This window comes from Castanea sativa, chromosome 11 (assembly GCF_040712315.1).
Source record: "Castanea sativa cultivar Marrone di Chiusa Pesio chromosome 11, ASM4071231v1".
Classification (NCBI taxonomy): Eukaryota; Viridiplantae; Streptophyta; class Magnoliopsida; order Fagales; family Fagaceae; genus Castanea; species Castanea sativa.
Window position 1 is genome coordinate 11,557,116 of NC_134023.1, and position 71,751 is coordinate 11,628,866.

Genomic DNA, 71,751 nt, shown 5'->3' on the forward strand with positions numbered 1-71,751 from the left:
CTAATATTGTTTTCATTTTTGATGAATTTGCAGATAAGTACTCTGCGATCCCAAACTTTAGCCTTGTCAACGAGCCTAATCTGATGAGGATACTCAAATCTGAGATCTTCGTGCACACCGACGGGCAATTGCAGGCTGCTTACATAATCCTTGGCTACGATCCCATCTCCTCTAGCTTCTAGGCCCCTAAGTGCGTGATAAAAGCAAAAGACCCTCGATTGCAACAGATCAACATCGCAGTACTGGGCTTCCTCACTAGTTCTCCTCCAAAAGGCACACAATTGGTGGAATTACCTTCCAAGCGAATTGCCGAGGAAGAAGCAACCTCCTCCCATCCAATTCTCGAAGAAACAATGAAGGTAGTAGAGGTCTCTGACTTCGGAGAAGGTTTTAAAATTTTTTACTAGCGTCAGTCTCTAGAGCCTTTAGGCGCTAACTTCAGCCACCTTCCCTCCACACAAGTGAGTAGTGTCCAAGAAGCCCCCAATATCCCCAACGCAATGGTGCTACAACGCAAGTCTAAGACAAGCCTTCTTGAGCTTCTAAAGTCCCATGCAAGAGGTACAGCACCAAAGGTGGCCATTCAAACCAAGCTTCCTACTCCCCTTCCCAGCCAAACTTCCCAACCTAATCATGCGGATAAGAAGAGGAAGCAGGATCGGAAAGGCAAAGAGGTAGCTGAGGAGCGATAGGTCATTCCTTCCAAAGAGCCCGAGCCCAAGCCCTAGAAAGGGGCTAAAGTAGCAAGGGTAGCCCAGACGAGGTCCAAAGTGAAGAGGCCACAGTAGAGAGAGGGCATAATCGTAGCCCTAGGGTCCAAACTTGGAACCCTCCTTTGGTGCTGAATGGATCTCCCCTTCCCCTGGATTCCTCTATCAGGGACTTCCAGAAGGGGAAGGCAGGATATTTGGAAAATGCCTTAGAGCAGCCACTACTGTTACCTAATGACATGGCCGACTTAAGGACCATGAAGAAACACAAAGTGTTTCTAACTCTGAAGAGGGATCTTGCGTTGGTAAGTGTTTCCTTTTTTCTCCATTTTTTTTTACTAAGTGTTCCAATTATTTCACTTCATTTTTTTTTTTTTTTTAGAAATGCAATTCAAGCTGTGCATATGGCCGAGGAGCTGGTGAACAACTCCCACAGCCAAATGAAGGAGAAGGAGGGACGGCGAATAGCTGCCATGGATGCCTTTACTCTAGCTGAGTAGAGGATAAAGGACCTCAATACCAAGTTGGCCAAGGCCATCAGAGAGAAGAAGAGTGCTAAGGCTGCTCTAGAAGGAGCTGAGAGACAAGTAGAGAGCCAACGCCAACAGCTGCACCAAACTAAGGATCAGCTTGCTATAGCTAAGGAGCAAATAGGGGCTCTAAAGAAAAAGCTAGAAGAGGCAGAAAAGGCTATGGACAAAGCTAAGCAAGCTGGGTACAAGGTAGAGGTATCAAAGACAGAGGAACACTTGAGGGCCCAAGTCACTGGGGTGTGTAAAGGCTACTGCCTCCAAGTATGGAATGCAGCATTAAACTAAGCTAGGGTGGATGCTTCTTCCCCACCTAGGAGGGCAGAGAATGCTTTCTATCCCCCAGCCCTTCGCATATCAGGCACCTCAAGCTCCCAGATTGAGGCCACTCCCTCAGCCCCTGAATCTAATCAAGATGCCTATGCTAATGCTGCTCCTCTACTACTCCCCCTAAGGAAGCTTAGCAAGCTAGTGCTGTGGAGAAAGAGAAAGAGCTAGTCAAAGGGACAGCCCCTAAGCCTACAAAGCTTCCACCTGCACCCAAAGACTCCTCCAAGGAGAAGGGAGCCTCCCAAAGCCAAGAACTGGTTTCTGGCAACTCTCCCCTTCACTGCCAAGGAGGATGCTAAGGGTAAGGGTTCAGCCTCCTCAATAATAGTGCCTGAAGTTCCTGCCAAGGCTGCAGCAAAAGCCAACTCTCCCTCCAAGACCAAATAGGACCTTGGTTACGTTTTGTGGTTTTTTTTCTAAATGTATCTCTCTTTATAAGTACTTGTTGTTTATGTTCTTAAATATGTACTTTCTTTGCCTTTTCAAGGCATTACTTAATGAAAAGTATTAAATTCCTTTATGTTTCATTATGTTTGTGTAAAATCAAACATTATTTCCCTCCTAATTAGTACTTAATTGACATAAGCATAACTTATAGTTACTTTTGATATATCTTTATTCTTAACTTTGACAGATGTCCATGCCAGTTACAGTCTAAGTACTGCATTTCATATAATTAGTAACGTAATGGATTAACTTTTCAAGCTTATGACACTTAATAACCCATAATTTAACTTAATAACATATTTTGTGTACCTAAGATAAGTAGCTCAAAAGGTTGTACCTCGAGAAAACTAGGCATATGATTCGAGGAAACTAGCATATTCAAGACTTCACTTAACACTCCATGTGGTAGTAGGTTTAGATAGTGGTAGGTGTTAATTTACTCGTGGTATGATGTCCAAGGAACCCAGACATAACCAAGATTCTGTTTAACACCTAGATGAATGAAGAGGAGAAAAAGTATGAGACGGATCTTTCTCTAGGAAGAACAACGGAGTGAGGTCGACGGATTGATACCGCAAGGATACATATAGGACGGATCTAATATTTGGTATCCGACCAGTGTGAGTAGTTGTCATAAATTCTTAATCACACGATATGTTTGATGTGGCTTTGCTTTATCTCCACACAAGCGTGCACACCGGGAGTTCTTGCGGTACACGCTTGACCATAATAAAAAGACTCCTATATGGAAAGGAATTCTAAGAAATACGCAAAATCCACGAGTCACTCTCCTAAGAAGGAAAGAACTTCTTGATCAAGGCGTGAATCTAGGCCCAACGCAACTATAAATACCCAAAAACTCTCACAAAGCAAGGTACGCATAATTATCTCGACTCTGGCACTCTAGGGTTGTAAAAAATAAGATTCTAACTTGACCTTCGGAGGGTTTTTGGCCGGCACCACACCGGTGCTCTCTTTCAGGTCCTCTATTTTCCTTTTGCAGGCGTTGCTTTGGTTCGAGGAGTGCTTGCAGCTTACTGGTGATTTTTCGGCATCATCAATGAATAATTTAAAATATTAATTTACCTTGGGTATTTGGTCCTTACATAAATAAGTGGTGTTAATTTACCCAAGGTATGTGGTCCGAGGAGCCAGGCATGACCAATGTTCTGTTTAACAATTAGGTAAATAAGAGGAAGTACTAATTTACCCAAGATATATGGTCCGAGGAGCCCAACATGATTCAGGTTCTGTTTAACACTTAGATAAATAAGAGGAAGTATTAATTTAGCCAAAGTATGGGGTCCGAGGAGCCAGGCATGACCAAGATTATGTTTAACACTTAGATAAATAAGGAGAAGTATTAATTACCCAAGGTGGTCCGAGGAGCCAAGCATGACCAAGGTTCTATTTAATACTTAAAAGAATGGAACACACAACATACAATATTATATACAAAAAATGTGGCAGTGGCCATTTATTAATAGTAATACCTTCATAGGTTATTTACATTCCAAAGGCATGGTACAACATTTTCATGTAAATCTTCTAGAAAGTAAGCACCTATACCAGCTACTAAGGTAATACAATATGGCCCTCCCAATTGGGCCCCAACTTTCCTCATGTTGGATTCTTTACAGTACCCACAACTTTTCTCAATACTAAGTCACCAGGTGCTAACAGCCTTGCCCTTACACTGGTATCATATCCCTATTTGAGCTTCTGTTGATAATATGCTAGTTGAACCATGGTAGTTTCTCTTAGTTCTTTGACCAAATCTAGAGTTTTTTCCAGTAGACTATCATTGTTGTCTGGAGTGAACAAGGTCGTCCTTAGTGTTGGAAAGCCAGTCTTTACAGGGATCACAGCCTCAAACCCATAAGCCATTGAAAATGGTGTTTCTCCAGTTGACCAACGAGGAGTAGTTCGATATATCTAGAGAACATGTGGTAGTTCTTCCACCCATCTACCATTTGCCTCGTCCAACCTCTTCTTAAGTCCATTCACTAAAACTTTATTAACTGTCTCGGCCTGCCCATTCCCTTGGGGATAGGCTAGAGTTGAATATATGTTTCTAATGCCCAACTTACAGCAGTACCTCCTAAAAGCTTTACTATCAAATTGAAGCCCATTATCTGAGATGAGAGTGTGAGGAATCCCAAATCTAGTGACAATGTTTTTCCATATAAATTTCTTTGCATCCACGTCCCTAACGTTGGCTAGTGGCTTGGCATTTACCCACTTTGTGAAATAATCAGTGTCAACTAAAAGCCATCTTCGGTTTCCTGTAGCTTTAGGAAATGGTCCTACAATGTCCAAGTCCCATTGAGAAAATGGTCATGGACTAGACAGAGGATTAAGGATATCTCCTGGCTGATGAATGTTTAGAGCAAACCTCTAGCATTAATCACACTTCTTCACATACTCCCGTGCTTCTTTCTGTATACTTGGCCACTAATACCCCTAGGTAAGTTCCTTAAGAAATAGTAACCTACCTCCTATATGACTTCCACAGATTCCTTCATGCAGCTCCTCCAGAAGTGACTCCACTGCTTCAAGATGGACACAAAGTAAATATGGTTCAAAAAATGAACGTTTATACAACTTTTGCTCCTCGGACAACCAGAAACGAGAAGCTTTCCTCCGTATCTTTTCTGCTTCTCCCTTCTTATCATGCAAAGTACCTTCCTTGAGAAACAAGACCAAAGACCAAAGGATCCATCCAACTAGGCTTGACCTTGATCTGGTGAACCTGGACCATCTCCTTCTCCTTGGTGGGCCTATGCAAATCTTCAACGAGTATAACTCGAGGTAAACCTTGTCCAGAAGCGGTCGCCAAAGTAGCTAGAGAATCGACATGTGTATTCCTGCTTCTCAGAATGTGTTGCAAAGTGAAAAACTCAAAATTTGACTGCAAGCACCTAGCTTGACTCAAATATCCTTACATTCTCAAATCCCTAACTTCCAATTCTCCCTTTACTTGGCCTACTACCAACCTTGAGTCCAAGAACACCTCCACTGCCTTTCCTCCTATTTTCTGAATCATGGCCATCCCTACCAACAAAGCTTCGTACTCGGCTTCATTATTCGTGGCCGAGAAACCCAACCTTAAAGATTTCTCAATAGTGATCTTGTCTAGGGACACCACAACTAGTTCTACACTAGATCCTCTTTGATTAGCTGCACCATCAACATACAATTTCCAGGTTAAAGGTACTTGTAGAGAGATCATTTCAACTGGTTTTCCTCCTAAATTTTTCCCTACGCCCTCCATTTCTACTGTAGATTTAGTAAATTCTACAACCAAATCTACAAGAACTTGACCCTTAATAGAAGTCCGAGGCATATACTTAATGTCAAAAGCCCCCAAAATTGTTCCCCACTTGGCAATTCTCCTCGTATAATCAGCTTTTCGGAGCAATGACTAAAGAGGAAGTTAGGATAAAACCACAATTGTGTGAGCTTGAAAATAATGAGGGAGGTTCCACGTGGCATGTATCATAGCCAAAATAGCCTTCTCCAATGGCAAATAACGAACCTCTACTTCGTATAGTGACTTGCTCACGTAATAAACTAGTCGTTGTACTCCATTGTCCACCCTTATTAGCACTAGGCTAACTGCATGAGAGGCCATAGCAATATAGGCGAAAAGAACCTCTTCCTCCTCGGGCCTGGTCATAATGGGTGGCCGAGAAAGATAATCCTTAAGCTGCTGAAAGGCCAAGGCACACTCTTCAGTCCATTCAAATCATTTCCATTTGTACAACAATTAGAAGAAAGGCCTACACCTGTCTGCGAACCAAGAGATAAATCAGTTCAGGGCTACAGTTATTCCTGTCAACTTCTGGACTTCCTTGGGATTCTGAGGAGGTTGTAGATTGTTAATTACTTTAATTTGATCAGGGTTGACCTCATGGAAGTGGAGACTTCTAGTTGATGTGTTGATATGTCTTAAGTGTGTAAAACATATTGAACTGGACCGCTGTGAGATTAATTATTCAAAGAATTATTAATCTCACGACTTCTAATTTCATAAACTCTCAATCCTGAAAGGATAGTGAACCCGATCATGAAATGTAGGTTACTTTGATATATCAAAAATGGGATCTAGTTTAACGGTCAAAACCTCAGTATGTTGGGTAACTACATGTAGTGTTGAGAGAATACATATTCTCAAGATAGAATCCATAATCTCTTTCTATAGAGACGCAAAATATCCCCTTGAGATAAGTTTAATGAGAACTGGTTATTTATGGCTAGCCTTTTTAGTAAAGAGTTACTAAAGTTTTTTTTTATTATTGAAATTAGATTTCATAAATATGAATAACTAAAATATTAAAACAGGTACTCAAGGAATAAAATAGTTGTTTACAAAGTGACAGTTTATTATGACTTTGTTCACTATGGATATTTCATGGAGGGGTCAAATGATATCATATTAGAGTCTTGGGATATAATTTATTAGTAAGGCCTAGAGTGAAATTATATTTCCATAGTGGTAGTTGTTAAATAATTAATAGTAGCTTTGGGCTTGTTAAGAGTTGATAGATAAGTTTGAGGCTCCTTGGAGCTACAGCCTTATTAGTCCCTTTGGTCCCATATCAAGCCACACACTTAAGCCCAATTGGATCGGCTCAAAATGCTAACTCAATTAGATAATCAGTATTTATTTAATAAGAGTTATTAGATAAAGTAATTGCCAAGGCAGTTAAAACATACGATTAAAAGAAGAGAAAATAGTTTTTCATTAAAGAATCTTGGAAATACACTTTTCCAAAGGAAAAGCAATGTACATAAGAACTGATTGAGAGACCACTCATCTTAGGCACTATGTGGAATTGGGATGAAGATTGAAGGTATTCTTAAGTTTTTTTTTTTTTTTTTTTTTTGAATTTCACTGCATCAAGTTTACATGTTATCTCTCATAAATGAAGTAGATCCTTGCATTGCTTCCATTGTGGGTTTTGTATGAGATGCAAAACCAGTTTTTCCCACATTATAAGTATATAAACTTGCTGGTTAGCCATAGCATTGTTTTGTGGCTTCTGTTTTTTATGAAGAAAGAGTTTAAATCCTTTCTTTACATAAATCTTCGCTATAGCTACAGTCAATAGTGAGTGCACTTTTGCTTATGTTCAAAACCTCATTTCCCATCTTTAATCATGAGAACTATGATGTTTGGAACATGTAAATGAAGATACTTTTCATCTCAAAAAAAATTGTATGATGAACCTTCTACTCTAGAAGAGTTGACAATATGTACGGCAAAAAATAAGGGTATATTACTTGTTTTACTCTAATGCAACTCCCATTGAACTACCTTTTGAAAACCAAATCAGGATCCTCTCCATTTCCCTTTGAAATGGAGAGTGTCCATTTCACGGTGGGGATTTGTTTGAAGAAAGATCAACGCTCAAAATACTGCCACGTCAATTAAAAGGGAAACACACACTTTAACTGGGGTTAAGCACTTAACTAGGAGGGTTGTTTAACTCAACCGGAAAAAATCTACTGAAAAAAAAAAAAAAAAAAAAAAAAAAAAAAAAAAAAAAACCCTTTTAGGAGGGAAAAGCGAAACAGTGGTGTATCAGCCTATCTCTCACATTCAAAGCTTCACAAATTTTAACCAAAAAAAAAAGCTTCACAGAAGGTTCAGAGAACAAGTGAAATAGAGGTATATCTTGTTCAAAGCTTTTAGGAGGGAAACGTGAAACAACTTAAAGCTTCACAGATTTTAACCCAAAAAAAAAAAAAGCTTCACGGACAGGATCTGAGAACAAGTTCAGAGACAAATCTATTTCTATCTTGCCAAAACAGAGGTATATCCGTAAAACTTGTTTATGCTTATCTTATTTGATGTTTGATCATTTTTCTGCATTTATATTGTTGTCTTGGTGAGTTTATGTTGTTGTTTTGGTAGCTGGTTGCAAGTTAGAGTTTATCTGAATTTTTATTTTTAATTTTTTGAGATAAAGATTGAATCTTTATAATGGTTGGATGATTCTTGGTGTATCTTTTTTTAATTTTTTGAGAAAAAGATTGAATCTCTTTTTTTTTTTTGTGAGATAAAGATTGAATCTTTACTCTGTCTCATTTACTTCTTTTGTTTCAATTCATTATTACTTCTTTTGCATATCTCTCATTTCTTGTTATCTATCTATTTGTGCTGCTTAATCATGATTGTTAAAAGAAAAATCATTCATCGATTTTCCATTTTTAGGAACTGAGGCAATTCAAAAAAAAAAAACAGAAGAAGAAGTTAATTAAGATATGTTAATGTCATTTAATTGCTGAGTTTTTGTATAGGATTTTTGTTTGCCAATAAGTAGGTCGAAAGATTTTGATATTTCAAAATAATAATAATAATAATAAGGGAGACGAATATCTAATTAAGTGAGGTTTAGTAACTACAGGATCTATGAATTGTGTCCTTGTTTGATGGTGCTATGTGAAGTACACAGTTGATTTTTTTTTTTAATAATTTTACGTGTGGATTTTTTTAGATTTGTTGTTATGAAGTTTATAATATTTTGAGTTACATAGTTAAGATATGTTATTTTTCTGTTAGTATTTTATAATAAATTTATGGTCAATTTTTTCTAGGGATAATGATGGGAATACATGTTCCTTCTAATGTGCCCATGGAATCTACCCCATTTAAAGGGATGGAGTTTGAAGCAGATGAAATTGCATATGATTTTTATAATGAATATGGCAGAAAGGCTGGTTTTGGTATTAGCAAGAGTACGTAAATAAATGTAAAAAGATTGGAGTGGTTACTTCAAGGAGATTTGTGTGCGCGAAGGAGGGAGTTCGAGGCAAAGACAAGAGAGATCAGAATATAAAGAATCCACAAGCAGAAACAAGATGTGGTTGTGAAGCACGTTTGGTTATTGTACTTAATCGAGATAGTAAAAAGTATCTGGTGAATGATTTTATTGCTGAGCATAACCACTATCTCCACCTCGCATCAACTATGCACATGATGCCATCACAACGGAAAGTGGCTGCAACTCATGCTATTGAAATTGATTTGGCACATGAATCGGGATTAAGATTAAAGCAATCTTATAAGCTTCTTAGTAAGCAAGTTGGTGGATATGATAATCTTAGTTTTACCAAGCAAGATCATAAAAACTATTTACGCACTAAGCGACAGAGAGACATGGAGCATAGGGAAGCTGCTAGCTTGGGAAGATATTTCAATCGTCAACTTAAGGAAAATCCTTCATATTATTTTGCTACTCAATTGGACTGTGAAGAGTTGATTACTAATATCTTTTAGGCCGATGCAAGAATGATCATTGACTATAGCCACTTTGGTGATGTAATAACATTTGATACAACGTATAGTACAAATAGAGATGCAAGGCCACTTGGAGTATTTTTGGGTCTCAATCACCATAGAGAAACTGTTGTATTTGGAGGTACACTTTTATATGATGAAACGATTGAATCTTTTGTATGGTTATTTGAGACCTTCTTAGAAGCAATGTCTGAAAAGAAGCCAATCACTATTTTCACAGATCAAGATGCAGCAATGTCAGCTGCAATAAAAGTAGTCATGCTTAAGACATATCATGCATTGTGTAGTTGGCATATGTGGCAAAATGCTGAGAAACATTTGGGTCATTTGCTCAAAAATGAGTCTCAATTTAACAATGATTTCTTAGCATGTATCTATGAGTATGATGGTGAAGATGAGTTTCTTACAGTTTGGAATGAAATGCTGGATAAGTACGATGTTCGTGAAAATAAATGGCTAATTGATCTATTTAAATTGAAGGAAAAATGGGCCCAAGCATACGTTAAGAGAACTTTCACTGCAGGAATGAAGACAACCCAGCTTAGTGAGAGTTTCAATGCTGACTTGAAGGATTGCTTGCATACTAATCTCAATATAGTAGAGTATTTCACTCATTTTGAAAGAGTTGTCAATCAAAAGCGGGATAAGGAGTTAGAAGCTGAATACAACTCTAGACATAAATTTTCAAGATTGAAGCTCAAAAGCTATCTTATGCTTAACCAAGTAGCAACAGTGTACATGCCTACGTTGTTTGATTTATTTCAGACAGAAGTTGAAGAGGTAATGGCACTTTCCATCCTAGAACGCAATGTGAGTCAAACACATAGTTATGTGGTTGGAGTTTTCAATCAATATGGAAAATATGAAGTCATGTGGAATCCATTAGATGAGACTCTATCTTGTAGTTGCAGAAAGTTTGAGTCATTTGGTATTTTATGTAGGCATGGTTTGAAAGTTCTTGATATATTGGATATCAAGTTGATTCCTAATAGATATATCATAAAGAGATGGAGAAGAGATGCAAAAGATGGAAGCGGAAAAAATTGCACAACACATAACATTAAGTCGGATACTCGACTGGAATATGTAGATCGGTATCGAGATTTATGTCCAAAATATATTCAATTGGTGAATGAGGCATGTGAAACTAAAGAAGGCCATAATATTCTAAGCTTAGCAATTGCAGATTTGAAAAGAAAAAAAAAAAAAAAAAAAAAAAAAAAAACTTTGTGACCTTAGGAATTGCAAAGCTAATGTAGAAGAAGACAGCATTAGGCCTTCCACCGATTTTACAAACAAAGAAGATCAATTATGTGCTTCGATTATGATTGTACCAATAGGGATAAAGAAAAGGGAGATTTATCCTAATAAAAAGCGTAGGACGAAATCCTGGATAGAAAAATGCCGAAACCAAAGGAAGGCACATCAAAGAAGCAAACAAAGAAAAGAAAAGTGCAGGAGGTAATCTTCTAAATTATCCATATTTTCACCATTCTATTTTATTTTTACACATTAATATAGTATACTATTATTGTTGCTAAACTAGTACAATTTTTACAGGAAATATATGCACATGACATCATGGCACAAAAGAAAACTAAGGATATCTCTTCTGGAAATATTACTAGCTTTACACAACTTTTAATGGTAAAGATATTTACACTTATATATTTTACTTTGATATTAATAATAGTTTAGATGCATGATTTGATAATTTTAATGCTAAGCTTGTGATATGTGTAATGTGTAATTGGTTTTTTTGTAGTCGGCTTCTACAAGTTTTGCATCACATCAGGGAGGCTCATCAGCAAGTGTTGCATTAGCATCACATTTAGAGAGTATATCAAGTGTTGTAGGCTTCAATGACAAAATTAATGGTGCAAGAGGTCTCTTGACTCAAGGAAGTGTTGCAAGTGGAGGTCCCTTGACTCAAGAAAGTGTTACAAGTGGATGGAATGAGATGGTTCATAAAGTCAAGCCATTTTTCTAGTTTAGGATCATGTTTTGTAATTTTCCTAGTTTAGGACTAGAGTTTTGATGGTCCAAAGTTTAGGACTAGAGTTTTCTTACTTTAAGATTGAAGTTATGATGATCCATAAATTTCCTTTTGTTATGGTGTTAATTTTTGCATAATTATTTGTTGCTGCAGAAATTTTTATGTTTTTCTGCATAATTATTGTTTCTACAGATTGTACATTCTGCATAATTACTGTTTGTAATTTCTGCATAATTACTGTTTGTAATTTCTGCATAATTATTGTTTGTGTTACTGCATAATTACTGTTTGTAAGTTACTGCATAATTACTATTTGTAATTTCTACATAATTACTGTTTTTGCATAATTACTGTTTGGGTTTCTGCATAATTACTGTTTGTGTTTCTACATAGTTGTTTTTTGCATAGTTGAGTGTATTATATAGTCAACCTGCATATTTAGTTTGAGTGTATGCTTCTTTTTTATGGTTCCTAATAATATCACAAACAAGCCTTTTAAGGTACTGTATACTTTAATGAACAAAACTTTATTGAAATGTGTACTTTGATTACAAGGCTATTAGAACAAGAGCCCTAATTAAATACACAGTCATGGGCAATGATTTATTTCCCTCAATACAACCCAATCATAACCCAAGACAACCCAATCGTAACCCAAGACAATCAAAGCAATCCTAAACTTGTGCACTTTCTCCTCAACAGTTCGGGTTGCAACTCTATACTTCTCAACTCTGCGCTTGGCTATCCATTCCCGCTCTAATGCTTCTGTCCCTCTCAATTTTGGCAGCTTCTGCCTCTGCTGCCAGTCTCGTAAACCTTTCCCACACAATATTGATGAACTTGATGTGCTCAACTCTCAGTTATTTGTAGCACCTTTCTTCAAGATACTTCGTTATCTGTTTAAAAAAAGTACCAAAAATATTCAGCACTAGGCTCACTAATTTCAATGAAAGTCACTTTTACTGGGAGACACACAAGTAGAACAACAAACTCATAATACTTAAACTCAATTTAATTTCCTATATAACTAAGATAGAGTAGGACTAAAGACTCAAGCTTTCTTTGACCAAACAAAAAAAGAAAAACTTGTGGAAAGAAGGATAATGAAAGATAAAATGCAGACACATTTATCTCACACAAATGGTAGCGAAGGTAAAGGCCAGCTTTTCTTTAAAAAAAAAGTCATTCCAAGGGTGATATGCAAAAAAGACATGCATATTCTTTGCTTCAAAGAAGGAAGCATATTGTCCTAGTCATGGGAATATAATGGCACTACAACTAACATTTGTTAAATAAGAGCATAAGCCACAGCGACACTTATACTACATAATCTAATAGTCACATTGACAACCACTAGAGAAAAAGGAAACAACCCAACAAGAAAAGCAAAAAACAAATGAAGTTCACAACCATTAGGGCTATAAAGGACAAACATTGAGCTACACACTTTCAGAGATATAAATTGTAAACCCCCAAAAAAGGCCAAAACAAGAATGAAGAAAAGAGAGGTACAGTCACCAACACAAAATAATAATAGCCCTTTGAATACAAATTACAAGGATTTAAGCATTTTGATACAATAGACAAAAAATGCAGGCAATATAAAAACTGAATTTTAATTAAAAATCATAAAATCCCAAACCTATAACTAATAATAAGCATAATTCTGCAACCATTACATTTCCCATTACCAAAAAACACACGCACAAAGTCCAAAGGATGAACTTCCACACCAATAGTTGTTGTATGTAAAAATGAATTCAAACATCAACAATGAATCAAAACTTAACCAAGAAACCAAAACCCACAAACAAAGCACTTTCAACAATTCTTCTCTTAAAGAAACTTGAGATAAAAGTCAAGATCATCGAGCTTACGTTCATATTTCTTCTCAAACTCGACGGTAAGATGCCTTTTGACAAATGTTGTTTTACCTGCATTGTTCCAACACTTCTAATTTCATTTTCACTCCGACAAAATTAAACAAAAAATCGATTCGACAAAATCCAATATGAATTCCAAAAAAAAAAAAATCAAAGCCAAATCAATTCATCAATACCAAACTAACTGCACAAAATGGAAATGACAAAGAAAACCAAGATAATAATTTACGATCTTGTTTAAACAAACAGGCCTATAAAATGGTAATAAACCCTAGAAACATAGATGATTAAGGTCTAATTTTTCCCCCTATCATTACATTTTCTCAGGAACCAAACAGATCTTGAGCAGTAAATCAAATTAATGATGGAAAAAAAAAATATTACCGGTTCCACCATCGCCAACAAAATCAAGCTTGAAGCTTGGATGGTCTACGGTCTGTTGGTTTGGCAAAGCCTACAAAAAAAACCACAAAAACTCAAATATTATCGAAAACCCAAAAATAAATAAATAAATCTGTAAATCTAAAAAATGCAAAACAGCTAATACATTTGGTTTCTAATATAAAATTAAAAACTAAAACAATTTTTTTTTTTTTTAGAGTGCCTTGGAAAATATAAAACAAAGAGAAAGATCGAGGGCGTACCATATTTGAATTTGTGTTGTTGTTGTTGTGAGTGTTTGGGTGAGTGGCGCAGCCTACTTCCAATATACAACGCCAAGTCCCTCCTCGTCTCCTTCATCGCCTCCGATCGCCACCACGAGCTCCACCGCCTCCTCCTCCACCCGGCTCGCCTCGCTCCCAAACCCTCCAAAGCCCTTCTTGACACCTCCGGCGACGGTGAGGACTGTGGGATAGAGAGAGAAAGAGAGGGGTAATGGAGAAGAGAGAGAAATTGAGATTTTGAAATATTCAGATCTGAGTTAACCTTGGTATGCAGACCGTGGGATTCAGAGCTTTGCTTACCTCTCTCTCTGATCTGAGTTAACCTTGGTATAACTAGAGTTTGAATTTGTTGGGTTAAGGTTTTAACATTTTGATTGACGTGGCACATCTTAGACCCTAGATGTATTTCAAATTAATCCCCGCCGTGAAATGGACACTCTCCATTTCAAAGGGAAATGGAGAGGATCCGAATCCTTGAAAACCCATCACTATTTCACAGTTTAAAGGCTCGGATTTGCCCCGTCAAAAGCCTACGCCAATAGATGCAATATCAAGGATATTTTCCTTGGGATTTAGTTTACTTGATAAATTCACCATAAAGCTGTAATGACAGCTGATTGTGAGTTATTGGACTCAATTTGCTTGCATGAGATGGTGAACAATTAATCGGTAACAACAGGGTTGGTTTCAAATTTGTTTATATATTACCTTTCTACTACCGCTCCGGGCAAGATTCCCCCCAGCATTTAAGAGTATAAGTCAACGTTGTTTCTAATTTTCTTTTAAGAGCACCACCATTCATTTTTTTCAATTCTATCCTATTTTACCATTCAAAAAGTTACTTTATCAATTATACCATACCATTTTACAATTCTCCAACATCAAAACATTCTATTATTTCACTATTCTATTAAAATATTATTTTTTTAATATTTCTTTATTATTTCTTTCCAACATTCATTTTTTTCAAATTTCAGCACTATTCCAACAGTAACTTTTTTCAATATGCAACCCACCTAGTATTCAAACGGACACATTTTTTTCCCAACGGATACATTTTCCTGCCAAATTTTTTTCCACCTGCCAAATTTTTTTCAACAACCTGCCATATATATTTTCAACAACCTGCCAAATATATTTTCAACAACCTGCCAATTTTTTTTTTTTTTTGTTTGATAAAGAACCTGTCAAATATCAATGTACTTAAACTTGTCAACTTTAAAAATCCACATACATATATATTCCATCAAACCTGTCAAATATCAATGTAAAATCCTCATACATATTTGTCAAATATCAATGTAAAATCCTCATACATATTTGTAGATGCATCCTGCCAAATATCAATGTATTCAACCTACCAACTTTAATGATCCACACACACACACACACACACACACACACACACACACACACATATAGAACCTGCCAATTTTGCTTCTTTTTTTTTTTTAGAAAGCACCTGCCAAGTATTAATGTACTCAACTCAACAACTTTAAAAGTCCACATACATATATATATATATATATAGATGCAATCCACATACATAACTATCAATGTTGTCTTTAGAAGACTCGTACATATATCAAATTACAATAAAGCCCCACATACATAACTCACACACTTAAGTTCCTACAACTCCCCTTGTAATTGCCATAAATGCTCAACGAGGTCTGTTTGGAGTTGAGAATGAATTTCACGGTCTCGAATAGATTGAGGGATTTCAATGAACTCTGTAAATTCATTTGTGTGCTCCCGTGACAGTTGTACAGTAGGATTGTCATCAATTTGCTCATAATCTAATTCCACCGCTTCATTTACATCTCGCTCATCCTCAACGATCATGTTATGAAGAATTATGCATGCTTTCATGATGTCTTGGAGCGTTTCACTATAGAAAAATCTTGCAAATCCACGCACAATTGCGAATCTTGCTTGAAGCACTCCAAATGCACGCTCTACATCCTTCCTATACGCCTCTTGGGCTTTTGCAAATAATTTTTTTTTCCTTTCTCGTGGAGATGGAATTGTTTTAACAAATGTTGGCCACTTCGGATATATGCCATCAGCAAGGTAGTATCTCATCGTATACTCATGGCCATTAATTGAGTAATTAACTGCAAGAGCACGTCCTTGTTTGAGCTCAGAAAATAGAGGAGACCGTTCTAATACATTAATGTCATTATTTGACCCAGGTAGCCCAAAAAATGCATGCCATATCCAAAGATCAAATGATGCCACTGCTTCCAAAACAATGGTTGGCTCACGAATGTGACCAGAGTACTGACCTTTCCATGCAGCCGGACAATTTTTCCATTTCCAATGCATGCAATCAATGCTCCCTAACATCCCTGGAAATCCACGTCTTTCCCCATTAGCCAAAATTCTAGCAATGTCTTCGTTGTTTGGGGACCTCAAGTATTCCTTGGAGAAAATATCAACCACCGCTTTAACAAATATTTTCAGACTTTCTATTACAGTGGATTCTCCAATCCGCACATACTCATCCATAAAATCAGCTGCAACTCCATACGCAAGCATCCTAAGTGCAGCTGTTATCTTTTGAAGAGAAGATAAACCGAGTCTTTGGGCACCATCTCTTTTTTGGATAAAGTAAGGTTCATAAGTTTCTACCTTAGATTGAATACGGAGAAAAAGAGACCGACTCATCCGAAATAAATTAGGAGGATATACTGGTGTGTCGGCAAAGTAGTCAAGATAAAGTCTTTTATGGCCTGCCAAACGATCACGTTCGATATACCGACGACGTTTACATTGTGCTGTTGAACCCTTAAGAACTTGCCTCATAATCTCATCCTCATTTGAGTCGTCAAAAAGCAATTTTCGAAAAAGAGAGCAACCCATAAAGACAACCTTGAAGACAACAATGTTAGGAAATTTTCAATATTATTGAACAGGAAAATAATTAATTAAGCACGAAACATGCCCATGCATGCTCAATTATTTAGGCACAAGTACCAGAATTAATTAACATTGAAGTTCAACTTGGGATTTCAAGTATCAAATAGTAAATGTAAACCATTCTTTCATTGCAATTCTTTAGGCTATCTTGGGTTTTGTAATTGTCATGAGGTAGTTTTTTATAAAATCATTTACTTATTTTATATATATAAATATATATATATATATATATATATATATATATATATAAACCAGCAAGTGTTTGACAGTAGAGGAATACACTTGGTATCAAACCAGCATGCCTCAGTGTAGAACTTAGTATCATGATTAGCAAGCAAATGTCTACTATGAGATAGCAAACAAAATTAAGGGAAAAGGCAAGGTAAGGTCATCATGATCATAGTCCTTCTCCAAGCTGGATTAGACTGAGGTACTAGTACAACTCCTGCTATACAAGAAGATACCTACACTACAGCTCCTGCTATATGTGTGATAATAACTTGCATAAGTAAAAAACGAAAAATAGACATCTGTTTGACATTAATTCCAGATTTCTCTATAAAACTACAAAGGCAAATGACATCAAACATAGAAAATACACAAGTGTAGAAGATATGATATCAAACATAGAAACTACATAAGTTTTTCATATAAGCAAAAATGATGTAATTACATAAGTGGCACAACCTACTGCCAAATGATCAAGTTAGAACAATACATCATCTACATGTTTCAAACCTATGCTTCAAATAAGCCACTTCCAAAATAAGGTTGAAACAAAATATCTTCTACATATGCCAAACCCCAACCCTAAAATAATTTACTACCAAAATAAGGTTACGACAAGACATCATCTCCTTGGATCAAACCCAACTATTTACTCTAAATTATGTCTTGCAAGGATTTCATCCTTGAGATTTTCAAAATAAAGTTTTTCTTTTTCATTCATGCCACTTGTCTCCATGGTCATTACTCTTCCCTCCTCCCTAATAGTGTCAAGACGAAGCCTTTCCTTTTCAATATCAGCTCTTTGTGCATCCACTCGAACCCTATCCGCTTTGATGCGAAGAGCCTCTTTGTCTTTCTCATGTGATTCCTTTTCAATATCAACTCTTTCCGCTTCCACTCGAACCCTATCCGCTTTGATGCGAAGAGCCTCTTTCTCTTGTTCTTGTGCATCCTGAATATATTGCAATTTTTTCGCCAAATAATCCTCAAAAGCCGTATCACCATCTATTCTCTTTGGCTTAGCCTTTTCGGCTTTTCTACCAATTGGTCTCTCTAGCACCATTGTGTCATCATTATTACTACCAACTTGATCAATTGAACTTGGAGTTTGAGGGAGCCCTTTTGATTTTTTCTTAAGCGTAGTCCACTTTGGTTGGTTCTTCAACACAGCCCAACAATGTTCAAATGCAAAAGCTACTTTTTTGTTATGTGATGATTTCATATATAGAACCTTTGCATCTTCCAACTAAATTTTAAAAAAAATAATAATAATAATTAGTATCTCGAAACTATTCGGAAATTAATATAGTGACACCATTACAATATAATTCATACCTTCATTTGGTCAGTCGAACCACTTGGATTTCGGGCTTCAATTTTAGCCAACAACCCAGCAAACTTACTTGTCTCCCTACTAATTTTTCCCCATCGACTTGTTACAGAGGAAACAGAACGTGTGGTTCCGTAAGTATTGTTCTCACAAAAGTATTGCCAAACGTTTTCCCAAAATGTGTCAGCCTTTTGGTCAGTACCTTGCACGGCATCCACCCTAATGTTAAGCCATGCAAAGACAAGGAGGTTGTCCTCATCTACACTGAAGTTGCCACCACGTTTTGATGGATTAGAAGAGACAATTTCAACTTCCGGTACAGACTCTTGGATGGGCATTTCAGAATCTTGAGACCCACTTAAAAATGGTGCACAAAATCGGAATCCCGTTGTAAGATATTAGCATATCGTGATATGTCTCCGTGATAAGTATCCATCCCTTTTAAATAGGGAACTTAAAACAGTTAGTTTATAGCAACATCCTAAAACAGTTAGTGGTGCCACAACTCCTAATCAAAACAATATATGTTGACAGCTCCTAATCAATGTATTTCGACTATATATACTACAATAATTGTCGTCTACAAAATTACTAGCCCTACACAACCAAATATTGAGAAGAAGGTAATAGCAGCCAAATATTAACAAACTTCTAAATGTAAATAAGCTTATTTTAGAAGCATGTAAATAATGTTCTAATTTTATCATTACTTGGGTAGCAAAAGCATATTACTTTGTGAGGATGGTACTTGAATGCAATTTCAAGTCTTCAACAGTTAATTAAAATGTCTGAAATGTCACAGAAAAACCTACCAAAAAAACCTAACTTTTGATTGGCCTTATAGTATTTTGAAATATAAGCTTTTGAGTTTTGAGGTCTCATAAAAGCTTTTGATTTTAAATTCTATTATATACTAAATCCTCCATTTGAATCTTGCAAAGTGATATTTTCTTAAAATGCCACAATCATAATAATTACTTATTAATAATTATTATAATTATTAAATTTGTTACATATAGACTAATAAATGCCACAAACATAATAAATACTTATTAATATTTACCATTCTTACCAAATTTCATATTTAGACTAATAAATTCTTATTGATAATTACAATAATTATCAAATTCATATTTAGACAACAAATAAAAGAGAGAGAAAATCGTATTATGCTAAAAATAATACAGAGTAAATTCAACCCCAAAACAATACAGAGTAAAAACAATACAAAGAAAATCAAAGTTCACAATACAGAGGAAGCCCCAAACCTACAACTCTCTAGTAAAGTTCACAATACAGAGTAAATTCAACCAGTGAATTTTCTTCCCAAATCGCCACATGAGTAACCAACACCAGAAACATGAACCAAACAAGACAAGCAAGACAACACCCTCTAACATCCATTTCCCCCGTAACAAAATCTACTTGGAAAAAACAAAAAACAAAATTAGATAGAGAGTGAAACTTACTGGTAATTGAGGTTGAACCTGAGCCTTTCTGAATATGCTAATCCCGTGACAGAGAGCGGAAGCTGAACCCCACCTCTGCAAACATCAAAAAAAATTCTTTTATCAAAACCAAAACACAAACACAAGTTGAACCCCCTTTTTCTTGCATAGAGAGAAAAGAAACACAAACAGAAAAACTCAAATTCGTTGATCAAAACCCACCTAGTATATCGCTTTGATCTTGATTTTGATTCAGCACCAAGCTTGCAAAGAGAGAGAAAAGAAACACAAACACAAGCTGATTTTGATTTTGAACTTAACCCAAACCGTGTCAGCCTTGAGATTGGGATTTTGATTTTGATCTTAACCCAAACCGTGTCAACCTTGAGATCTCGGTTTGAAGAGAAGAGAGAGTGATAGAGAGAGGGGATGAGAGAGAAGAGAGAGGGTTGGTCTGAAAGGGCTTCACCGATGGGTGAGGGTGAATTTCGAGATGGGTGAGGCTGAATCCGTAGCGATGGCAAGGGAAAGGGGATGAGAGAGAAGAGAGAGGCTTGATGTGAAAGAGCTTCGGAGATGGGTGAGGTGAATCGGCATGGCAAGAGAGAGGGGATGACAAAGAAGCAACCGGCTTGGTGTGTGATGAAAGAGCTCAGCAATGGAGAGACAGAGAGCAAGTGCAGCGGAGAGACAGAGATCAGACACCACGGAGAGAGAAAGGACTGATATTTTACAATAGAATATTAATATAACGTATACCATTGAGCTACGGTACTGTAGCTCCATGGTATTTTTTTTTTTGCAATTCTTACAAAACCCAACATTCAATGGACCTGTCTTTTGGGCCTCAATGCTATACTATTCTATAATTTGGCATAGAGAATGGGTTTAGCCCATTCAATGCTGGTGCTCTAACTCCCAACTCGTGTAGAATATGTGATGCCTCTTGTAACTATATATATATATATATATATATATATATATATATATATAGACATATATAAAAAAAATAATATGTCCACAATATTTTCACAATATTTTTACAACAAATTTTAAGTGACAGGTTGTTATTGTTGAGGCAAAAAAGTAATCTTAGTGTTAAATTCAAATTTGAACCAATAACAACTAACCACCTATGATTTGTTGTGAAAATGTTATAGACGTGTGTGTGTGTGTATATATATATAGATAGCAAACAAAAGTTCTAAGTTATATATGACTCTTTTTTTGTGAAAGAGGTTATAAATGACTTTGGGATTACAAAAAAACATTACTATTTTTCATGCGTACCAACAATCAAAATACATTTTTCGGCCTATCAAAAAAGAAAATATACATTTTTCAGCACAGTTTTAAGAACACGAACATTTTCACAAAAAAGTATTTTTGAAAAACTACTTGCATTTTAAAAGATGTTTTACTTATGCCTCAAGGCATGAAGAAAACCAATTGTGTATTAAGCATTGTAACTAACCTGTTACATAAGGATGAGTCATGTTTGTGGGATCTACCCCTATGTGAAAAGATTATAATTATATATGCCAACTACACCTTACACCATCTCCAAGAGTGTCAAAGCTAAGGGTTGTTTGGAGCGGAATCACCTTGGTTGGATTTTTTTGGGTCAAATTACGTTCTTATCATGCCTTCAGACCCATATTTTGGGCTTCCGTGCTTTCTTAAGGGTATCTTTTAGTTTGTCAGCACCTCTAATTTTCATAGAATAGTTCCAACTGTACTTTAATCAGAAAATAATAACAATATAAGGATTTGACAAAAATATGTAAAATTGTCACTACGAAAAAAAATTATTCCAAAATAAATGTATAGATATTTCATAAAAATACATAGATCAGCAAAAATGCAAAGATGTCTACATATCTGATCAAATTACATATGGCATAAACAAGATATTTTTATTCAGCAAAAAAAAAAAAAAAAAATCAAGATATTTTTAAGAACCATTGCTACCCTACCCCAGAGCCCATAAAGGCCACATTATGAAAATGAGTTCCCAGTTGGTACATCATCTCATACCAGAAACCTGCCTAGCTTCGATATCCTGAAGCCTAAGAGTTACAGCTCTCTTGTGGGCGTCCAGTCCCTCAACTTCCGCCATTGTTGCCACATATGGGCCAAGATTTCTCAGACCTTCTTCGGTTAAAGATTGTACAGTCATATACTTTAGGAAGGAGTCCAAAGACACCCCACCATACATTCTAGCATACCCATAGGTTGGAAGGACATGGTTCGTCCCGCTTGCATAATCTCCCACACTCTCTGGTGTCCACTGCCCTAAAAATACCGACCCTGCATAGGTAATAGAGCAAGGATTAATTCTTTGAGACCTAAGAGGAAAAATGTAAGAATAGAGCCTGACAGTCTCCACTATAACTTGGATCTTCTATAACCTAGTAACTTGTTTCCGAAGGATCTGTTGACAGTCCTATGCTATAATTAGAATTTTCAAGAAGAAAATTGTGTTTAACTATTGTGATGAAAATGAAAACGAAAACGAAAACGCAAAGGCAACAATTTAATTGTGCATATGTTCACTTTTAATGGTTGGGAAAATACTTATCACAAGAACCTGAAATGCACTACCAAAATAAAATGAGAGCCACAATGGCATCACATCTAAGGGCCATTGCCCAATGTGATGGTAAAGTCTCAGGCCACCAAGCACAAGTGCAATGTTCACATCTTAAAAGACTGGTGAATAAACATGCAGGACAGGACTGCATAAAAGCCACCTCTTAGGACTTCACGTAGGTGGGACCAGCATTGGGTAATAACTGGCATCAAAGGGGCCTGTACATTTGTATAGATGGAAAACTAGAGTAATAACAACTATGACATCAAAATTCCAACAGTTCACCTGCATTCTCAATGAAACTCTCCCACTTTTCTGCATCCTTCACATTAATGATCAGATGCTCAGGTGCATATAAGTTTGAAAAAGAGACTGCCTGCAAAGACCAATAATGGTGTCATTGCAAACAATCAAATCTACAGTTCAAAAATTATACAAGTAAATAAATTTTGATGAGCAGTGTTTATTACACATTGTTTTACACAGTTTTACACACCCCAAAAAGCAACTGAATGTGTGTACAACTGTGTAAAACAACTTGTGTGCGACAAGTTTAACCCAATTTTGATACACACAAGCCAGTGTGCATATATATCAATAATGATCAGAAAGTGATGCTAGTAAAAACTTTTCATTTTCACAACATTTCATAAGTATAATTATTGTATATATGATCTAAAGGGATGTAAAAGATCAGAATTCACAAGTAGAAGATCATAATCTCTCTCTCTCTCTCTATTTTTTTTTTAAAGAATTTTCAGTATACAAGAAATATAATAAGAGAACAAAATAATCAAGAAAAACATACAACTATCAATGAAAGTAGGCAAAGGAGCTGAAAGGGTGGATAACACAGCCATCCACTCATAAAACATGCAGAAAAAACTAATTTCAGCTCCATAGAAGGTCTCTCCAAACCATCCACAACAGACACAAAGGAACTGCATACCAAACAGTGCCATTACCCCATCTAACATAACTCCCTTTCCAACATACCAACACATCAATGATCCTCTAATGCATAACCCACTGAATGCAGACAATGGAGGAACAAGTGATCAGTCGTCTCCCCAGACATGTAACACCATTCAACCACACAGACCCTCCGGCTGCGCAGGTTATCAATAGTGAGAATCTTACCCAAGGAAGCTAGTCCATGTAAAAAAGGCAACATGAAGAGGAACCTTAACTCTCTATATGCTCTTGACACACTTTTAATTAATTTATTCAAAAGATAATCTCAATTGCTGAAAACTTCAAAGATAGAATAACATTATATGCATGATAAAACAGTAAAACCCCAATGACACACATAAAATGGCATGATAGAAGCTTGAAAATCCAGTCATGATAGGACTAACCTCAACCATATCATGAGCAAACACACTGTAACTGTGGCTCAATGCTTTTAAAGCAATGTCTCCCCTTGGAAGGCTTTGGCACTGCTTGCTGATTTCCTCCTCTATACCTTTCAAATCCACACCATCCCCAGAGATTACAAGAACAACCTGACTATCAGGACCATGCTCAGCCTGAAATGGAAAATTAGTTACTCGAGGGATCAGATAAGGTACAAGCTCTCAACAAACTAAACCAGGAATCACTCTAATGCATGTGAGTTAAAAGGACTAGCATTTAAATAAAGATGTCAGGCAGTAAACACAATTGAAGAAAAGGGGGTGTCAAACTCAAGAAAAGATAAGGTTTTGAGAAAGATCAATCATTAATTATAGGTGCACATATGACATAACAACAATGGCAGGTCGTATAACATAAGTAAATAAAATTAAGAAAAAAATGGTACATATAGATAATCAAATCAACTTAAGTTACATAATAACCAAAGTAATACAGTTCCCTATTTTATATCATGTTGTCAGAGCAATATAATTGAGAAAAACAGAAATTTGTAAGTGCTTTCTATGAGAATCATAATAATAAAATAAAAAGGTGGTCCAGAATGGTTTTTGGTTACAAGCATTACTAAAACTAATGCTGGAATATTATACGGACAAGTGAAATAAGTAGGTAGCTCAGAATGGCTGTTGGTTATAAGCTCACTTAAAACTATTTTGTTGAAAAATTATACAGCAAAGTAAGATAAGTCAGCCAAAATGTAATGTCTCAGTTTCCAGAGCAAAAAAGCATGCTCCTCCCACAACTTAACACAGTCAGAAGACTCAAAACAGTCAAACTTTATTATCTACAATTGCTTACCCATGTCTAGCTACCAGGCATAACAATAATGCCATAAGAGTTCTGTAACTCTAGACCATTGTAGTGGGAATGTACTTCTGAACTATAACAAGAAATAATGAAAATCTTTAATGTTAGCATCTAAGATCTTCTTGAAAAGTGCAAGATGATGTAGTACTCATTTTGTTACTACAGCCATTGATCCAAAAGACTAACCATCTGGTGCAGGTGCAGGAGCTGTGTATTTTCCTAATAATGTAAAAAGAGAAGAGACTGTGAATCCTTTTTTTTTTAATATAAAATCAAATATCTGTTATCATGTGTGAAGTTCAAGGCTCTTAAGGGAGATTTGAAGCATTGGAATAAACATGTTTTTGGGGATGTCTTTTAGGAAAAAAATGTTTGTTGTCTGAACTCTTGGATCTTGATTTGAGAGATGGGGTGCAATCTTTGTCTCTGGCAGATAGAACAAGAAGAACTGATTGGAAGAGATTTCTTGGAGGCAAAAATCGAAGGCTCAATTTTTAAAAGAAGGGGATAATAATACTAGATTTTTTCATAGGCTTGCCAATTCTCATAGACGAGCTAATACTACGAGGGGTGTGGAGGTTGATGGTAATTTGTATGAGGCGGAGTCAGAGATTCAAGATCAAACGGTGGGTTTTTTATGACCACTGTTGATGGCCTAGTATTTGCAAATCTGGATGAAACCGATCGGCTTTCCCTAGAAAGAGAGTTTGAGAAGAAGGAGATCATTGCAGCTCTTCAGGAAGTTGAGGGTGATAAGGCTCCTAGTCCTACTGGCTTTACCATGGCCTTCTTCCAAAAATGTTGGTGTGTGCTTGAGAGGGATATTTTGGCTATCTTTGCAGACTTCCATAAAGAATGTATTTTTGAGAAATCTCTCAATGCCACCTTTTTGTGTTTGATACCTAAGAAGACTAACGCGGTTAATATTAGAGACTTTCACCCTATTAGCCTTGTGGGTAGCTTGTGCAAGCTTTTGTCAAAGGTGTTGGCACATAGACTTCGATGTGTATTGGATAAACTGATTTCCAACTCCAAAAACTCCTTTGTTGGGGGGAAGATAGATTTTTGATTCTGTTCTTATTGCAAACGAATGCCTAGACAATAGATTGAAGAGTGGAACTCTTGGTGTGATTGTTAAATTGGATATTGAGAAAGCTTATGATCATGTGAACTGGAGTGCCTTGTTTTATCTTATAGAGAGGATGGGTTTTGGGGAGAAGCGGGATCGATGGATGAAGGCGTGTATTTCTACAATTCGCTTTTCAGTACTTATCAATGGGTCTCCAACTAGTTTCTTTGGTAGTTCTCATGGTCTTCATCAAGGGGATCCCTTATCTCCACTCTTATTTTTGTTGGTGATGGGGGTGTTGAGTAGGTTGTTGAAGAAGACAGAAGATGGAGGCTTTCTTAGCGGTTTCCAAGCAAGCCCCATTGTGGGAGGAGGAGGTTTGCACATTTCTCATGTAGGTGAGAGTTCGGTGTAGTGCTAAAATGGGCAGTGGAAACTTTTAACACAAAGTGAGTGTATGTGTATTAAAAGCAAAAACAGAGATAGTAAGAAAAACAATACACCCCAAAACATAAAACATTAGATTTTTTTTTAGTGTGTGTATTTGCACAAGTGTTTGTGTTCATTTTACAATTACAGTTGGCTTTGGTTCTAGATTTAAATTCAGAGATTAGGGATTATAAAATAGGATTCTGATATGTGACAATTTTTATTAAATATTTTAGTTGTGAATTTTCAATTCATTCATCATGATAATATTTGATATCATTTTCATTGTCCTCACATATGTACGATTCTATTTTTAGGTTCAATTTCAAAGAAAGTAAAAACTAATTGAATTTTTTACCAATCTTTTAGTTGAACCTTTATTTTGAACTAAATTATTTGTTTTCCTTCATCTTTAACTCAATTTTATTTAACTATCCCGTGCATCGCACGGGTTAGTGACTAATGAAGTCTATAAATGAAGAAAATTTGAAGTTTAAAGAGAATCCACCATCCATGCATATAAGGAACAGAGAAACACAAATTCTTACATCATGTTTGGCAATTTAAGGTAGGAAGAGGTGATTCGATAAGAGTTTGATTTTCCACTGCTTGTTTGGATGTCCACAAAAGAAGTATGAAGTAAACTTATCTCTCATGATTGAACTTAGCATCTAAGCAAAATGCAACTTGCCATGATGTCAAACTTCATAAAGCAGAATGAGCTTCATGAAATTGAACTTTTCAACTACAATGTTTATTTTATTCAGAAAACAAAACAAAGCAAAGCATCAAACTTGCATTATGAAAGTGCTCCTTTAGGGGAAAAAATAGAGTATTTCAAAGCAAGTAAGCACCTGGGAAAGCAAATCTGAAGCTACATGAACAGGATTGGCATGACTGTCAGCAATGACCAAGACTTCTGAAGGGCCTGCGGGCATGTCAATCGAAATCATGGCTTCACTGTTCTGCAAGGAAAAATTGAAGAGGGAGAGTACTAAGAGAGAGATAAGGATGACAATATATTCACTTCTATTTCATTATTATAAAATTTATACAAATAGCATCCATGAGAATGAGATCTAAATCAACAAAAAGCATGCATACTTGGAGAATCATTTTTGCAGCTGTGACATATTGATTTCCAGGGCCAAAAATCTTCTCCACCTGCAAATTACAAGGGAGAAAAAAGGGAAACAAATATTGAAAATAAAATTTCAGACCTTACACCAGGGTCCAATAAAATAAGTCTTGAATAGGCAAATTTGCAAAGTGGATTTTTGATAGATCTATTAGAAATTAAACCTATAACGTCTGCTTTATGATGATTACTCTTTATCATCAGGCCAAAACACCAATTGATTTTTTGGTGTAGGCAAGATTTAAACTCCAGATCTCTTATTTGATAACAAGACATTTTATCAGTTGAGCCAACTAGAACCCACACAAATTTGGAAAGTAGTAACAAATTAATCTTCTACGACTACATCACTATCTCGAGAAAATTGTAATTATTGACAACTTGAATAAAAAAATCAATATTTGACAACCAATCATCTTTTCTTGAATCGTTCTTTCACTTGCCAATAGTGGTATTCCATGGTTCTCTTTTTTGACTGACTTGAGTTTCACCACACTAGTGTAAAATGTCATTTGAGGGGGTAGGACATCTATTTCTTGAGCTTAAGGCCACTTTTGTATGTACTTCATTTGCTAAGGTGAAGGACTCATATTGGTAAGTTATACATACTCCCAGTGGGTTTTGAACCTACAACTGCACCCTCCATCCATTTGGGAGAAGTTCCGTTTGAGTCAAAGCTCATAGGTGTGGTTTCTCTCTCATACTCATATTGTTTCCCTGGATGCACTCCCTTGGCATTGTTTTAATAAATTACTTAATTTTTCAAAATGCAGACCTCATCATTCTATGAGCTAATAGGATGCCTTCAGTGCCATTGACATTTCCATAGACAAATTAATACAAACAACTCATCCATCAGAGAAGAGACACAGGGGTAACAAAAACTTATAGTCTATATAAAATTAGAATAAATTTTATGTAGGTAGGTTAAAAACTTTACAGTCACACACCTCATGCAAAGGACCCCCATAATATGCAAACAGGTCCAGCCACTTACGTTTACACTTAAGTGTGTTAAAGACAAAAAGAAAAAATTTCTGTGCCTTCAGTTCTATTCAAAATGACCAATAAAAAAGATCAGTTCTATTCAAAATGGGGTGGACCTCAGTGTCATAGGCTATTTAAATGCTAATCTGATTTTTTATAAGAAGATTTATAATCAACTCTATTCTGAATACTCTGATTCTATAAGCAAACAGCTATACATATTATCTGCATAAGCTAACAGCCACTGAGGGACAAGTTCATAGGAAAATAGTACCTTGGGGCATGATTCTGTCCCCCACGCCATGGCAGAAATCGCCTGTAAAGAGCAGAACTATTAGAGTTTGGAATTTAAACAGAGCAGAAACATAAACCTGCATGATAAAAAAAAAATACTTCAACTATACAAAAGTATTTTTAAGATCTTTCAAACCTGAGCACCTCCAGCTTTAAGGATGTGAGTCACACCAGCCTTCTTAGCACAATACAGTACCTCCTGCAGAAAGACATTGATCAGCACTCAGTACATAATCTCCTCAAAAGATATTCAATCAAAAGCTTTTTTAAGGGGGAAAAACCTTGCATATGCTGCCATCCTGACTAGGGGGAGTAGCAAGAACAACAGTTTTACAGCCAGCAATCTGCGCAGGCTGGAGTACAAAATAAAAATATATGTCAACTGAATGTGATGAATTAGACAGCCACAAACATAAAATTATAGGATTAGAAACCATAAAAAAACACAATTAATCAGATCAACTTACAACTGAAAGCATCAGAGCTGTTGAAGGTAAAACTGCAGTTCCTCCTGGAACATAAAGACCAACAGATGAGATGCTTCTTGCTACCCGTTTGCATTTGACACCCTGAAAATTTCAGAACACATTAGAAAAATAGAAAGTAAGGTAACCAAAATAACAAAGAAGCAATATTGACTTACTTTCATGTTCTCAACACTTTTCTCAGCTGATTTTTGAGCAGCATGAAATGCATATATATTGTCATATGCCACATCAAACGCTTCTCTAATAACTGCATCTAGCTGTGATTACGCAAAGTTATAATGGGTAAACATTCAAACAGCAAAACCTCCGTGAACAAGAAATGCAATTGGTGTAAAGGACTCCAAATTAAATCATAAAGACTAAGATTATTTGTATTAAGAATGTCTATATAATATACCACTGGATCTGGGAGCTCAGAGACTTTTTCAACTATCTGTTCCAGTTCAACTTTGTCAAACTTTGCAGTATAGCTGCAAAAGAAATGTGAACATCACTAAGTCAAACTCATGACAAAAGAAGCTTCATGGCGAAGTGAAGCCTTCTGAAATAATACGCAAAACATATAAAATTTAAAAAGGGAAGTAAAAAGAGCACCAACTCTTTAACTGCAGCATCACCTCTTTTATGAACATCATTAACAATGGGCTGGACCTGATAGTATATATAAACATATCTATCTAAGCACCTTGTATGAACACAAAATTAAATCAAATTTCAGGATTATTAAAGAAAAAGCCAAAAAAGCTTACTGTGCTGAAAATGGAAGAGAAATCTATACGAGGACGAGCCTTCAGGCTTTCAACCTCAGTTTGAGTAAGTTCCGATAACCTGTACGACTTCATTGAACACTTTATACCTTTACAAAGAATTCCTGTCACAACAAACAACCAATGAAAATCAAGAAAAAGAAGAAACTATTAGGAAGACATATCTTACATTAATTAGAAAGAGAATGAATTTTTTTTCCTGTTTAAGCCAGGGGTCCATAAAATAGAGTAAGGATTTCAAAGACACAATTTCCTCACAAAAAACATAATCTACATGAACCACAAATAGGCAATATGTGAATTTTTTCTGACACAGGAGAGCTCTGACATGCACAATCACACAGAGATACTACTTTAGCAGGCACAAGAACCAAGTTACATGAAACGTTTACCAATCAAAGGATGATTATTCCCGCATGCATCAATACTGATAATCAAACAAAATTGAAACTAATAAAATATTTCATACTTGTTTGATGGATGTTCAGAACTTCAATTAATATGCCATCAGCAAAAATAATCACTATAGAACCCAAAAATGTTATTTTCAGCCTATGTCACTCCCAACTCTTGCTCCTTCACAGTTTTCTTCCACATAGCATACCCATGCTTCCACACTCAACAACCATCCACCATAAGACCCATTTCCCCACTTCCCAAATTCATTTATCGTTATAAAATAAAATCACCATTACTCAAATTCCCATATGTTTCCAAAGTGAAATCCTAAACAATATTTGGGGCCAGGCACTGTAATAAAAGTCTAAAAGAGATGCAATAAATAATTCCTATACTACACATAAGCAAAATGGTAAAATCTATACTGTACTATACTATACTAGGATTCCAAACCAGTTTTCAAGTCAGCAGCATTATAGTAATAGTGACAGTAATAGAACCATAAAATCACTAAAAGTTTGAAGATGTACCTGAAGGGAAGCGACAAGAGCTTGTTGAAATTGGTTTGGGGGCACCGAATGGGTGAAGAATTAATCGGGTCGGGTAGGGTTTAAGGAAAGTGGGTTTGGTTGGGTTAAAGCAAAGAAGCTGAAGCTGTCTGTCCATTACCACCACCTTCATTTAATCAAAAAGTATTATATGTAATAATATTCTACCATTACCATATCACGCACTGACACTGACTCCCTCAAGTATATTATCAAAATCAAAAGCCGGAGATAAGCGAAAAAAAATCAAAAAAATTCACAACTGCATCCATATATGTTGAATTTAAATATTTTCTTTTGAAAAAAAAAATCAAATATTGTAGTTAATTTTCTCATGATCTACAAATAAAATAAAAATTATATTTATTATCTCACAAAAGGACTAATCAAACATTGACAATTCTATTTTGATAAATTTGTGTCACATAGATATTATATTATATTATTTATTTCATTTTGTTTCTTTATCTTTGCTTTTTTATCTTTGTCATTTTGTCTCTTTATCTTTGTCACCCACTGCCCCAAACACACTGCATTATATGTCATTTATCTCCTTCTTTCTCTTTTATCTCTGTTGCCTATTCCCAATATTGCCCCACTACCAACAAACAGTCAAAGTGACAAACAATCAAATGCTTCATATATTATCACTATATAAATCACAACTCACAGTCAAATACCTTAGCAAAAACTATATATAAATCACAACTCACATCTCACTTTCTCAACTCAGACTCTCAGACAGAGACTCCCAAGCCCCAAACACAATCACATATTCAAATTCAATTCACAATTATCCTTTGCAAAAAAAAAAAAAAAAACACCACAATCAGTCAATCACAGATTCACAACACAAACATTATATCAATGTTATGTTAGGTTTTGAAGTTTAAAGAGAGAAAAACTACTTGAAAGGGCCGATTCGAATTTTGGGATGGAGGCTGGAGGCTGCAGCTGCCGGAGGCGCTAAGAGCAGTGGCAGCGACGTGGGTCTATGGCGACTGAGGCTAAGCGGCGTGATGGTGGCCTGTGGCGACGTCGTGCGAGGCTGACTGCTGACTCTAGTCAGTACTCAGTACTCTCTCTCTCAATCTCTCCACTCCAATCACTCTCTCGCGATCTCTCACTCTCTGTCTCTCTCTCTCACTTTTTTTTTTTTTTTTATCTGAGTCGGTTTCTAAAGTTAAAAGTGTTAGTGGGTTTAAAATAAAAAATTTTGGGTTGGGCGTAAGGGGGCGGTCAGGGTTGGGCTGGGGGGGCCCGGTAAAGGTTGGCTGGGCTTAGAGAATTATATATGACTAAATTTTTTTATTATTTTTTGGGCTGAGGGGGGCCCTGGCCCCCTTGGGCCCCTTACTGGGTCCGTCTCACATCATGGTTAGGCAACTCCTAGTCCAGATATGGGAGGTGGGAAGAGTATTTCTTTTTTTCATCACTTGCTTCGATTAGAAATTCCTGTTGGGCTAATCAAGCATTCGGTTGGCCTTGGTGGCTAAGGAGTTTCAATGGAAAACGATACATCAATTGTCAAGATAGTTTTTTGCATTTTCCTAGGCGAAAATGGGAAATTAGCAATAAGTTTCAAACAATATAATTAGTAGTTATCGTTTACAAGTTATATTTTTTACTAGCATCTCGAGTCTAAAAGACTCGATTTTGGGCCTATAAATCAAGTATTTGAGGATCGATTTTTATGATTTGATCTGTCTGATGTGACATTTTTTTCACGTGGCGTCCACCTAAAAATCGAGTCTCAATTTACAACCCTTCACAGATCGTCTATAACGTTTTAAGCCCACCATTTACATCTTCTCATCATAGAAGAAAGGGAGAGAAAACATAAAACCCAGCCACTACCGGCCTACCACAACCCAACCACAATCACATTCAATCCCACCCAATCAACCAATAAAATAAAACCCAGAAAAATAAAACTCAGAAAACCAGAAAAATGAAACCCAAAAAACCAGAAAAATAAAACCCAAAAAATGCAAAAAAATGAAACCCAGAAAAAGCAGAAAAATGATACTCAGAAACCAGAAAATTAAAACCCAGAAAACCAAAAAAATAAAACCCAAAAAACGCAGAAAAATGAAACCCAGAAAACCCAAAAACCAGAAAATTAAAACCCAAAAAACCAGAAAATAAAACCCAGAAAACCAGAAAAATGAAACCCAGAAAACCCGAAATCCAGAAAATTAAAACGCAGAAAACCACCGTGTTATTTGTGGAAGATCAAGCATTGTTTGAGACGACAAGGCAAGCATGAGATCAAAAAATTTTATGGAGAGGAAATCTTAATCTGGAGTGCCATGAAGAGGATTTCTGAATCGGAGCCCATGGAGAGGAAATTAGAGCCAGAGAGGGATGAGGCAGAGCGTGAGAGAAGAGGAGAGAGTGTTTTTGTTGGAGAAGAGGAGAGAGCGTGAGAGAAGAGGAAAGTGTTTGTCTGAAAATTGGTTTAATATAGTGGTTTCTGATTTTTTTTTTTTTTTTTTTTTTTGCTTATAAATCGAGTCTTAGAAACTTAATTTTCAGGGTGACGCCACGTGAAAAAAATGTCACATCAAACAAATCAGACCATAAAAATCGATCCTCAAATACTTGATTTATAGGCCCAAAATCGAGTCTTTTAGACTTGAGATACTTGTAAAAAATATAGTTTGTAAACAGTTGTGGGGGGTAGAAGGACCCAAATGGGCATATGGGCTTTTGGACTGTAGCATGAAGGGCCAACCTGCTCTAGAATTAAACTCTACAAATCGGCCCATACGCCGAGGGTCCGAGAGTACAGCCGAGGGCGAGCTTCTCCTCGGACAGAGCCAAGAGAACTCAAGACTTCATTATGAAGGTCAAGGCACAACTCTGGAAAGACTAATGGTTAAAGGGGGACACCCTGAACCTTCTAGATGCACCAGTATTAAAGAAAATATCAAGGGGAAAGGCTACCACCTCCGCATTAAAGGCTCTGCACCTACCTCCCTGGCCGCATTAATGGGGAAGTGACCCCTGAACAGTAAGGGGGAAACTTCTAGTCACTGTTCAAAAAGTATCAGGGAAAGAAGTATTTAAGGGGGGATCGGTAACTAAGAAAAAAAGAAAGAAATTGTAATCTTTAAGGAAGAAAGAGAAATAATAAAGGAGTAGTCCTCGGCTCGAGTCCGAGGAGATCCATTTGCAATTATCGTTCGTTATTTACCTGTATTTGTTTATAAAAGCCTGTTATCAAGCTCCCAGTACTTCTAACCTAGGTTTCAAGCCCACACTCTACAAATTTTATTGTTTAAGGCTCATTAGGCCTGAGCCCGTGATTGTCTTTGGGTCCAGGTGCAATTGTGCACTTACAACAGTAATTACTAATTATATTGTTTGGAAATTATTGCTAATTTCCCATTTTGGCCCATTTTCCTGTGTTAGATAGTATTAGAAAAAAATACACACACACACACATATATATATATATATATAAGTAAAAGAAAAAAAAATATTTCTTAACTTTTCTTATTTAGTTTGGCATGAAATAGAGTTATTTTTTGCTAAAATTTTCTTTAAAAAAAAATAAAAATAAAAATAAAAAACTCTTATCTTATGCAAAACTAAATAAAGGAAATCAAAATATAATTTTTCAATTCTTTTAAGGTCGCTACCAAACATAAGAAAATGAGATAGTATTCTATAAAATACTTTTTGATGATTCATTTTCCATAAAAATGTTAATGTCACCAAATAGTTTCGTTTTTGTTTTTGTTTTTGTTTTTGTTTTTTTATTAGGGAGGGGGTATGAAAACAATTTCATATACCAAGACACCAGGTTGCCTAAACTCTAAACAAAATTCGGATAATCAAATATTATATCACCTGAAATCCCAATTACTTTTGCATCATGATGCTATGACCATTTGTATGATATAAAGATAGATAGGAACGGATGAGTCCTTTTTTTTTTTTTACATGGAACGTATCAGTCCCTTGAACCAAGAGAAAAAACTGATCTGTCTTTCAGAAAACACAAATGCATTGAGCTAGAACAGTAGATGGAAAGAGAGAAGGAAATGAAGGTACCAAATTTTACCATAGATGGTCTTTGCAGTAATAAATATACATACAACACATGACAAAGTTTACACAAAACACAGGTAGATACTAAGGAGGCAGCATTTATACAAGTGGATACTGCTGTTCATGAAAGAACAGTACAAAACATGAAATTCATTAGAATGACTCAGACCTATATATAGATGTCCCTTGACCATCTCTCAAAGTTAACCATCTCTGTGATGAACATTGGATTGAGGGTGTTATATGGCTTGAATTCAAGAAGTCTTTCAAAATATGACTTCTGCAATCCATGATTCCTAGCCATGTCAGAGCGGACCCAACCTGGACGGTTTCTGGGTGCACCAGTAACTATGACGGCTGTATTCTCATTAGCAAAATTAGCTAAAGCTATTGTTGATTCTGGCTCTGTGGTTGATGAGGCATCCACTAGAAAAATATGACTAAAATGTCCAGCAGGTATACCTTCGTTGTATAGTCGAAAGCTACTCACAAAAGTTGACAGAATTATCTTAAACTTTCGAAGTTTTGCTAGTGGAGGACATGTAAAACATTCATCTTTTATAGGACATGAAAGCAGAATGTCAGTGGGTACCCTATCTACCTCTCGAAATGCAGCATTGGCTCGAAATGTATCTGATTCTGGAATCTTTGTCCTTAAACTTCTCGTCAGCTCATCACATATGTGATTTGTAGGTGCACATATAAGAATCCGATTCTCTTTAGAGGTTTCATATAATTCAATTACTGCTTCACAAACAACCAGTCCAGTTCTTGCAGTTGCTGGTCCTTTTGGTTCTGGTTCAGGCCTTTGCACTTCAGTTCCAACAAGCAGGCCCCCAAGAAGATAAGGTGGTGAGCCCCGAAAGCTTAAAATCCGACGTACTGAATTGGACTCATTTGTATTGAGTTTATCATAGGGATCAAGTAGAGCAGGTGGGCTAAGGACATTCTTCCGAAAGACACATTCAGGAAAGAGTAAGTTGTGGGACAAAGGATCTAATGCAAATGCAGCTTCTATTGCTTGATGAGCCCTTTTTAGACACACTCTGTTGAATGAGAAGCTGATATCATATTTGCGATTAGGAAGATGCTGTGAATGAAAATCATCTCCAAATTCAACTAATACACGATTGCTTCTCACCACACGATAGATAAAACCCTGCTTACCATTTAGACTGTTAATGTTGTAAATAAGATCATAAAATGAAAAAATGTTGTTTATAAGCACTCCATAAAATAATTCTCAAAATTCAGTTCGGCACAAAATAAATGTAAACAGTATTATTTATTAGGTATGGACTTTGATCAGCTGGTAACTCCATCTGTCAAAAGTGGATAACTGTAGGGCTGATAGGATAACCTAGATCTGTGTATACATGTCATTGTACCTGATATATATTAGTCCAAAGCACGTTTATTCCTTAGTGCTTCCGCTTTCCCTTTCTCCCTCTTTTTATTTTTTTCCTTTTTTCTTTTTTCATGAAATCTCTCACTCACAACAATATAACAACTAACATGAACAAACTGCTCAAGAGCTGCTCATCCATTCAAAATCACTTGAGGATACATCCACGTTATAAATTTTGGCTTTTCAAGAAGCCCATTTTTGCATCAAAGCAACCAAAGATCCTTGCTGCCAAAGTAGAAATGTTCAATAATCTGTAACCTCCGAGTTTCTCAAGTGAATTAGGGACACACAATAAAAATACATAGTACGGGTCACATAGATATTCCTGAACGCCAGATAACTGTAGGATTATCTGTGCGGAGGTTTGGCTGCTCACTCATCTCGTTTCAAAAGACCCACTAAGATATTTGAGAAATTAAATTTAAAAAATAGTATAAAAAGCCTCTGCATAATCCTAGTCAAGGCCAATAATGCAAGAACAACCTCATTAAAAGGTCAAATTAGCTGACTGTGTCACTTGTTAATTGGCTGGCTATATAATAGTTAAAGTCAGATGTATTGGACAGAATTCATAACAAAAAAGGCCATTTACAGGGAAGATTTCATAACAATTTATTTTTATAATGTGATGCAAGAACTCTAGCTTCAGGTTAGTTAAGGAAAATTCATAAAATGCTGTACAGAACTACCGAAATACTAGACCAGTTTAAACTCAAAGAAAAACAAGTTATCTAATCATAAAACTCAAGACAACCTTCAGAAAAATTATGTGATTTAATCTTATGTTAATTAAGAATAAGCTTACCTGAAATGGCTCAACCTTTTTATCTGAAGGTCGTGCATTGACCATATCCCTTGATAAAAGATATGGCCGCTTCTCACGAATACGATCAATGTCAAATGCTACAAAGATTTTATCATCCTTCTCATCACTTCCTTTGGAATATTTATTCTTGTTTGATTTTTTATAAACTGCTGCTTTCTCCAACTCCAATGTCACTTTCTTCAACAGGAAGTCACTCCATTTCTAGTTCCAATAAAAGCATAAAATTACTACAAGCCAAAGTGCAAAAGCATAGATTATTACATCAATCACAACATTTTACCATACATACTACTTTAAATAGTCAAAGAAGCCAAAATATATATCATTGAAATTGTATGATGGATATCTGAAAATAACAATGTAAAATACTCCCTCAAAAGATCTCCTTGTGATGGGATACTAGAGAAAGATAATTTAAGAAACTTTTGAATTCCATAAAAAAAAATAATAATAAAATAAAATAAAAACTTTTGAATTTTTGCTTTCCTCCTATGGAAGGTTTTAAGAAAGTGAGTTAGTTCATTTACATTGCCACTCTCACTTATTCAAGAGTATAATTCCGTTTAAATCCAGGAACTTCGCTTTCCATTTAGTAACAGAAGAGATGATCATTTAGAATATATACTTGTTTACAATGCTCTAGGTTCAAATGCTATTGTTGAGAGAAAAAAGAAAGTCATTATTCATTACACCTGCAATCAGATACCTTTTTAACAAGCATTTAAGTATGTCCAATAGAGAATTTTAAAATTTTAATTCCTAAAGTCAACACATAAACAAAATTCCATCATCCAGGACAAACTCATCTTAAAAACAATAGAAGAATTTGATTTCACATCCTTTTAATCATATTCTAGAAACAGATCCTCTGATTGAACAGAAGTATTTGTTTTGAATGCTATAACAAATGGAATAAAACCATTCCATTTGAACATAGAGCACATTGGAAGATCATTTCAGTAGATGTGTAAAATAATGCCCTGATTTCATTATGTATCATTACCTCTGACACAGGTTTCCAGGACATTATATCATATGTTTATCTGATTGGATCAATTTCAAGTTGAGGCCTTCTTCCAATTAAACACTGTAAGATTTGAAATAAAATCTAAGCATATATTCGATCACACAACCAATTTGAATTTACCTATCTGCAAATGCAGAGTCCGGTTTGAAACTCATAAGAAGAAATTTCTTACATCTTTTAATGGAATCTTTATCCAAGAATTACTAGAATATCAAGTTTTGCCAACCAAGAAACAGAATGCTAGATAATTGATGCTGTGCACAATCACATCAATTTTGGCAACGAAGTCTCTCAATGAATTGAGTTACTGCATAAACTAAAAGTGCACGCCTGCCTAAAATTTTGACTTTCTTTTACTGATAGCAGTATGATCCCTTCTTTCACACACACCATGTAAAGCATTGCATGTGGGAAACACCCACAACTCAACTAAAACCCAATTCAAGAAGGGGGGTGACCAAAATGAGATTACATTTACAGTAGAAACCAGCAATACATTGCTTCTCCTTGTCTCCAGTAAGAGGGAGTTCCCAATTGGCTTTCCATGACATCTTTTATATTCCTTGCAGTATATGTGTGAAAAGTTTGTGAGGCATTAAACTACAGCATAAAAGGCAAAGGGACTCATTTGCAATACAAAGTTGCATGTCCAGTCCAAATTTACAGAGGTTAAAAAATAAAAATTTACATAGGTACCTAAAATTGTTTTGTACTGAAGGCAATATGCATGCAAACTATAGAGCTCGAATGAGTCACACCTGCAACATGTTTAGCATTCAGCTCCTCTACCCCCATTGATTTGCATCCCAGTATTAATTTTCAAAAATATTTCTTTCATTTTTTTCAATATTTCTAATGTATATACACGTTTATCTATGTTGTTTGAAATTAAATTAGTAAAAACTGGATCACTAAATTTTATCAGATGCTTCATAACTACCTCAATTAGACCTGACCCAAATCTTACAAAACCCAAACCACTCTAGCTCTAGTTATTTTTATACTGCAGTAGTAGTGCTAAATACTAAACAGGATCAGGTCTTAGCCCTTGCCATGGTACCAGCTTAACATATATTCATTTTGAAATCTACAATGTGTTTGGATGGAGCAGAAGGGAGGGGAAGGGGGGAGGGGGGGTTAACTTTGTTTGGATTTTTTTTTTTTAAGGGGGAAGGGGTTTGAGGGTATTAAACCCTCATTTTCGATTGTCAATTTTCCCTTATAATGTCAATTTATATCTATTTCTTTAAATTGAACAAAATAGGGGTACAATTGTTAATGTAAATGATATCTTATAAACAAGATTTCAAAGAAGATAGTGCACAAATTTTAATGATATACCAAGTAACATTTTGTTGACAAAGTAGTTAACTTACGTCCAAGTAGTAATCCTCAGCATATAATAGGGCAGCAAAATAAGCCTTATAATTTGAAGGAGACAAAGGCTGCTTCAGAACTTCAGGCACAATGTCTCTCTTGATCAGACCTTTGATATCCTCAGGAACAGCATATATGGCTGTACCCTTTTCACAAATATAACTTGTCTTCCTTTCTTCATCTGTTACATTATTGGGAGCTATATGTAGAATTGGCTTAAAATCTGGAGGTTGCTTAGAAGTAGATGGTGAAGATTGAGATGGTTTATAGGAAGTTGGAGAAGAAGCTGATGGGGCTTTAGAAGAAGGAACTGGAGGTTTAAGGGATGATGGGGATGAACTAGAAGACGAGGGAGGCGGTTTTGGTTTAGGTGAAGATTGAGATAGGTAGGAAGGTGCAGATTGTGTAGATGGAGATTGAAGTGATCTAGAAGAAAATGCAGGAGGCAATGGACTCGAACTTTTAGAACTGTGGGAAACTTCATTAGTGGAAAATTGAGGTGGCACATAGGAAGATAGGGGCGGCTTAGATGAAGATGAAGATTGAGGTGTCACTGAGCTGCTTATCCATGAATCTATTGCAACTTTGGTTTGATAATAAGGCGAAGAAGCACTTGGCAATGACGACTTTGCTAAAATTTGGTAGTGGTCACGGTACAATGGGGTTGTGGTTGTTGGAGTTGGAGTTGGAGTTGGAGTTCGAGATGAATTACGTACCAAATATTCATTCCTTTCAGAACCAAATTCCAGCTGAAAAGGCCTAGATCTAGTTCTAGAGTAACTGTCATCATAACTATCTTCTTCGCAACAAAGGATACATTTCAAGATTTCAAGAAAACAAGACATAACGCATAAATATATGGTCTTTTTGAGATCAAACCTCACTTTGATTTCTGAGGAAAAATAAGGACAACGTTTCAGAATTTGTGGAACATGGATATCTCAATCAACAAGGCATATAGTAAATCTGAAAATGTACAGCAATAAGCAATCGATTAGAAGATACATATATATGATATACCAAACATGCAAAATTGGAATATATACATACATATACAAAATAAAAATAAAAAAAAGAAGGCAGCAAAGAAAATGTAGAATCTCATAGTTCTTCATGGTTTTGATCTACAAATAGTCAAAACAAAACACACTCACACACAACTGAAGTGAAAGATCAGACTACCATACAGACCAAAAAAGATCATTGAAAATCTTAGAAAGTGAGTACGATGTAGTAGATATCAGAGAAACGTAGCTATTATAAGCATGTTATAATGATAGAAGACAGAGTAGAAGTAGAAGAGAAAACCCACCTGGATTCTTGAGAATCTTTTGATCTTCGATCCAACGCTAACACTGACTGTCTGAATTCTGCAGGTAAATAAAGGACCAAAGGTTGACGAGGATGTAAATTCAATTCCAAAGTCTTTTCCCTGCACCACCCCTGGCTTGCCACGTCGGCAAGTGGGTCCAGATATAGTGACCAGTGACTTCACTACTGCCTACTGGGAATGGTTGGAGAGGGAAAACTTCGGAACAAGGGAAAGCCAACTGAAATGGATTAAAGTCACATGTACGGACGAGGTTGTGACTTTTTATATAGAAGAAATGAGCTGATTTATTTTTGGGGGTGGAGGTTGTGACTTTTTATATAGAAGAAATGAGCTGATTTATTTTTGGGGGTGGTAATAAGTATTTTAGAAAAATTTTGATAATATTTTTATAAAAAATAAAAAAAATTATTATAATATAATTTTTTTTTTTAAATATTTTTTTAAAATAGATTATTAACTAATAGCTAAGGCGATTCGTTAGTATTCTATTTTTTTTTTAATACCTTTAATTGTATTTGCTAAAAAGTGAGGGTAGAAAAAGGTGCATTTAATAATATAAAGCAGAATAAAATTAGAGCTATAAATAATAGCTTAATTGGGATCGAGCCTAGTGCAAAATGAGATTACATATTTAAATTTGGTTTATTTTTTCTAAAATAAGTTTGAGCTTTTTTATAAGTTACTTGATTAATTTATTCATTTTCATATATAATAAACATTACAACTAAAACCTTTTACCCCATTACAAATATATGCTAATAATTAAAAATTAAACTATAGTTGAATTCTTTAAGTTAATTAGATATAATGGCTCTGTCCTTCCTACCCATTATGAACTTATAAAAATTAGATATACCAACTTATATTGGTTAAAATTTAAATATAATTTTAATATATTATGGACTATTCACGTCATCAATAAATTACAAATAATATTTAATATCTTATGAATTTGTTTACAAACTTTTATATATATATATCTATATATATATATATATATATATATATATATATAACATTTAAAATTATATATATTTTAATCAAGCCTTATATTCATGAACTTGTTCATGATCACATTTTTATATTTGAGCTCAGCTTATTTGATAATTATGCCTAATGAACTTAGTTCATATGCTAGATAAATGAACATAAAAAATCTTTCTCTCGAGTCAAGCTCAAACTATTCATAAACAATTTCGTTCATTTATAGCCCTAATTAAAATATGAAATTGCCATACGGACACCAAAATTGGTGATGGATAATATTTTTTTTTTTTTTTTTGAGAAAATGAACTAACAAATTATTTACCAAAAAATTAAATTTATTTCTCTATGTCCATTTTGTTTATCAACAATGTTACAATCATAACACATTTAAATTTTAATAACTATCTTCACAACATCTGAGAGGTGACATATTGCGGTTAATTATTATAAGTTATAACATTACTTTCACATAAGATCACCATTGAAATTATTTTTATTGTACACAAATTACAACATGTCACCATAGCAATGTGAGAGATATTTTAGTAGCAATGGGATTCTCAAAAATGAAAATTCTAAGTGAGGTAGCATCAATATTTATGTTTTCAAGCTATGTCTCAAATAGGTAGGTATTAAGGTGGAAGAGCTCAATCGAGTGGCCAAGAAAATGTCACTTGAGTTCCATTAAGCCAACAAAAAATTGAGTGAACCTAGCATAACATAACACTGAGAGGTGAAGTGGAAGTCTCTTGAAGGAAATTGATACGAAGCCAATTTTGACAGTGCCCTTCTTACTAACTCGTGCCCTAGCCAAGAGAGCTATTGATGCTCATGACTTGATTGTGTTGATAGAAAATTTTGCATATAATCACTTTTACTTGAGTTCACTACTGACATAATTTTTTATTACACACCAATTATAATATATTATATAAGCAGTTGTATGAGAATTATTGTGTGGCTATACCTATTGGAGGCAAAGAGGCTATCTTTTATTTTATATTGTACGGAAGGTATATTATATGTGGTATTGAAGGGCCTTGGAAGTTTTGAATGGTTACTCGGTTAGATAATTGTAGAAACAGAGTGAGGGGTTTGTTTGTAGGGCTGGTTGGGTCACATTGATTAAGAACTATACAAATAGCTCAAATTTTAATTTAGAGTGACAGCCCCGGAGTTAACAAAATCAATTCCTGGGCCGTTGGAGGAGAGAAGAGCTCTAGCATCTTTTAGTAAGTGTAGGAACTTGTTTGGTTAGATCTAGCAGTCCTTGGATAGCTTGGTTTGTGAGGAATTGGTGGGTAGCAATAGTACGCTTTGAGAGCGCAATTGCAGGGGCCATATATATATATATATATATATATATATATATATATATATATATATATATATATATATATACATAGATGAGGATCCCAAGCTGTTAAATCCAATGGATGAGGGATTTCCAGAGGATGTAAACCTCATGAAGATTCCTTAAAGAAGAGCTTATGTGGCTTGTAGAGGAGGTAAGCTATTGCGTATAACGAAGGCTCCGAGGACTCCCACCTCACCTCGGGGGGATGAGAACCCATTGCAAGGGGAGCACAGTGCAGCCTAGAAAGAGAGTAGAGTGACCTGGCACTGAACCTGAGAGAGAAGAAAGAAGAAGGATACAAAAGTCATCCCCTTCACATTAAATGCATTGCAACCACTTGTCTGACCACATTAATAGGGAAGTGACCATGAACAGTGACCACATAGCTAAAAACTTTATGTATATGCCTGCTAGTGAGGCCTTGATGGGACGAGTATTAAGGAAGTGAAATCCTAACCCTTCAAATGTAGAGGCCAGATGCATTCTAGCTAACTATATAAAGCCAAGAAAAGTCTAGATCAAGGAGGTTGAGAGAGAAATAGAAAAAGGGAAACATGAGAGAGAGAGAGAGAGAGGAATAGGAGGTGAACTAACCAACTATAAAGCCCCTCTTAGGACTAAACCCGAGGATGAACACTTAACCAATATAAGGTTTTTTTTCTTTCTTCAGCCTGAAATCCACATACTATAAACTAATCTGTTCATTACTTGTTGTGTTGGAGTCGGGTACTAAAAAAGGTGATCATGCTTTCCACCTCTAAAAATATATTGTGTGTGCAAAAATAACACGTCAGCATCCATGTGGTTTCTTTTTAGTTGTCCATTTTTGCTCACCACACACACACACACGCGTGCGCCCACACACACACACACGCGTGCGCCCACACACACACACACATACATACATACATACATACATACATACATATATATATATATATATATATATATATATATATATATATATATCCTTTAAGCACGCACATTGCACGTGCTTAGATGCTCTTCTATTTTTTTGGGTAAATATTAATAATTTGTATTTATTATAATTTAGAAATTTTTATTTTTATTTTTCAAACAAATAAAAATAATAAATTTTAGATATAAGCAGTAACTATAATTTCTTTTTTGAACATGAAGGAAAAAATCCTAAATTTTAGGAGTTCTCTTTTTTAATTCAAAATGAAATTTGTATTTTGACATTTATAACCCTATTTCTAAATGAAGTTAACCTTTATTAATTAGAGTATTTTTGAACTACATAAAAGTCCAATTGGAAGAAGAGAATCCTTTTATATATAGTACAAGTGCTCAGAGGCTCTTCGATTTTTTGGGTAATAATTTAGAGTAATTATTATAATTTGAAATTACTACATTTTTTAATTACAAAAAAACCTAGGGGTGTGATGAGTATTTTTTTTTTCATTACACCCCTAGGTATTTTGTGATGAGAAAATGTAGTAATCTCAAATTATAATGGATTCAAATTATTAAATTTTACCCAACAAATAGAAAAGCCTCTAAGGGAGGAAGATAACTAAAATCTAACCATGTGTGTTTCACATGATACTAGGATAAATGTCACTGTAGATTGTTGCCACCTAACCCAGTTCGCAGCAACTCCTCCACACTTGTGTGCAGGAAATCCTCCAAATGTGACTTGGTAGAGCCATTAATTTGAGATCTTAATCACACTGGACAAAGAAATATCCAAAATTTATTTATTGCATTGCATCAAGGAGAAAGCATCTTCTATGCCTGGCTTGGGTCTAAGAGCATCCACATTCATTTTTCCCAATTCTATCCTATTTTACCATCCAAAAAGCTACTTTATCAATTATACAATACAATTTTACAACACTTCCAACATCCAAACTTCTATTTTCCTATTCTACTCATTAAAATAATATTTCTACACAATAAAATAATATATCCCACAACATTATTTATCCTTTCTCTCTCTTTCTTTCTACTCAAGAACGACAATCACCACCACGTTGCACCACACCACCTAACACCACCACCAGCAACCCATTATCTATCGTCAACACCAAAACAAAAAAAAAAACCCAAACCATCAACACCACCCTCTCCGATCATCAACACCACAAAAAAAAAAAACACACACACACACAGTAACCCACAGTCAAACTCACGCCACTACACCACCAGACCCACGCCACTGCACCTACTGCCCAAGTCGTTGCACCACCAGACCAATGCCGCTGCATCCACTGACCACGTTGTAGCCCACCGACCCAAAACCCACTCCTACACAGATCACAACCCACGCGACCACCGCCACCCACCGACCCAAAACCCACTCCCACGTAGATCACAACCCACGCGATCCAACACTAACCCACCACGACCTCCATTGCTAACCAAACCCAGCCCAGCCCGCCGAGACGCCGATCCAAACCCAGCCCACCGATCGATGCCAATCCAACCTCCAAAATCAAAAACCAAGCACCAGTGCAAGCTTCAAACGAGAGAGATGTGAGAGAGGGAGTGAGGAGGGAGGAGTTGTTGTGAGAGAGGGAGTGAGGAACTGAGAGTCAAAATGAGAGAGAGGGATGAGAGACCCCGGAGAGAGAAAAGTTTAAGCTTAAAATATTAATATTTTTTTTACAATTGAGCTACAATGCGGTTCTACATTTAGAACCGCAATGTAGCTCAATTGTATATTTTTTTACAATACTTACTTTTTACAACATTCAATGGAGGGGTTCTTTATGCTACAGTGCGGTTCTTTATGCTTAAATTTGGAATTTGACTCTTTCGTTGCTGATGCTCTAAGTCCGGTGCATTAAAGATTTTTCCATTATCAACAGACTTTAAGTCCATTTTAGATTGATTGCCAAAAGGAAAAATAGCATGTTTTATACTTTGTATCAAGTAGTATTTTATTTTAAAACTTGCCTTCTCATGTTGCTTGTGCCAAAGCGGTCTTCTATTTTTTTTTTTTTAAAGGACAACTTTTTATTCATTATAATTCGAGGTTGATGCATTTTTTAATCATAAAAATACCTAAGGGTGTGAGGCGATCTATACATTTTCGAATGTGTTTGTAATTTGTGCTACACCTCGTCACACCCCAAGATATTTTTTTAATTAAAAAATACATCAACCTCGAATTATGATAAATGGAAATTTGTGTTTTTTAGAAAAAAAATAATAGAAAAGCATTTGAGCATGTGTAACGTGTGTGTGGAGAGGCTAATTGTATTTAGGTACTTGTATCAAATTATTTTGTGCAAACCAAGGGTTAACAACTAGTAAATATTATATTTATATATCAATTTCTTTTCCAAGTTTGAGCCAACAAGTACTGATCTCCTACAACAACAACAACAACAATTCTTAACACACACACACACACACAAAATATTTAGTATTCTTAAAAAAAAACAACAATTCTTAATCCCAAAATTTAGGGTCAGTAAACATGCTTGATTTAGGTTATATATGTTTTGTTTTTGGAAAGAATTAAGATCATTTATTAAATATATTTATTAAAAAAAATTGCAATCCCATCATTGCTGAGACAGGCTGCAAGTCTCCTTAACATAGTTTTTTTTTTTTTTTTTTTTAAGTTTTATCTGAATCAGTTCCTAAGGTTATAAGTGTTAATGGGTTAAAATATATATATATATATATATATATATATATATATATATATATATATATATATTGGGTAGGGCTTAGGGGGCCGGTCAGGATTGAGCTGGGGGGCCCGGTAAGGGTTAGCTGAGCTTAGAGAATTATATATAACTAAATTTTTCTATTAATTTTGGGCCAAGAGGGCCCTGGCCCCCTTGGGTCCCTTACTAGGTCTGTCTCACATCCTGGTATGGCAACTCCTAGTCCAGATATGGGAGGTGGGAAAATTTTTTTTTTTTTTTTTGGTAATTACACATAACCCACCTGTGGTTTGGACAAAAATCACTTTGCCTACCCATGGTTTGAAAAGTACTATTTAATCCACCTGTGGTATGTTTCCGTCAATCTTCGTAATCCACCTCAGTCCCAGCCGTTAAAAAAAAAAAAAAAAAAAAAAACCTCTTAACCCCAAAATACAACATAACACGAATCAAAACACCCAAAACTCAAAAACTTTTCGAGAGAGAGAGGCCTGTGGTGAGATCGTAGTATTCTTTGTGGTTTAGAGTGTCTGGAGAGGGAGAAAACACAACTTGAGCAACATCGAATCTAGGGAAGGTAGTGTTGGTAAAGAAAATCAAGATATTTGTGTCTATTCTTGATTTAGGGTTTCAGATTTTATTCAAGTGCCAACTTACTGTGTGAAACTCTAAATTTGGGCTTCCCAAGAATCGTGTTTTATTAATATGTCTTCATCAAGTGGTAATTTCTTGGGTTCATGTGAGCGTATGTGCAATGAGCAGACTTGTGTTTTGAGAACAAGTCTAAGTTTGTACAATTTTGGGAGGAGGTTCTTAGGTTGTAGTCGTTATAAGGTTGGTCTTAAGTGTCCTTTCTTTGTTTGGCTTAATAACCCAACCTGTCCTCGTGGGAATGAAACTGCACATTTGGCTCTAGAGAGAATGTCTAGGCTTTAGAGTGCTCTCCAACTTGCCAACGAAAGGGAAAGGACAGCTCTGGAAATGGCAGAAGAAGCTAGGCAAATGGCAGAAAAGGCTTTTGAAGAGGAAGCTAAAGCCAAGGAGAGGGAGAGAAAGGCTCGAGCTGTCTGTGCAAAAGCTAAGGAAAAGGCCATGTTTGCTAAAGAGAAGCAGAGAATGTGGAAGTTTGAATGCATTTTGTCATGGATATTTTTTGTTATTGTTATGTTGTTGTTGTTGTGTTTTGGCTCAATTGAGTTCTCTGGAATGAAGAGACCGAGGTTGTTGCCCTGAAGTAATTAATTAGTTAGTAAAGATAGTTATGACAATGGTGTTAATGAATTTGCATTGTAATAGCACTAGCTTACTGATGTAATGTTTTGATGTGTCAATGAATAAAGAATTGGTCAATTATTGAGTATTGTTTTGTGCATACCATAACAACCATTCAATGAAAGAAGTATTGGTCATGCCACTAGTCTCTGGGCATATAATAAAAGAAGTATTGGTCAATTATCAATGACCTGCGCATACCATAACAACCATTCCACAATAACAACTTCCATATACTTTGTATTAGAAAAATCTACTCGGACACAATTTGTAGTAGCAATAAATAAACTTCCATATAATCCGGTTTGGACAAATAATGTTTCATACAGTTACCTACACACATCATAACAACCATTTCACAATAACAACTTTCAAACACTTTGTATTGGAAAAATCTACTAGGACACAATCTGTAGCAACAATAATAAAACTTTCCTATAATCTGGTTTGGACAAATAATGTTCCATACAAACTGAATTGAATAAATACCACAACTTCCATACCATAATACTGTTGGAAAATATGGCTAAATAAACAAGTTTTGATTCAACAATACAAACCCTAAAAATTTAGCAATGACAAAAATAAATAGATAGAGTTAAAAATATCTCACAAACTATAGAATCACGCAAAATGCGTTGTCTTTAAAGGTTGATTCATGCCACCCGGAGTAGAACTCGGTGTGAATGGCTCTCTTGGCTGAACAACCCCCCAAGATTAGACTATAGTAATTTTTTCAAGTTGATCACACACTTAAGCAAGAAGAACTAGGAACAACCTTACTTGTCTTTCCTTTCCTTAAAAAAAAAAAAAAAATGAAGCTGATATTTCTGTGCTGAAATTTTTGTGCAGCAAAGAAAAGAAACGAGCAAAAACAGAGGGATACAACTGGAGAAGGAGAGAGTAAATATGAGTGTTGAATAGTGTGATTTGTAGGGTTTTTTAGCTAATTGATGTAAGGCTGATGGGCTTCACCAACGGTTACTGTGCATGCCAACGAGCAGCACAATAAATGCCCCAACGAGCTGCAAATTTAATGCCCAACAGGCTGCAAGTTTAATGCCCAACGAGCAGAACCAAATTGGGCTAAGGTAAAAGGAAGGAAAAGGAATTAGGCCCAAGAGAGATAGAGACAAGTTTAAGTCCAACCCAAGCCCAACTCTAACCCTTAGCCCATTATCTTTCAATCTACCACTTAAGTGGTGCTATGGTTTATAAACTTATATGAGAACTCATTTCTAACCAATGTAGGACACAAACATAGTTTAAGAGTTTGAAACACACATACTCCAACAAATACCACAACTTCCACATAATACCACAACTTCCATATAATACCACAAAATTTCATACCATAATAACAACCTGGAGTGTACTGTACCTTAACTTCTGGTAAATTAATACAAAAAGCCAATAGTGGTCTTAACAAAAATCACTAGTTGCAAGCCCACATGTTCCCATTAGCTTTACTCATAATGCTGACATGCGTTCCCACTAGCTTCATTTCTTGCCTTTACTCTTTCCACCCACTGAATTCATTTTTGGTGGCCTTTGAGCAGCAAGCTATCCTCTAGTCCTCACACCACCAGTGCTCCTATTTGCAAGTGAAGGCTACAAAATAAAAAATAGATCCACTTGTTAAAAAATATCCTAGTCTACATAACCATCTAGGAAAGAGGTAACTACACTAAGTTACCTGTGAAGAACTTGGTAGGGTCTCCCTAAGTGTGTGAAACTCTGGTTGTGAGGAAGAGAACCATCCTGCTCTCATGTGAGATTGCCTAGCTTGATTTCCTTGCTGTGAAGCTTGATTTCCTTATTGTGAGGATGAAGGCTGAATGGTAGACCTCATGTTATTGGGTAGGCTGCTGGGATGGTGGTTAGGGTGCAGCCTAAGGTGTAGATCCAGATCTGGTACTAGGTGCAAGCACCCCTCCCCTTGCCTGCAACAAAACCCAATTTCAGTACATTAATACCTTTGTAAGTTTAAAAACAAGTTTTTTTTTTTTTTTCCATTTAAATCTCAATTACTTACAGCTTTTTCTCTTTCAAGCCTCTGTCTCCTCTGCCACGGTGTCTCCCCAGTGATGCCAGCCTTGCACCCTCTTGAGTTATGCCCTTCCTTTTTGCATTTCCCACACCTTACAAGTCTGTTCAGCCTACTTGCTTTGTAAGGGTTCTTAGGCTCATCAGGAGTCCTCTTTCTTTGCTTGGGTGGCCTGCCTGATGGTTTGTATATGTGAGGTGCTAGAGGAGCAGGCTATCCAATCTCAACCCATTTTGACTGGCCAGGCATGGGAGGAAGTACCTCCTTGTATATCTCCATGTAAGTTTCTTTGTGGTAGCATGGGTGGGTGTAGGCTTCTGGCTGTTATGGCAAGTTTTTTAATTGCATACTCTCTCAAAGCAGCTCTGAACACCTTTGCATTAGGAAACTTCATCTCCTTCTTCAGTACAACATTTCTCATGTAGCAGCAACATGGGTCTATGGCGGCTGAGGCTAGGCGGCATGATGATGGCCTGTGGCGACGTCATGCGAGGCTGACCACTGACTCCAGTCAGTACTCAGTACTCTCTTTCAATCTCTCCACTCCAATCACTCTCTCGTGGTCTCTCACTCTCTGTCTCTCACGACTTTCTCTCTCTGTCACCTTTTTTTTTTTTTTTAGTTTTATCTGAATCGGTTTCTAAGGTTATAAGTGTTAATGGGTATAAAAAAAAAAAAATTGGGTAGGGCTTAGGGGGCCGGTCAGGATTGAGCTGGGGGGCTCGGTAAGGGTTGGTTGGGCTTAGAGAATTATATATAACTATTTTTTTTTTTTTTTTGGGCCAAGAGGGCCCTGGCCCCCTTACTGGGTCCGTCTCACATCATGGTTTGGCAACTCCTAGTTCAGATATGGGAGGTGGGAAAAGTATTTCTTTTTTTCATCACTTATGTCGATTAGAAATTCCTGTTGGGCTAATCAAGCATTCAGTTGGCCTTGGTGGCTAAGGAGTTTCAATGGAAAACGATACATCAATTGTCAAGATAGTTTTTTTGTATTTTCCTGTGTTGGATAGTATTAGAAAAAAAAAAATATATATATATATATATATATATATATATAAAATAAAAGTAAAAGAAAAAAAAAATATCACTTAACTTTCCTTATTTAGTTTGGCATGAAATAGAGATGTTTTTTGCTAAAATTTTCTAGAAAAAAAAAAAAAAAAAAAAAAAAAAAAAAAAAAAAAAATCTATCTTATGCAAAACTAAATAAAAAAAATCAAAAGATAATTTTTCAATTAATTTTAAGGTCGCTACCAACACATGAGAAAATGAGATAATATTCTATAAAATACTTTCTGATGATTCATTTTCCATAAAATATTGATGTCACCAAGTAGTTTCGCTTTTGTTTTAGTTTTTGTTTTTTTAATTAGGGAGGGGGTACGAAAACAATTTCATATACCAGGACACCAGGTTGCCTGAACTCTAAACGAAATTCGGATAATCAAATATTATATCACCTGAAATCGCTCTTACTTTTGCATCATGATGTTATGACCATTTGTATGATATAAAGATAGATAGGGACGTATGAGTCTTTTTTTTTTTTTTTTACATGGAAAGTATCAGTCCCTTGAACCAAGAGAAAAAACTAATCTGTCTTTCAGAAACACAAAATGCATTGAACTATAACAGAAGATAGAAAGAGAGAAGGCAGTAACTTTTACCATAGATGGTCTTTGCAGTAATAAACATATATACACACAACACATGACAAAGTTTACACAAAACACAGGTAGATACTAGGGAGGCGACAAATATACAAGTGGATATTGCTGTGAGTTGACCATCTCTGTGATGAACATTGGATTGAGGGTGTTATATGGCCTGAAATCAAGAAGTCTTTCAAAATATGACTTCTGCAATCCATGATTCCAAGCCATGGGAGAGCGGACCCAACCTGGACAGTCTCCGGGTGCACCAGTAACTATGACGGCTGTGTTCTCATTAGCAAAATTAGCTAAAGCTATTGTTGCTTCCGGCTCCGTGGTTGATGAGGCATCCACTAGAAAAATATGACTAAAATGTCCAGCAGGTATACCTTCGCTGTATAGTCGAAAGCTACTCACAAAAGTTGACAGAATTATCTTATACTTTCGAAGTTTTGCTAGTGGAGGACATGTAAAACATTCATCTTTCATAGGACATGAAAGCAGAATGTCAACGGGTACCCTTTTTACCTCTCGAAATGCAGCATTGGCTCGAAACATATCTGAGTCTGGAACCACTTCCCTTAAACTTATTGTCAGCTCATCACATGTGTGATTTGTAGGTGCACATATAAGAATCCGACTCCCTTTAAAGGTTTTATATAATTCAATTACTGCTTCACAAACAACCAGTCCAGTTCTTGCAGTTGCTGGTGCTTTTGGTTCAGGTAGAGACCTTTTCACTTCAGATCCGACGAGCTCGCCCCCAAGAAGATAAGGTGGTGAGCCCCGAAAGCTTAAAATCCGGCGTACTGAATTCAACTCATTTGTATTGAGTTTATCATAGGCATCAAGCAGAGCAGGTGGGCTAACGATGTTCTTCCGAGAGACGCATTCAGGAAAGAGTAAGTTGTGGGACAAAGGATCTAATGCAAATGCAGCTTCTATTGCTTGATGAGCCCTTTTTAGACACACTCTGTTGAATGAGAAGCTGATATCATATTTGCGATTAGGATGATGCTGTGAATGAAAATCATCTCCAAATTCAACTAATACACGATTGCTTCTCACCACGCGATAGACAAAACCCTGCTTACCATTTAGACTGTTAGTGTCGTAAATAATATCATTAAAAAAAAAAATAAAAAAAAAACTGATGTTTATAAGCACTCTATAAAATAATTCTCAAAATTCAGTTTGGCCCAAATAAATGTGAACAGTATAATTCTCAAAATTCAGTTTGGCACAAATAAATGTGGATAACTGTAGGGTTAATAGGATAACCTAGATCTGTTTATACATGTCATTGTACCTGATATATATTAGTCCGAACCACATTTATTCCTTAGTGCTTCCGCTCTCCCTTTCTCTCTCTTTTTATTTTGCTCATCCATTCAATATCACTTGAGGATACATCCATGTTATGAATTTTGGCTCCTCAAGAAGCACATTTTTGCATCAAAGCAACCAAAGATCTGTAACCTCTGAATTTCTCAAGTGAATTAGGGACACACAAAAGGATATTGTACGGGTCACATAGATTTTCCTGAACACCAGATAACTATAGGATGATCTGTGCGGAGGTTTGGCTGCTCACTCATCTCGTTTCAAAAGATCCACTAAGATATTTGAGAAATTAAATTTAACAAATAGTATAAAAAGCCTCTGCATAACCCTAGTCAAGGCCAATAATGCAAGAACAACCTCATTAACAGGTCAAAATAGCTGACTGTATCACTTGTTGATTGAGTGGCTATATAATAGTTAAAGTCAGATGTATTGGACAGAATTCATTACAAAAAAGGTCATATACAGGGAAGAATTCATAACAATTTATTTTAATAATGTGATGCAAGAACCTTAGCTTCAGGTTAGTTAAGAAAAATTCAAAAAATGCTATACAGAACTACCAAAATACTAGACCAGTTTAAACTCAAAGAAAACAAGTTATCTAATCATAAAACTCAAGACTACCTCCAGAAAAATGATGTGATTTAATCATGTGTTAATTAAGAATAAGCTTACCTGAAATGGCTCAACCTTTTTATCTGAAGGTCGTGCATTGACCATATCCCTTGATAAAAGATATGGCCGCTTCTCACGAATACGATCAATGTCAAATGCTACAAATATTTTATCAGCCTTCTCAGCACTTCCTTTGGAATATTTATTCTTTTTTGATTTTTTAAAAACTGCTGCTTTCTCCAACTCCAATGTCACTTTCTTCAAAAGGAAGTCACTCCATTTCTAGTTCCAATAAAAGCATAAAATTACTACAAGCCAAAGTGCAAAAGCATAGATTATTACATCAATCACAACATTTTACTATACATACTACTTAAAATAGTCAAAGAAGCCAAAATATTTATCATTGAAATTGTATGATGGATATCTGAAAATAACAATGTAAAATACTCCCTCAAAAGATCTCCTAGTGATTTAAAAGAAGTGTCAAAATGGGATACTAGAGAAAGATAATTTAAGAAACTTTCATATTCCATAAATAAATAAAAAATAAATAAAAACTTTTGAATTTTTGCTTTGCTCCTATGGAAGGTTTTAAGAAAATGAGTTGGTTCATTTACATTGCCACTCTCACTTATTCAAGAGTATAATACCGTTTAAATCTAAGAACTTCGCTTTCCATCTAGTAATAGAAGAGATGATCATTTAAAATATATACTTGTTTACGATGCTCTAGGTTCAAATGCTATTGTTGAGAAAAAAAGAAAGTAATTATTCATTACACCTGCAATCAGATACCTTTTTAACAAGCATTCAAGTATATCCAATAGAGAAATTTAAAATTTTAATTCCTAAATTCAACACATAAACAAAATTCCATCATCCAGGACAAACTCAACTTAAAAACATTAGAAGAATTTGATTTCACATCCTTTTAATCATATTCTAGAAACTGATCCTGTGATTGAACAGAAGTATTTGTTTTGGATGATATAACAAATGGAATAAAACCATTCCATTTGAAAATAGAGCACATTGGAAGATCATTTCAGTAGATGTGTAAAATAATGCCCTGATTTCATTATGTATCATTACCTCTGACACAGGTTCCAGGACTTTATATCATATGTTTATCTGATTGGATCAATTTCAAGTTGAGGCCTTCTTCCAATTAAACACTGTAAGATTTGAAATAAAATCCTAAGCTTATATGTGATCACACAACCAATTTAAATTTACCTACCTGCAAATGCAAAGACCGGTTTGAAAATCATAAGAAGAAATTTCTTACATCATTTAATGGAATCTTTATCCATGAATTACTAGAATATCAAGTTTTGCCAACCAAAAAACAGAATGCTAAATAATTGATGCTGTGCAAAATCACATCAATTTTGGCAACAAAGTCTCTCAATGAATAGAGTTACTGCATAAACTAAAAGTGCACGCCTGCCTAAAATTTTGACTTTCTTTGACTGATAGCAGTATGATCCCTTCTTTCACACACACCATGGAAAGCATTGCATGTGGGAAACACCCACAACTCAACTAAAACCCAATTCAAGAAGAGGGATGACCAAAATGAGATTACATTTACAGTAGAAACCAGCAATACATTGCTTCTCCTTGTCTCCAGTAAGAGGGAGTTCCCAATTGGCTTTCCATGACATCTTTTACATAGGTACCTAAAATTGTTTTGTATTGAAGGCAATATGCATGCAAACTATAGAGCTCGAATGAGTCACACCTGCAACATGTTTAGCATTCAGCTCCTCTACCCCATTGATTTGCATCCCAGTATTAATTTTCAAAAATATTTCTTTCATTTTTTCAATATTTCTAATGTATATGTTGTTTGAAATTAAATTAGTAAAAACTGGATCACTAAATCTTATCAAATGCTTCATAACTACCTCAATTAGACCTGACCCAAATCTTACAAAACCCAAACCACTCTAGCTCTAGTTATTTTTATACTGCAGTAGTAGTGCTAAATACTAAACAGGATCAGTTCTTAGCCCATGCCTTGGTACCAGCTTAACATATATTCATTTTGAAATCTACAATGTGTTTGGATGGAGCAGAAGGGAGGCGAAGGGGGGAGGGGGGTTAACTTTGTTTGGATTTTTTTTTTTTTTTTTATTTATGGGGGAAGGGATTTGAGGGTATTAAACCCCTCATTTTCGATTGTCAATTTTCCCTTATAATGTCAATTTATCTCTATTTCTTTAAATTGAACAAAATAGGGGTACAATTGTTAATGTAAATGATATCTTATAAACAAGATTTCAAAGAAGATAGTACAAAAATTTGTATGATATACCAAGTAACATTTTGTTGACAAAGTAGATAACTTACGTCCAAGTAGTAATCCTCAGCATATAATAGGGCAGCAAAATAAGCCTTATAAGTTGAAGGAGACAAAGGCTGTTTCAGAACTTCAGGCACAATGTCTCTCTTGATCAGACCTTTGATATCCTCAGGAACAGCATATATGGCTGTACCCTTTTCACAAATATAACTTCTCTTCCTTTCTTCATCTGTTACATTATTGGGAGCTATATGCAGAATTGGCTTAAAATCTGGAGGTTGCTTAGAAGTAGATGGTGAAGATTGAGATGGTTTATAGGAAGTTGGAGAAGAAGCTGATGGGGCTTTAGAAGAAGGAACTGGAGGTTTAAGAGATGATGGGGATGAACTAGAAGACGAGGGAAGCGGTTTTGGTTTAGGTGAAGATTGAGATAGGTAGGAAGGTGCAGATTGTGTAGATGGAGATTGAAGTGATCTGGAAGAAAATGCAGGAGGCAATGGACTCGAACTTTTAGAACTGTGGGAAACTTCATTAGTGGAAAATTGAGGTGGCACATAGGAAGATAGGGGCGGCTTAGATGAAGATGAAGATTGAGGTGTCACTGAGCTGCTTATCCATGAATCTATTGCAACTTTGGTTTGATAATAAGGCGAAGAAGCACTTGGCAATGACGACTTTGCTAAAATTTGGTAGTGGTCACGGTACAATGGGGTTGTGGTTGTTGGAGTTGGAGTTGGAGTTCGAGATGAATTACGTACCAAATATTCATTCCTTTCGGAACCAAATTCCAGCTGAAAAGGCCTAGATCTAGTTCTAGAGTAACTGTCATCATAACTATCTTCTTCGCAACAAAGGATACATTTCAAGATTTCAAGAAAACAAGACATAACGCATAAATATATGGTCTTTTTGAGATCAAACCTCACTTTGATTTCTGAGGAAAAATAAGGACAACGTTTCAGAATTTGTGGAACATGGATATCTCAATCAACAAGGCATATAGTAAATCTGAAAATGTACAGCAATAAGCAATCGATTAGAAGATACATATATATGATATACCAAACATGCAAAATTGGAATATATACATACATATACAAAATAAAAATAAAAATAAAAGGCAGCAAAGAAAATGTAGAATCTCATAGTTCTTCATGGTTTTGATCTACAAATAGTCAAAACAAAACACACTCACACACAACTGAAGTGAAAGATCAGACTACCATACAGACCAAAAAAGATCATTGAAAATCTTAGAAAGTGAGTACGATGTAGTAGATATCAGAGAAACGTAGCTATTATAAGCATGTTATAATGATAGAAGACAGAGTAGAAGTAGAAGAGAAAACCCACCTGGATTCTTGATTCTTTTGATCTTGGATCCAACGCTAACACTGACTGTCTGAATTCTGCAGGTAAATAAAGGACCAAAGGTTGACGAGGATGTAAATTCAATTCCAAAGTCTTTTCCCTGCACCACCCCTGGCTTGCCACGTCGGCAAGTGGGTCCAGATATAGTGACCAGTGACTTCACTACTGCCTACTGGGAATGGTTGGAGAGGGAAAACTTCGGAACAAGGGAAAGCCAACTGAAATGGATTAAAGTCACATGTACGGACGAGGTTGTGACTTTTTATATAGAAGAAATGAGCTGATTTATTTTTGGGGTGGTAATAAGTATTTTAGAAAAATTTTGACACTATTTTTATAAAAAATAAAAAAAATTATTATAATATAATTGTTTTTTTTTTAAATAGATTATTAACTAATACTTAAGGCGATTCGTTAGCATTTTTTTTTTTTTTAATACCTTTAATTGTATTTGCTAAAAAGTGAGGGTAGAAAAGGTGCATTTAATAATATAAAGCAGAATAAAATTAGAGCAATAAATAATAGCTTAATCAGGATCAAGCCTAGTACAAAATGAGATTACATATTTAAATTTGGTTTATTTTTTCTAAAATAAGTTTGAGCTTTTTTATAAGTTACTTGATTAATTTATTCATTTTCATATATAATAAACATTACAACTAAAACTTTTTACCCCATTACAAATATATGCTAATAATTAAAAATTAAACTATAGTTGAATTATTTAAGTTAATTATATATAATGGCTCTGTCCTTCCTACCCATTATGAACTTATAAAAATTAGATATACCAACTTATATTGGTTAAAATTTAAATATAATTTTAATATATTATGGACTATTCACGTCATCAATAAATTACAAATAATATTTAATATCTTATGAATTTGTTTACAAACTTTTATATATATATATATATATATATAAAATTTAAAATTATATATATATTTTAATCAAGCCTTATATTCATGAACTTGTTCATGATCACATTTTTATATTTGAGCTCAGCTTATTTGATAATTAAGCCTAATGAACTTAGTTCATATGCTAGATAAATGAACATAAAAAATCTTTCTCTCGAGTCAAGCTCAAACTATTCATAAACAATTTCGTTCATTTATAGCCCTAATTAAAATATGAAATTGCCATACGGACACCAAAATTGGTGATGGATAATTTTTTTTTTTTTGAGAAAATGAACTAACAAATTATTTACCAAAAAATTAAATTTATTTCTCTATGTCCATTTTGTTTATCAACAATGTTACAATCATAACACATTTAAATTTTAATAACTATCTTCACAACATCTGAGAGGTGACATATTGCGGTTAATTATTATAACATTACTTTCACATAAGATCACCATTGAAATTATTTTTATTGTACACAAATTACAACATGTCACCATAGCAATGTGAGAGATATTTTAGTAGCAATGGGATTCTCGAAAATGAAAATTCTAAGTGAGGTAGCATCAATATTTATGTTTTCAAGCTATGTCTCAAATAGGTAGGTATTAAGGTGGAAGAGCTCAATCGAGTGGCCAAGAAAATGTTACTTGAGTTCCATTAAGCCAACAAAAAATTGAGTGAACCTAGCATAACATAACACTGAGAGGTGAAGTGGAAGTCTCTTGAAGGAAATTGATACGAAGCCAATTTTGACAGTGCCCTTCTTACTAACTCGTGCCCTAGCCAAGAGAGCTATTGATGCTCATGACTTGATTGTGTTGATAGAAAATTTTGCATATAATCACTTTTACTTGAGTTCACTACTGACATAATTTTTTATTACACACCAATTATAATATATTATATAAGCAGTTGTACGAGAATTATTGTGTGGCTATACTTATTGGAGGCAAAGAGGCTATCTTTTATTTTATATTGTACAGAAGGTATATTATATGTGGTATTGAAGGGCCTTGGAAGTTTTGAATGGTTACTCGATTAGATAATTGTAGAAACAGAGTGAGGGGTTTGTTTGTAGGGCTGGTTGGGTCACATTGATTAAGAACTATACAAATAGCTCAAATTTTAATTTAGAGTGACAGCCCCGAAGTTAACAAAATCAATTCCCGGGCCGTTGGAGGAGAGAAGAGCTCTAGCATCTTTTAGTAAGTGTAGGAACTTGTTTGGTTAGATCTAGCAGTCCTTGGATAGCTTGGTTTGTGAGGAATTGGTGGGTAGCAATAGTACGCTTTGAGAGCGCAATTGCAGGGGCCATATATATATATACATAGATGAGGATCCCAAGCTGTTAAATCCAATGGATGAGGGATTTCCAGAGGATGTAAACCTCATGAAAATTCCTTAAAGAAGAGCTTATGTGGCTTGTAGAGGAGGTAAGCTATTGCGTATAACGAAGGCTCCGAGGACTCCCACCTCACCTCGGGGGGATGAGAACCCATTGCAAGGGGAGCATAGTGCAGCCTAGAAAGAGAGTAGAGTGACCTGGCATTGAACCTGAGAGAGAAGAAAGAAGAAGGATACAAAAGTCATCCCCTTCACATTAAATGCATTGCAACCACTTGTCTGACCACATTAATAGGGAAGTGACTATGAACAGTGACCACATAGCTAAAAACTTTATATATATGCCTGCTAGTGAGGCCTTGATGGGACGAGTATTAAGGAAGTGAAATCCTAACCCTTCAAATGTAGAGTCCAGATGCATTCTGGCTAACTATATAAAGCCAAGAAAAGTCTAGATCAAGGAGGTTGAGAGAGAAATAGAAAAAGGGAAACATGAGAGAGAGAGAGAGAGAGAGAGAGAGAGAGAGAGGAATAGGAGGTGAACTAACCAACTGTAAAGCCCCTCCTAGGACTAAACCCGAGGATGAACACTTAACCAATATAAGGTTTTCTTTCTTTCTTCAGCCTGAAATCCACATACTATAAACTAATCTGTTCATTACTTGTTGTGTTGGAGTCGGGTACTAAAAAGGGTGATCGTGCTTTCCACCTCTAAAAATATATTGTGTGTGCAAAAATAACACGTCAGCATCCATGTGGTTTCTTTTTAGTTGTCCATTTTTGCTCACCACACACACGCGCGCGCGCGCGCACACACACACACACACACACACACATATATATATATATATATCCTTTAAGCACGCACAATGCACGTGCTTAGATGCTCTTCTATTTTTTTAGGTAAATATTAATAATTTGTATTTATTATAATTTAGAAATTTTTATTTTTATTTTTCAAACAAATAAAAATGATAAGTTTTAGAGATAAGCAGTAACTATAATTTCTTTTTTGAACATGAAGGAAAAAATCCTAAATTTTAGGAGTTCTCTTTTTTAATTCAAAATGAAATTTGTATTTTGACACTTATAACCCTATTTCTAAATGAAGTTAACCTTTATTAATGAGAGTATTTTTGAACTACATAAAAGTCCAATTGAAAGAAAAGAATCCTTTTATATATAGTACAAGCCTCTGAGCACGTGCTCAGAGGCTCTTTGATTTTTTGGATAATAATTTAGAGCATTTATTATAATTTGAAATTACTACATTTTTTAATTACAAAAAAACCTAGGGGTGTGATGAGTATTTTTTTTTCATTACACCCCTAGGTATTTTGTGATTAGAAAATGTAGTAATCTCAAATTATAATGGATTCAAATTATTAAATTTTACCCAACAAATAGAAAAGCCTCTAAGGGAGGAAGATAACTAAAATCTAACCATGTGTGTTTCACATGATACTAGGATAAATGTCACTGTAGATTGTTGCCACCTAACCCTGTTCGCAGCAACTCCTCCACACTTGTGTGCAGGAAATCCTTGTCCAATTTTAAATACCAAAGGTGACTTGGTAGAGCCATTAATTTGAGATCTTAATCACACTGGACAAAGAAATATCCAAAATTTATTTATTGCATTGCATCAAGGAGAAAGCATCTTCTATGCCTGGCTTGGGTCTAAGAGCATCCACATTCATTTTTCCCAATTCTATCCTATTTTACCATCCAAAAAGATACTTTATCAATTATACAAAACAATTTTACAACACTTACAACATCCAAACTTCTATTTTCCTATTCTACTCATTAAAATAATATTTCTACACAATAAAATAATATATCCCACAACATTATTTATCATTTCTCTCTCTTTCTTTCTACTCAAGAACGACAATCACCACCACCGCTGCACCACACACACTTGACACCACCACCAGCAACTCATTATCTACCGTCAACACCAAAAAAAAAAACCCAGACCATCAACACCACCCTCTCCGATCATCAACACCAAAAAAAAAAAAAAAACACACACACACACACACGCATAGTAACCCACGGTCAAACCCACGCCACTACACCACCAGACCCACGCCACTGCACCTACTGCCCAAGTCGTTGCACCACCAGACCAACGCCGCTGCATCCACTGACCACATTGTAGCCCACCGACCCAAAACCCACTCCTACACAGATCACAACCCACGCGACCACCGCCACCCACCGACCCAAAACCCACTCCCACGTAGATCACAACCCACGCGATCCAACACTAACCCACCACGACCTCCATTGCTAACCAAACCCAGCCCAGCCCGCCGAGACGCCGATCCAAACCCAGCCCACCAATGGATGCCAATCCAACCTCCAAAATCAAAAACCAAGCACCAGTGCAAGCTTCGAATGAGAGAGATGTGAGAGAGGGAGTGAGGAGGGAGGAGCTGTTGTGAGAGAGGGAGTGAGGAACTGAGAGTCAGAATGAGAGAGAGAGATGAGAGACCCCGGAGAGAGAAAAGTTTAAGCTTAAAATATTAATATTTTTTTTACAATTGAGCTACAATGTGGTTCTACATTTAGAACCGCACTGTAGCTCAATTGTATATTTTTTTACAATACTTACTTTTTACAACATTCAATGGAGGGGTTCTTTATGCTACAGTACGGTTCTTTATGCTTAAATTTGGAATTTGACTCTTTCGTTCCTGATGCTCTAAGTCCGGTGCATTAAAGATTTTTCCATTATCAACAGACTTTAAGTCCATTTTAGATTGATTGCCAAAAAGAAAAATAGCATGTTTTATACTTTGTATCGAGTAGTATTTTATTTTAAAACTTGCCTTCTCATGTTGCTTGTGCCAAAGCGGTCTTCTATTTTTTTTTTTTTTTAAAGGACAACTTTTTATTCATTATAATTCGAGGTTGATGCATTTTTTAATCATAAAAATACCTAAGGGTGTGAGGCGATCTATACATTTTCGAATGTGTTTGTAATTTGTGCTACACCTCATCACACCCCAAGATATTTTTTTAATTAAAAAATACATCAACCTCGAATTATGATAAATGGAAATTTGTGTTTTTTAGAAAAAAAAATAATAGAAAAGCATTTGAGCATGTGTAACATGTGTGTGGAGAGGCTAATTGTATTTAGGTACTTGTATCAAATTATTTTGTGCAACCCAAGGGTTAACAACTAGTAAATATTATATTTATATATCAATTTCTTTTCCAAGTTTGAGCCAACAAGTACTGATCTCCTACAACAACAACAACAACAACAACAATTCTTAACACACACACACAAAATATTTAGTATTCTTAAAAAAAACAACAATTCTTAATCCCAAAATTTAGGGTTAGTAAACATGCTTGATTTAGGTCATATATGTTCTGTTTTTGGAAAGAATTAAGATCATTTATTAAATATATTTATTAAAAAAAATTGCAATCCCATCATTGCTGAGACAGGCTGCAAGTCTCCTTAACGATATTATTCATAAAAATTGAGCTTGCTGGACCCAATTTTGTTTAGAAGCTCCCCTAGACTATTATTAAATGTATATATGAAATTATAAAATACTATATAAACTGGACCAATGAGATATTAGTGGATGGAAGCAAAACAATGCTCAATTAGTCGAATGAAATTGTGTCAGGATACTGGGAGCCTCTAAAGACATTCCATGTTTAAGCTTTTAAACCATTCTTATCAAACCTTTCAAATGCTAAAATTTTTTTTTTTTTTAGCATTTTTAACCCAAAAGCTTGCTCCATCAAACCTTTTAAATGATATAATTTTTGCAATTGATGAACAATGCCATCTCATATTTGAGACCACACTGTTCACCAATTGTAAAACTTTAATTATTTTTTTATTCAGTGGGGCCCACTATCTTTTATTCTTTATCTTCACCATTTCTTCTCATTTCATTTCTTCCTGTTTCACCATTTCTCTGCTCTCTCTTCTCTGATCTCTCTTCTCTCTCTGTTGTTCATGGTCTGTTATGCTCGTCGTCAATTTTTGCTCGTCGCCAATCTCTGCACGTCGTCAATCTCTGCATGTCGCCGATCTCTCTACTCAAAGCCACTTGATCTTTCTACTCTTCGTCTGCAACGTCGCCGATCTCTCTACTCTCAGTCACTTGATCTCTACTCTTTGGCCGCAACGTTGCCAAGTCGCCGCTGCCTCCGATTCGCCCTCCCACTCACCCTCACCGGTTTAGATCTATGATTATCTCTTACTCATGTTCCGATTTGCAGGTTGTGGGTTCCGATTACACCTCACCGGTGGAGGGTTTTTTTTTTCTTTTCTTTTGCTATGGTTGGTGGTGGTGAGTGGATGTGGTGGTTGTGGGTGGTGGGTTTTGTGGTGACTGTTGGTAGTGTGGCGCCGACGGTGCTATGAGAAAGAGAGAGACAGAGGAGAGAGAAAAAATAAAAAATTATTGAAAAATAATAAAGAAACAATATTTAAATAAAATGGTAAAAAAAATAGAAGTTTTGATATAGGTTGTATTGTAAAGTGGTGTGATATATGTTATAAAATTGGGTTTTGAGATGGTAAATGCTAAATTTTTTAGAATGTTTGATAAGAATGCTCTAAAAGACATCAAACTAATAAACAGGAAAAAGACATCACATCACAAACTATAATAAAGCCTCTAAAGACATTGTAATTTAAATTTAAAAAACATTAAGCTAAAGATCCAAGTTAAAAAAATTAAAAAAAAAAACGTCACATCCCAGACATTCTAGCTGCAAACTAATCATGGCATGCATAACTTAAACTATACTCTCTAGACCATACTAATTCCATACTCAATGCACTCAAAGACATTGTCCAAATTATACACGGCTGCTGCATCTCCATTGTGCCTCAATAGAACTGACCCATTCTCAAAATGCCAGAGATTCTCTTGGAAGAAATTATTGTGTACTCCCAGAATACCATAAATGCATACTTCCTCCTCTCACATGAATGGTAGGTCTTACTAATTAAATTCATGGTAGGATCCGCCATTCATGTGAAAGGAGGGATTACGCATTTATGGTACTCCGAGAATAGCTAATAATTTTCCTCTTGGAAGTTCAATTCATCTTCATGATTTTTCTGCATAAAAAAAGAATTAAAATGGTTAAAACAGTTTAGTACTATGAAACTAAGAAAAGAGAAGAATTTCAATTTGACCACTACCAATGTTGAGGCCCAATCGTCCCAAACTCAAATTCCTGGGGATCAAAACCCATGCAACGAAAGCGCATCAACGACACAAACTTCATATTATCATTTTCAGAAATTTCCCTTCCATGTCTAGGTTCCAATGTAATATTAACTTGAGCACTGACAAGTCCAATTTTTGCACTACATATATGAAAGTTCAATTAGCGTGCAAAACACTAATGAATGCTTAGACCCCTAATTTCAAATTAAACCAACACAAGCTTATACCCAAATAATATATGTGTGGAATAATAGGTACAAGCAAAAACCTAAACAAATAAACAACTCTACACCATAATTAATTACAACACAACAACAATTAAAAGGTAAGAGTAAGGGTTAGAGAGATGCAAACACAAAGATAACACTAGCATGTGTTATCGAAAAGGAAACTGAAGAATTCGACGAAAAACCTCTCTGCCGCCCTTCAAGTGGTGAAATGATCCACTAAATAATAAAGTTAGGATACACGAATAGCAATAGACCCTCCAATCCTAATCTACCCAATGCACCTAAGCCCTCTAAGCTTCTTACTTCAATAAGGTTAAGCCTAATCTTGTCTTCTTTAGCTTTCTAGATCCCGCAATAAGTCCATTGCATCAACCAAGTGAATTGGTCATCTCTGAACTGTTTCCCAAGCACCAAAATACCTCCTCACTGATATGGGTATGGTGAGATAAGGATTTGGCTAATAAACCTCTCAAGGGTATGTCAATGGAGAGGGTGAGAGTAGAGGAATTTGGAGAATCAAATGTCTAAGATTGTGGATAAGTCAATCTTGGTTTTTTCTAGGATTTCTCTCTCAAAATTCTTTTTGGAAGCTCTCTACATTTCGTGGGTATAAGGGTATTTATAGTAGAGTACGTGAGGAATGTGAAAAGTCATTTTTTTGCAAAACAGGACATTCTAGCGACTGACTCTCGCGACTAGAACGAGTTGCGAGTTTGAGTCGCGAGTTAACTGCTAGGCCAAATTGTACTTTTTGTTCTGTAGTGCTCCAGCTATCGTAACCTTTCAGCTTCCTGCATCCTTCACACGTGTGACACTTTGGCGACTTGCCAGTCGCAAGTCAGTCGCGAGACTCATCTTGAATGCACACAACTTGAGTTTCTTCACACTTTCTCACACACAACCCTTACGTAATTCCCACCTAAATACAGGGTATCTAATTGCTGAAATTACAAGCAAATTTGACACGGAATAAAGTCAACACATGATTGATATATATATATATATATATATATATATATATATATATATATATATATATATGCCTAGAAACATTAGCACTATCCAAGCTGACACCATCTCCAAAACCTTAAACATGATTAGTGCCAAAACCATACATCTGAAGTATCTTCAGGAGGAAATAAGATACAAGAAAGTTGAGGACCAACTAGCTTGTAAAACCCTCCAAGAAGAGATTAGAAAGTTTGAGGAAAAACTTAAGCAGGAAGTCTGCTCTGATCTACCCACAGCCTTTTGGCATAGAAAGAGACACAAGGTAGCTCTCCCATATGTCAAAGATTTCAATGAAAAGGACATCCCTACCAAAGCTCAACCCATCCAAATGAACCAGGAACTTATGAATACCTGTAGAGCAGAGATAGAGGACCTCCTTAAGAAAGGAATCATCAGAAAATCTAGATCGCCATGGTCTTGTCCTGCCTTCTATGTCTAGAAAAATGTTGAGATAGAAAGAGATGTCCCTAGGTTAGTAATCAACATCAAGCACTTAACAAAGTCTTAGAATGGATAAGATACCCAATTCCTAACAAAAAGGACTTAGTTAACAGCCTTAGCAAAGCAGTTGTTTTCAGCAAGTTTGATATGAAGAGTGGATTTTGGCAAATACAAATCAGAGAGCCTGATAGGTATAAAACAGCCTTCACCACACCCTTTGGCCATTACGAATGGAATGTGATGCCCTTCGGTCTCAAAAATGCACCTTCTGAATTCCAAAATATCATGAATGAGATTTTTAATCCATTCTCGAGTCATGCCATTGTATACATTGATGATATACTCATTTTTTCTCTAATCGCTGTCCAAGTTATACCCGCTATAAGGGTCTTAGGAATCTTGGAATGGATCCAGTGGATCGTGGTTGACTGATCCCTCAGAAGCAGTGGGAGAGACCTGTTCTTCTGATTCTAGCTGTTGTGAGTGAGCTATTAGCTGCTGGGCTAATTCTTTTAACTCTTTGCTAGATTTTCCGGTAATCTGGACAGAGTCTAGGCTAGACTGAGATCTTATCATGTGGGCAATGGGTCTCTGAACTGGGGGAGGATAATCCTTATAAACCTGATTGATGATTGGATTAATCCTAAGGCTGTCCCACCATTTAACTGAGAATTCCCGGTCCAAGAGGTTGTTGTTAATTGTATATTTCCACATACTGATCCAATGGACCTTGTACCTCTGGGAGAAGATTAAGATTACTGGGAACTGGGATCTGTGCCTAGAGGAGCTGCACCTTGAATCAAAGTACCTTAAAGCATCTTGTAATGGTTCTGGGAAGATCTGGGGGATGGATCCAAACATTTCCCACCACTTAAGGAACCAGGAGGGGGGTTTGGCTATCAAACTCTTTGCTGAACATTAAGAACCATGAATGGTTAAATTTCTGGTTCTGGAAGAAGAGTACTTTTTCGAAAGCATCCATGTAGTCATAATAGCTGTAATGGAGTATTGAGCCTGACGGAGATCTGTAATTTTTGAGGATCCTTAGCAGGGAAGGATGTTGTCCCCATTCTTTACTACTGATAAAACCTGTGATGATGAACTTGTGATAGAGGACTATTGGGGGGTCCCCTTTGCTGTAGATATTTTCTATTTGAGCAGACTTTTCCTGAGAGAGGATGCTCTTATAGAACTGGATATTTTTCTCTGGATGTTTGGGTAAGAAATGCCAGTTTGGTGGCAAAACTTCCATGGCTAAGGCTAGGGGATCTGTTATATGAACTAGGTGGGGTTCAATATAAGAGATATGCTGGGTAAAGGTCTTCTTGACATAAGAGGACTGTCTTCCTCTTTGGGTTGGATAGGAAGAAGGTTTTTGAGTTTGGATAAGGCTAAAATGTTCTTCTATCTGATAAGGGTTGATAGCTTTGGGTGCTGGGGAGGCTAAGGCTGAGCTGTAGCTGGGTTGACCATATGGTGGCCTTTCATAATTTGGTTTTGGGATTGATGAAACCAAATAACGATTGGCAATGTTTGATGATATATATATATATATAACAAATATTAAAAACAGGTTGGAAACATCAAACATGGGTACTTATATTGGAGAATACAATAGCCTAGTCTCAATGGTCAGGTGATGGATGAAAATCATATTACAGTGGTGCAAATAAAGAAATATATTTCAAATGTTGGAGGCTATGTGCTAAAGTTCACATAAAAGAGACTCACCTTGCAAACTTTTTTTTTCCCCAAAGACACAGCAATGGTATCCTTACTGATAGTGTTGCATGAGTTGCATCTTATCTAGATGGAAAACAAAAAATAAAATAACAAAAACTAAGTTAGACGAAATCTCACCCACCATTCATATATATGATAATTTGTCCTCCATCTACACACAAAAGAATATATATTTATATATACCTTAAAACTTGTACTCAAAGGTTCGATTGTCTGTACCACCTTGAGGCTGGAACTTACTCACTCCAAACATAGCAACCCGAATTTTCAAGGAAAAAAGCTTGGAGGTGGGATGTTCCATTGCTTCAGGAAATGGAAAGCTCTGTTTTGTTGTGTGTTTTGGCTAAGAGGAAACGAGTAGCTGATGAATTGGTTAACACCCTCTACTATATATATAAAGCTTTGGTATTAAATAGGTAGGTGGAGTTAGAAATGAGTAGTTCTATGACCATAAATTAATTCACAACTTTTGTTACAATTTTACATGGCAATTCATAATTGATTGTCTGTCACTTTTATATAGACCCATAACTTCTTCTTTTTCACTATTCATAATCAAATATATGGATAATTGTGACAAAAATTATGGACCTAGAATTTTTTTTTTTAGTAGAAATCAATTCTTATTCCTTTTCCAGTTTTAGTATCTATTAATAATTTATATTTTAAAGCAACCTTATTATAAAATATGGTGTAATAGTCTACTTCTACCAAGTTAATATACTAGAGTGGACGAGTGACTTTCTACTAACTACTAAGGTAGGACCATGTGCAAGTGGTTAATAGCTACTATAACAAAAATGGTTTATTACAATGAAAAAAATCATTGAAATAATATCAAAATTGATGCAATAGTTTATGTGAAGTGTTGCAATAAAATCTGAGATAATAGGTTTGTACTACAAAAAATTTCGTTGCAATAAACTTTAAATATTTTAATGACAATTTTGATGTAATAATATATTTGTTGTTGCACTAAACAATTTACTACTTCAAATATCTTCTAGCAATAGGCTATTATTTTACGAATTTTATTATAATAGATTGCAAATAATTGAAAAAAATAATTTAGGACAAGTTATTGCAACGATATCTTCATTGTAATAAATAATTTTTTTCATATTTTTCATTAAAAATATATTGTAAAATAATTGGTATTAGATTATTGTAATAATATATTCGTTGTAGCTTCATATTTATCATTACAATAGATTATAAACTAATTGATATTTAGTTATTGCAATGATATATTTGTTGCAATAAGTTGTTACTTAGAAGTTTTTATTGTAATAAATTGCAAAATAATTGGTATCAAGTTATTACAATGATTTCTTGAATTTAAGTTATTGCAAAAAAAATTTTAATGCAATTTAGTATTAAAGCCTCTATTGCAACCAAATATTATAAGTTATTGCAACTATTATTATTATTATTATTATTATTGCAACAACTTTTATTATTGAAAATGTGATATTATGTTTAATACCACTATGCTACTTTGGTTGTATTAACACTTGAGGTAAGAGATTTATATTGATGTAGTGAGCTGATAATATTTATTGAGTACTAATGCTTTATACCTTAAGGGGGAGCTCCTGAGGGCCTTGGATTTCCTTTTCTTGTGCTTCCTTTGGGTATGGAAAAGGACCTTTTTGATTTTCATGAGCTTTATGAGCTCACTAGGGTTGGCAATTGAGTATAAAGTTTTTATATGTAAAATTGTTTTTCTTTGTTGAATTACCTGTTTAGCAATTCACCCCTCCCCCTCTCCCCCCCCCCCCCCAAAAAAAAAGCACTTGATTAGCAATTTGAATTATTTTAATTGCATATGGCTATATAGTTACATGTCCTCTCACTGAGAATTTTTTTTTAGCCTATTAATCATTTGATATAAATAATAAAAAAAATCCAGCGGGAAAGAGAGAGGGATAGAGATAAACATGAAATAAGTGTGTTTAGAATGAGACCTATATCACTAGCTTTGTTGCACTATGTACTTTGTAGATGTGTATTTTAAGTTTATATAGATTAGATTTTGAGAATCACCTATTTTAGTCCTTCAAATTTACAGATTAAAACATATTCAAAGAATTCAAAAAACCCACTTGTACTTCACCCAAAAAAAAAAAAAATCACAATCAAATCTCAAAATATTTAAATAGTTCATTTTTATGGGATATATAAATAGTTCGAACTTGATCCTTGCATCAACCTCACATGTTCATGTAAGTAATACTACACGTGACACGTCTCATCTACTTTGACCACACGATGACAAAAGATCTGCAGTTTAGTAGTATTAGCTTCTTTTTTTTTTAATAATTTTGATAAGAGATTAGCTAATTTTCCCAACATGTAGAATTTGGGTTTGAATCCTTATCCTGACATATACCACTTACATTTATTATAAGCTCCTCATTTCATTTAGTAATAAAACAAGTTTTGACATTTTTAATATGAATAAAAGAGTTCAAAGATCCATTTCTTTTCCTCTCCTTTTATCTCCTTCACTATGTTTTTCAAGCAGCTGAGACTCAGACTAGGATTGGCAATGGGATTATTTGTGTGGGTAGGATTAAAAGTGATTTGTGGAAAGATTTGAGATTGAGTGCAAGTGGTGGAAAGGACTGCAGCTTGGTTTGGGTTAGGGTTGGGATTCTTTGCGAAATGGGTGGCTTTAAGAGGGTTCAATATCATGAAGAAATTGACAGAAGTAGAAGAGAACAGTCATGCCTATACGATTTGCTTTTTAACCGGAAACAAAAATTCAAAATTTTCTCAAACTCGGTAGCTACAAGAAGCTCGGCAAAACCGGAGAATATAATTAGCCCAAGACAAATACCATTTCTCACGTATACTTGAAGTAAATCAATAAAACAATTAGACATGCAAATTGTTGAGTATTATATCGTGTCAATTAGCCCTCTTCCTCTTCTTTGACTTCTTTGCACGAGATTTTACTTTTGTCTTTGATATATTTGTAGGCGGTTTTTGCTTCTTGCTTCGATGCCTTGGAGGCACTAGCTTCTCAACGTCATCCTCCCCAGCGGAGAGGGTATCACTAGCAGACTCTTCTTCATCAGAACTGAGTACCAACTCTTCTACAACATCTTCATCCACAGCTACCGTGTTGTGCTCTTCCATCTTTCTCTTCTTTTTCTTCTGCTTGATTTCTTTAGGCTTCTTGGTCCTGCGAATCAATAGTAGAATGATAAATAACAATACCACCAAAGAAAAAAAAAATGCGAGAGTCAGATGAACATACTTGGAGTCACCTCCCGGTAACCAGGAAGAATTAAAGACAGAAGCACCTTCCTCATTCCAGGCATCATCCTCTTCATCACTTTCTGATATTTTTTTCCCGAAGACAGACGAGTGCTCACCAACAAGAACACTGAAACCACATGCACATTAGAAAATTGCAACCTAAAACATGCAATCATGAATATGATAAAGCCTACTAAACAACATAGA

The 71,751-nt window shown here is 35.5% G+C and overlaps 6 protein-coding genes across 8 annotated transcripts in view; 1 reads left to right on the forward strand and 5 right to left on the reverse strand.

The window, feature by feature from the left end:
• Positions 1-3,952: 3,952 nt before the first annotated feature.
• On the reverse strand, positions 3,953-5,651 carry LOC142616071 (uncharacterized). Its single transcript, XM_075788958.1, has 5 exons — positions 5,556-5,651; positions 5,014-5,441; positions 4,770-4,884; positions 4,513-4,705; positions 3,953-4,323 (listed from the first exon to the last, which is right to left on the reverse strand). The coding sequence occupies exons 1-5, from the start codon at positions 5,649-5,651 to the stop codon at positions 3,953-3,955; spliced, it is 1,203 nt and encodes a 400-aa protein (XP_075645073.1).
• Positions 5,652-8,628: 2,977 nt separating this feature from the next.
• On the forward strand, positions 8,629-11,313 carry LOC142616072 (protein FAR1-RELATED SEQUENCE 5-like). The gene is made up of 5 exons (XM_075788959.1): positions 8,629-8,739; positions 8,823-9,107; positions 9,303-10,460; positions 10,884-10,970; positions 11,089-11,313. The coding sequence occupies exons 1-5, from the start codon at positions 8,629-8,631 to the stop codon at positions 11,311-11,313; spliced, it is 1,866 nt and encodes a 621-aa protein (XP_075645074.1).
• A 10,290-nt stretch (positions 11,314-21,603) lies between these two features.
• LOC142617362 (histidinol dehydrogenase, chloroplastic-like) lies at positions 21,604-31,905 on the reverse strand. Of its 2 annotated transcripts, XM_075790186.1 has the most exons (15): positions 31,642-31,905; positions 30,716-30,860; positions 29,769-29,890; positions 29,618-29,670; positions 29,417-29,489; positions 29,175-29,276; positions 28,999-29,100; positions 28,813-28,884; positions 28,668-28,730; positions 28,512-28,553; positions 27,217-27,276; positions 26,967-27,077; positions 23,750-23,920; positions 22,674-22,764; positions 21,604-22,105 (listed from the first exon to the last, which is right to left on the reverse strand). In XM_075790186.1, exons 2-15 carry the CDS (start codon positions 30,849-30,851, stop codon positions 21,822-21,824), a joined length of 1,482 nt encoding a protein of 493 aa, XP_075646301.1. In that variant the 5' UTR covers positions 30,852-30,860; positions 31,642-31,905; the 3' UTR covers positions 21,604-21,821. The 2 variants fall into 2 exon arrangements, with proteins under 2 accessions (XP_075646301.1, XP_075646302.1); XM_075790187.1 differs by lacking the exons at positions 30,716-30,860; positions 31,642-31,905 and having other exon boundaries at positions 29,614-29,670; positions 29,769-29,893.
• Positions 31,906-34,778: 2,873 nt separating this feature from the next.
• LOC142615769 (putative RNA helicase SDE3) lies at positions 34,779-40,996 on the reverse strand. 2 transcript variants are annotated; one of them, XM_075788595.1, is made up of 5 exons: positions 40,743-40,996; positions 39,430-40,396; positions 38,526-38,615; positions 37,006-37,227; positions 34,779-35,951 (listed from the first exon to the last, which is right to left on the reverse strand). In XM_075788595.1, the coding sequence occupies exons 2-5, from the start codon at positions 40,273-40,275 to the stop codon at positions 34,962-34,964; spliced, it is 2,148 nt and encodes a 715-aa protein (XP_075644710.1). In that variant the 5' UTR covers positions 40,276-40,396; positions 40,743-40,996; the 3' UTR covers positions 34,779-34,961. The 2 variants fall into 2 exon arrangements, with proteins under 2 accessions (XP_075644710.1, XP_075644711.1); XM_075788596.1 differs by lacking the exon at positions 38,526-38,615.
• A 10,718-nt stretch (positions 40,997-51,714) lies between these two features.
• Positions 51,715-57,603, reverse strand: LOC142615771 (putative RNA helicase SDE3). Its single transcript, XM_075788597.1, has 4 exons — positions 57,352-57,603; positions 56,046-57,006; positions 53,748-53,969; positions 51,715-52,811 (listed from the first exon to the last, which is right to left on the reverse strand). Exons 2-4 carry the CDS (start codon positions 56,883-56,885, stop codon positions 51,816-51,818), a joined length of 2,058 nt encoding a protein of 685 aa, XP_075644712.1. The 5' UTR covers positions 56,886-57,006; positions 57,352-57,603; the 3' UTR covers positions 51,715-51,815.
• A 13,390-nt stretch (positions 57,604-70,993) lies between these two features.
• LOC142618088 (nucleolar complex-associated protein 2) overlaps positions 70,994-71,751 on the reverse strand; it is a 6,740-nt gene continuing 5,982 nt past the window's right edge. Inside the window, exons 11-12 of the mRNA XM_075791085.1 lie at positions 71,543-71,671; positions 70,994-71,467 (exon numbers count right to left, since the gene is read on the reverse strand). Of these exons, the coding sequence (XP_075647200.1) occupies positions 71,191-71,467; positions 71,543-71,671 (406 nt within the window). The 3' untranslated portion in view covers positions 70,994-71,190. The remainder of the gene's footprint in view (positions 71,468-71,542; positions 71,672-71,751) is intronic.

Bases quoted from the DNA above. Each gene is read 5' to 3' on its own strand.
- LOC142616071 (XM_075788958.1), bottom strand. From the start codon at position 5,651: ATGGCCTCTCATGCAGTTAGCCTAGTGCTAATAAGGGTGGACAATGGA. The intron at 5,442-5,555 runs GTTCGTTATTTG...CTTCCTCTTTAG, and splicing joins AGTCACTATACGAAGTAGAG to TCATTGCTCCGAAAAGCTGA. The intron at 4,885-5,013 runs GTTGGTAGTAGG...TCTGAGAAGCAG, and splicing joins GAGGTGTTCTTGGACTCAAG to GAATACACATGTCGATTCTC.
- LOC142616072 (XM_075788959.1), top strand. From the start codon at position 8,629: ATGGGAATACATGTTCCTTCTAATGTGCCCATGGAATCTACCCCATTT. The intron at 8,740-8,822 runs GCTGGTTTTGGT...GTGTGCGCGAAG, and splicing joins ATAATGAATATGGCAGAAAG to GAGGGAGTTCGAGGCAAAGA. The intron at 10,461-10,883 runs GCATGTGAAACT...CAATTTTTACAG, and splicing joins ATATTCAATTGGTGAATGAG to GAAATATATGCACATGACAT.
- LOC142617362 (XM_075790186.1), bottom strand. From the start codon at position 30,851: ATGGACAGACAGCTTCAGCTTCTTTGCTTTAACCCAACCAAACCCACT. The intron at 29,101-29,174 runs GTAAGTCAATAT...TGAAATTTTCAG, and splicing joins AAAGTGTTGAGAACATGAAA to GGTGTCAAATGCAAACGGGT. The intron at 22,765-23,749 runs GTTAGTCCTATC...TGGTCTTTGCAG, and splicing joins TTGCTCATGATATGGTTGAG to GCAGTCTCTTTTTCAAACTT.
- LOC142615769 (XM_075788595.1), bottom strand. From the start codon at position 40,275: ATGTCTTGTTTTCTTGAAATCTTGAAATGTATCCTTTGTTGCGAAGAA. The intron at 37,228-38,525 runs GTAATCTCATTT...TATTGGAACTAG, and splicing joins TGCTGGTTTCTACTGTAAAT to AAATGGAGTGACTTCCTGTT. The intron at 35,952-37,005 runs GTAAGCTTATTC...AATGGTAAGCAG, and splicing joins AAAAGGTTGAGCCATTTCAG to GGTTTTATCTATCGTGTGGT.
- LOC142615771 (XM_075788597.1), bottom strand. From the start codon at position 56,885: ATGTCTTGTTTTCTTGAAATCTTGAAATGTATCCTTTGTTGCGAAGAA. The intron at 53,970-56,045 runs GTAAGTTATCTA...TATTGGAACTAG, and splicing joins CTGAGGATTACTACTTGGAC to AAATGGAGTGACTTCCTTTT. The intron at 52,812-53,747 runs GTAAGCTTATTC...AATGGTAAGCAG, and splicing joins AAAAGGTTGAGCCATTTCAG to GGTTTTGTCTATCGCGTGGT.